This window comes from Vigna radiata, unplaced genomic scaffold (assembly GCF_000741045.1).
Source record: "Vigna radiata var. radiata cultivar VC1973A unplaced genomic scaffold, Vradiata_ver6 scaffold_48, whole genome shotgun sequence".
Classification (NCBI taxonomy): domain Eukaryota; kingdom Viridiplantae; phylum Streptophyta; class Magnoliopsida; order Fabales; family Fabaceae; genus Vigna; species Vigna radiata.
In genome coordinates this window covers 1,359,170-1,431,258 of record NW_014542925.1, presented here as the reverse complement: position 1 = coordinate 1,431,258, position 72,089 = coordinate 1,359,170, and the positions used below count along the sequence as shown (strand labels likewise).

At 32.3% G+C, this 72,089-nt stretch overlaps 1 protein-coding gene across 1 annotated transcript; it reads right to left on the bottom strand.

The window, feature by feature from the left end:
* Positions 1-28,981: 28,981 nt before the first annotated feature.
* On the bottom strand, positions 28,982-30,900 carry LOC106752794 (berberine bridge enzyme-like 13). Its single transcript, XM_014634568.2, has one exon. The coding sequence runs from the start codon at positions 30,848-30,850 to the stop codon at positions 29,261-29,263; it is 1,590 nt and encodes a 529-aa protein (XP_014490054.1). The 5' UTR covers positions 30,851-30,900; the 3' UTR covers positions 28,982-29,260.
* Between the last annotated feature and the right edge of the window lie 41,189 nt (positions 30,901-72,089).

The following is a 72,089-nucleotide window of genomic DNA, read 5'->3' as shown; positions in this document are numbered from 1 at the left end:
TTTATTTTTAACTTAATACTTATTAATGATTTCAAGATAATTATTTTAATTATAAAGTTTGAACTATTGAGATATATGCATGAATGACATTTATTATGATTCATTGGATATTTTGTAATTATTGATATAATTAACCATGTTTAATAGTGTAATATTGAGACAAACACAATTTTCCTATCTCGAACTTCTAAAAGCAATCTAAGCAAAAATTTAAAAAGTAAATTGTATAAAAAAAAATTAATAAATGTTGTTTAAACCCAAAGACAACATTTATATAGGTGTAGTCTAAAGCCAATTTGTGATGATTTTAAGCAACGGTTTTAAAATTATTATTATAGGTTTAAACTTTCGATTGGTCCCCACTTTTGTATGATAATCTCTGTTGAGTCCTCATTTTTGCAACTATCTCAATTGGGTCATATTTTTTATAAAAATGAGCCAATTTTACCCTAACCGTTAAGTGTTCTCAGACGGCCTTAACTTTAGCTAATGTGTTTATGCTGATGTGCATTGTTTGATTAGATGAAATTTTTATTTAAATAATAAATTATGACGTGGCAAAATTGAATTGGTTTATGTTAAAATAATATGTTAGGGATTGAAAAGGGAATTAGGGATCTAGACATTAACCACCGAGCGTTCTTCATCAAGTCAGGCCATGGACCTCTCCACCGGCCGCCGGTCATGGTTGGAGCTTCACTGACGACAATCTCTCTCTGTCTCTATCTCTCTCTTTCTCTCTTCGAAGTTCATATTCTCTCTTCCGCTCTGTATTGGAATTGGGTCTCTCCCGTGTTGGTATTTTGAGTGATGGGTATGCCCTACCGCTGTTCCCACACCTCACAAATCATCGAAATCATCATTACCAGTCAAATGATAATGTATAATCCATTAAAACCAAATAGAATTTGCCATAGTCAAATAATCTTAACTTTAGATTTTAAAATGTCATAAATTGACCTTTCGATCACTGACCAAGTTAAAATATTAGAGTAAAACATAATTCTCAAACCAAAATACTATCATGGAAATTGTAAAAGAAAGGAGTCAATGAGTTATTTTGAAGATTTCCAAAATCCAAATTCAGATATAGCAGATGCAATAGTATATCAAAAAGTAAGACAAGATCAAACTAACAAATTTTAATGGTATATCATTCATCCCAAACATATAAGAAGAATGACAATATCTCTTTCGGTTTCGCGGGCACCACATCAAACATGGCTAATTGCATTGAGAAAAAACCTCTCTCACGGAAGTCATAGGCCAATCCTGTACTTTAGAGGAAATTATTTTTAATTTGAGACAACATTTGAGGTGGCATAAACAAAAAGAGGAAAGGAAAATCCCCAAAATCCTGCTTTGTCTCTCCTTTTGAACCTCTCCTCAGACTGGTGAGAGAGGCAAAAAACCCCAATGGGTTTCAGATTGGTAGAATGCAGTTGATTGTCTTTTTCTTCTCTAAGATTCCAATTCCTCTTCTCCCATTGACCAAATCCCTAATTCTCTTTCTCTAATCTTATTTCAGTAAAAATGTTTTAATCTGAAAAATTTTACCCTGAGTTGAGGTAGAAAGGGTGTGTGTCTGGAGAGTGAGGGTGGAAGTAGGAAGGAAGTTGTTTGGGCGGAGGAGCGGAAGAGGTGAAAGGTGATCAGTGGTTGGAGGGAAGAAGAAGCACCATCTTCACGTGGATTTGATGATTATAAAACACATCACCCATTCAATACAATGCAATGACATCAAAACATAAAATACAACTCAGCTAAATTTAACGTCGTCTGAGAGTACTTAACAGTTAGGGCAAAATTAGCTCATTTTTACATAAAATATTACCCAATTGAGACAGTTGAAAAAATGAGGAACTAACTCAGATTACCATACAAAAGTGAAGACCAAGCGAGGGTTTAGTCTTATTATTATTTTAAAAATTCTCGCCTACTTATGGCTACGCTCACCTAGGCCACCGCTTAAAATTTGTTAGATAAATTTTAGGTTGTGGATTTTATAGTCTAAGCCACAATTTTATGTTGTTGTCTAATTTTTATCGTAATGTGTTGAAATCCTTTTTAATTTAGTGACAGTTTTGTTTTAGCTTTTGTTGGAAAAATAAAAACTTGGAAATCTTCATTATTTCCAATGTTTGAAAATATTACAGTTTAATATATTTATTATATTTAGTATATTTAATTTAGGTTTAATGATTTTTGTTCTTCATTAGTGGAAAAAGAGGATTCCATGACAGAGCTATTATGATAGGTGAAATCCATCTTTCATAATATATTAATCGGTGACAATTTGGTAATAAAACTAAAATATATTATGACTTATTTTAAAAAGTCTATCATAATAGATGTAGCGATAGCATTTTCGTAATAAAAGTAATTTGTATTAGAAAAAACAAAAACCACTTATCATAATAAATTGGACCCGGTGACAAAATGGAAATTATACGAAAACATATTATGATAGATATTAAAATACCTATCATAAAATAGGAAAAAACCTAGAGCACAACATTTCTTTGTCTCATCCCCATTTCTTTTCTTTCATTCTCGACAAAAATGACAGAAGACACCTACACATCTCGAAACCCTTATACGTCTCGAAGCTTCACCCCGCGCACACTCGTCGGATGATAACGATTCAAAAACCGTTATTTTCATACTTAATTTTGATACAAAACACACCCTTTATGACTTAGAAATTAGCTTGAAATCATGAAAATTGCTTTAGTTAGGTTAAAAGAGAGTCAAAGGTGGTTTTAGAGATATAATGCTTGGTTTTCCTTGTTTAGACAGGATTAGACGAGAATTGAATGATGGAGAATTAAGTAGGAAGGAGTTGGACTCAAGAAAGGATGAAAAAAGGTGCAAAGGAAGAATCGCAGCCACCGCTCAGCGCCAGTTTCATCGCTGAGCGCTAGCTTTGTGAAGAGAGCCACTGTCAGACGCTTAAGCGCTAATATTGAGGGAAAAAGTTAGAGTCGCACACACCGCTGAGTGTCAGATCTAGCGCTGAGCGCTGGCCTTTCCAGAAACAGCACTGCCAAACGCTTGGGTGTGAACACTGAGTGTCCCACTTGAGTCTCGCACCTACGGCTGAGCAGTGAAACCAGTGCTGTAGTTGGGCTTAGGCCTGTTTTCTGTAATTTTTCACAGGTTATAAATAGATTTGTGCAAACCTTAGGGTTATCTTTTAGTAGAGAAAAGACGCAGAAACACCCATTCTCACTCCTTGGAGGCGGATTTTGGATGCGAAAGCTCCAACCTTTCAATTCTAGGGTTATCTCTTTCATATTTTCCATTCAATTCATATAGTTTCACCATGACAATGGTGAACTAAAAGCCTTTGTTGTTGGGGAACGATGTAATCCTATTGAAACTCTCTTATATCAAATTTCTTATTTTATTCATATACTTTAGTTATCAATAGTTTGAGTTTTCTTCTCTATACTTTATGCTTGCATTGTTTACCTCATTCAATGTCATGATCATTGATTTTGTCGACATGAACACATACGGGGAAATCTAAACATGAGGGAATTCTCTTGATTAGCAATATTACCTAGACATAGGAATAGGACGATCAATTGCTTTAAGCATTTGTACACTAAAATGCATGAATAATTACTAGGGAGACTAGACATAGTAAACTAGTAATTGGGAGTAGCCTCTCTTCGCCGAGACACCGGGTTTAGATTCAATTAAAAAGTTGCATGAACATTGATAACAAAGTTGAATTTAATAATAATAATAATAATAGATATAGGAGAGTGGATTAGGATGAAACCGTAAACCTCAGCAACACCATTCATCTATATCTTTATCTGTCATTTGATCAAGCTTTTACATTTGCATGTTTATTTTAGTTTTTGCATTACAAACTCTAAATTCCACATCGTTGCCTTCGCCTCGCCTCCACGCCTTTGTCGTCGCTGTCGTCTCTTGTAGAACCGTGGACGAAAGTTGTTCTAATGTAATGTCTACCCTAATCATGAAATTTTCTATTTCTTCCTTTCAATCAGAACAAGGGTTTGATTACAATTTGGGGGTTTTCCATCTAGAGTTTGGGGTTCGACCTATAGTCTGTTTGAGAGTAGAATAACCAAGGAGATTCTCGACACCCATTGTTACTCACAAAGGCACTCTCATCGAAGGGGATTCTTAGACTACCACCTGCTTTTTCAAGGTTCAATTCCAGAATTTCATTATCAGAATCTTAGTCGCAAGGTGATTTTTAGTAGAAGACAACACTAATTGTCTTTAAATTCATTGAGAAATAGTGTTCAACTTTGAGGGAACGGGAAGAAATGGCATTCTGAAGAGTGTTTTGAGAATCTACAGTCCAAAGTTTTATTGAAAGGTATATACTTTTGAATTTCAGGTTAAGTCTGCTTATTGATTGATGTCATTCTAGTGACAAACCTCTGTCAATGTAACTCGAAAAAATATCTTTATCTCTGTCAATGCAACTATAAAATTAAGTTGACAAGCAACTAAAAACTATCATTCGTACATGTTTTTCAGGTGATGGCACAGAAGATTTAGGTCTTGCAGATGCATATGTCAACGAGGATTTTTCATTTGTTGATAAAGATGAAGGTCTCTAGAATCTTATTTTGGTAACCATTCTCATCTTAATCTTATAGTGATTTGTCTCGTTGGGACTTTACACTTTACTTTCTTGTACCTTGATAATTTTACTGCAGATTCTCATAGCCAACCAAGATTCAGATGCTTCCAACTCACACCTCAAGAAGAATAGGTAAGTTTATATGATGATTTGAAGCCTACATTTATATGTAGTTAATTGCATTCGCATACCAAACTTCTTGTTTTTTGCCTTTAGGGGTTGGTGGACACCAGTATTCTTTACATCTGCATGGACATCTGCAAAGTTCTTTATGAACCATGTTTCAAGGGGAAATACTCTCACATAGGCTTGCAGGAACATCTCTAGGCATAATGAATTGGTATGAATTCAAAAGCTCCTAGATTCAGTGACTTTAGAGGAGCTTATCCAACAATATAGAGTAATGTATAAGCATATAACTAGTTATGCACGATCACAGAACATCAAACCAAATATTCCTTATCAAGTGAGAGTTTACTCAAATAGAATTTTGAAGCTTACAATTTTTCTTTGGTCTGTTTCCAGAGCAATGAACTCTTTGCAATTTTCTTGGATGAAACAATGACATACTCGTGTGCATTGTTCAAGGCAAGAACAACTATCTGATGCTTGAGTCCAAAGTTCATATCAAAAGTATTTCTCCAATTCCTGCAGCAGCAGTAGCTAATGCTCTTCCTTTTTTTTTCTTTGTTAAATTATCTGATAGAACAAAGATGAAGACTTGAAAGATGCACAAAGGAGAAAAATCTCCCTTCTGATTCAAAAGGTATGTGCCTTTGATTTCTATTTTATTAGAATCTCAGCTATTATCTTAAAAAATGTATAAAGTGATTTCTTTTTTTTTTGTCAAAAAACCAAGACTAAAATTGATAAGACGCACGAAATTCTTGAGATTGGATGTGGATGAGGTTGTTTAGCCATTGAAGTTGTCAAACAAACAGGCTGTAGATACACTGGTATCACTTTGTCCAAGGAACAACTGAAACTTGCAGAACAAAGAGTCAAAGATGTTGGATGTTAAGATATGCCAAATATTCTATTAAAGGATATTAGGCAATCAAATATTATGTTAGTTATATTTTTGATATTATTATAATTTGTGTAGATTTGTGCACATGTCTTTCCTTTAATAGATGAAGGATTATAGGATCCTTGTATGTATATATATGGTACTCTATTCCTTGAAATAATACATCAGAATTATTCTTTAAACCTTTTATTATGGTATCAAGAGCCAAACATTGATATCCTCTACAGTTTAGGAATCGGTGCCTTTTTTTTCATTGAATATTTCTGATGGCTTCTTCCGATGACAATCAATCAAAGAAACATGATTCTAGAACTTCCGCTGCTTCCAAGAGTTATATTTCTACTACTGCCAGATGTGTGACCAAGTCAGGTATATCTAACTCTGCTCTTAATCTTTCTGTTGTTACTAAGGGTAGTGATTGGATAATTGATTCAGGTGCTACTGATCATATGACTTGTGATTCTCATATATTTACTATTTTTTCCTCTAATTGTTCTAAAACCGTTATTATTAATGCCAACGAGGTCTCATCTCCTATTGAAGGTATGGATACTATATCCCTCTCACCCTCTTTATCGATTCCTGATGTTTTATTTGTTCCTACATTAAACTTCAATCTTATCTTCATCAGCAAGTTAACCAAATCACATTCTTTTGTTGCCTTGATTTACCCAACCCATTGTCTTTTTCAGAACATTCATTCCAAGGAGAAGATTGCTAGTGTTAGAGAGAGTGAAGGACTGTATTATCTTGAAAATGTCTCACAACAAAACCATAAAAGAAGATTGGCTTGTCTTGCGAATGATCAAATACAAGATAAAAACAAAAAAGAAATTTGGTTGTGGCATAAACGGTTGGGACATCCCTCTTATTGTTATTTAAAAAAATTATTTCCATCATTATTTCTTAAATGCAATATTTCTGATTTTTTTTGTGAAACTTGTGTTTTGGCAAAAAATCAGCGTGTTGTGTTTCCTTTAAGCAATAACAAAACTGATTTTCCTTTTTCATTAATTCACGCAGATGTTTGGGGTCCTGCCCCGCAATCTACACATAATGGAAAAAAATGGTTTATTAGTTTTGTTGATGACTGTACTCGGGTAACCTGGGTATATTTGCTTAAACATAAAAGTGAGGTGTGTGATGTGGTTCGTTCATTCTATCATCTGATTGTTACACAATTTAACACATCTATTAAGGTNATTCGATCAGACAATGGAGGGAAATATTTTAAGACTGAATTAATAGAGTTCATGAACTCTAAAGGCATCTTGCATCAAACTACATGTCCTTATTCACCACAACAAAAGGGAGTGGCTGAGAGGAAAAATAGACATATATTAGAGGTGACAAGATCACTTTTGATAGATGGTAATGTTCCATCTCATTTATGGGATGAGGCTGTGAGATTTGCCATTTATTTAATTAATCAAACCCCTTCTAGTGTGCTTAACTTTCGAAGGCCTTATGATGTGTTGTCTGATCATTGTATCCTTCCTCCCATAGTTTATTTACCACCTCATATTTTTGGATGTGTTATATATGTTCACTTACACCCACGTCAACGTACAAAGCTTGAAGAACGAGCGATCAAATGTGTTTTTGTTAGGAATGGATCAACTCAAAAAGGTTATCGTGCTTACCATCCACCATCATAGAATTTTTATATTTTTATGGATGTGACATTTAATGAGCATGAATTTTTTTATGTTNATTNTCCACTTCAGGGAGGCAATGAAAGTGAAGTGCATAATCATGATGTTAGTATGTTTGATTATATATCATCGTGTGAGGATCATTCTGCAGCAAGTGAGCCAATCCTAAATATGGACACTTCTTTTCTGGATAATAAAGTGTCTTCTGATCCTAACCAATTGGCTCAATCTTCTCCACAGATTCAGCTTGACTCTTTAGAGGTACCTTCTGATCCTCTCTCTAATAATACTAATTTAGATGAAATTGATTCTTGTCTGCCTGAAACCACTAGCATACCAAACACTGAGTCTATTACTATTCAATATAATCTTCCACCTCGTTCTAACCATGGTCAACCTCCAGCTAAATATGAACTAGACCTCTAAGCCAAAATTAAATATCCCATTAGTAAATATGTGTCATCTCACAGGTTATCTCAATCATATGCATCATTTGTATCTCAATTATCTTCAATTTCTATTCCTAGTAATGTATAGGAAGCTTTGGCAGATCCTAGATGGACCAAAGCAATGGTTGAGGAGATGACGGCTTTAGAAAACAACAACACTTGGGATCTTGTGTCATTACCAAGAGGGAAGAAAATTGTGGGCTGCAAATGGGTCCTTACAACTACGCATAAAGCTGATGGAACTATTGAAAGATATAAAGCACGATTTGTGGCTAAAGGCTACACTCAATCTTATGGTGTAGATTACCAAGAGACGTTCGCACCGGTAGCCAAGCTCAATACTATGAGAATACTTTTGTTCGCTAGCTGCAAACCAAGATTGGCCTCTTCTACAATCTGATGTGAAAACTGCTTTCCTACATGGAGAAATTTCAGAAGAAATTTATATGGATTCTCCATCAGGCATGATAGATTCAAATGGAATGAAGGTTTGCAAATTAAAGAAGGCTCTATATGGATTAAAACAATCCCCAAGAGCATGGTTTAGAAGGTTTACCAAGTCTATGAAGGCTTTTGGCTATAGAGCAAGTAACTCTGATCACACCTTATTTTTTAAGAGAGGAAAAGGGAAGATTACAACTTTGATTATATATGTAGATGACATGATTTTTACAAGAAATGACCAAGATGAGATTTCTAGTTTACAACAATACCTTTCATCTGAATTTGAGATGAAACAACTTGGAAACCTCAAATATTTTTTGGGTATTGAAGTAGCTAGATCAAAACATGGTAGTTTTCTATGCCAAAGAAAATATACTATTGATTTGCTATCAAAAACTGGGCTGCTTGGGTGTAAACCAGCTGATACACCAATTGAACAAAATCATAAACTCTTTCAATGCTCAAATTCAGCAAGCATAGATAGAGGAAGATACCAAAGGCTGGTAGGAAAATTAATTTATTTGTGACATACACGTCCAAATATCACCTATGCAGTGAATGTTGTTAGTCAATTTATGCATGACCCATGAAAGCTTCATATGGATGCTGTTGAAAGAATTTTGAGATATTTGAAGTCTGCTCTTGGAAAAGGAATTTTGTTCTCAAATAATGGGGACTTAAAGGTAGAAGGGTACACTGATGCAGATTAGGCAGGTTCAAAAGATGATAGAAGATCTACCTCTGGATACTTTACTTTTGTAGGAGNGAATCTTGTAACTTGGAGGAGTAAAAAACAACCTGTAGTAGCAAGATCTAGTGCTGAAGCAGAATTCAGAGGCATGACACTAGGTGTATGTGAACTTTTCTGGATTAAAAATGTCCTATCAGATTTGAGATTTAAACCAAATGAAGCTATGAGTTTGTACTGTGACAATACTTCGGCTATTGCAATTGCTCATAATCCTGTTCAACATGATAGAACAAAGCATTTAGAGATTGATAGACATTTCATCAAAGAGAATATTGAAGCTCGAATAATTTCATTTTCTTTTGTAAGATCAGAGTTGCAGTTGGCTGATGTTCTCACCAAAGGAGTGTCAAGAAGATTGTTTGATGAGTCTCTATTCAAGTTGGGAATGTGTGATATCCATGCACCAACTTGAGTGGGGGTGTTAAGATATGTCAAATATTCTATTAAAGGATATTAGACAATCAAATATTATGTTAGTTATATTTTTGATATTATTATAATTTGTGCAGATTTGTGCACATGTCTTCCCTTTATTAAATGAAGGATTATAGGATCCTTGTATGTATATATAATATGATACTATATTCCTTGAAATAATGCATCAATTATTCTTCCTTTTATTAGACTTCAGGTATCAACAAGGTCATTTTTCTTACGATTCTATGTTTTTCCTTATATAAGTACGATTGATTCTTTATAAAATCAGAATAAACTAAGAGCGAATTCATGTTATTTTAGTCGTGTTGGTTCCAGGATAGCATCAAATTTCTACTGTGTGACTATCGCCAATTGTCCAAGACGTAAAAATTCGACAGTCGTGAATGCTACACTTTGATTCTAGTGTCTTTACTGATTTTAGTTTTTACTCCTCTGATTCTAGATCTATTCTACATATTGAATTCAGCTTGGAAGAATCTTAGAATTTCTTGCTCTCTCGCTTCTCCAAGGACGTTAAGGTTCACTCTTTCTCCATCTATACAATCAATTCTTGCATTTTATCCATCTTAAAATTATTTCAAAAGTTCCTTCAAAATTGAAAAACCTTGTCCAAAACTTCACGTAGTTGAAACTGTGAAGTTAGCTTGTTAATTTACAGGTGTTTATCAAAGTAACTAGTAAACATATAAATGTCAGGAATGATTGCATAATAAGGAAAATACGCAATGTAAGTCATTATCAAAAAACTAATATGTAAAATAAATAATAAAGCCATATCATATTTATAAAGGATAAACTTTAGTTTTAATAAATGTTTTATTAATAAACAGAAAATAAATATAAAAACTAAAAAGTATAAACTAAAATACTATTTGAAATAACGTTTCAAAAATAATTAGTAACAGCTGATATTTTTTTTTGGCCAAATACTATTAATATTCCAACTGATAAAAAAAAATAGAACTAAATTCTTTGAATTCATACTGTTTGGTTTTGGATCTAGAATTTTGGTTTTTATAATTTAAATATGATGAAAAAATAAAATAATTCAAAATTATTTCTGTTTAAATATGATTTATATATGATTTTTATTTGATTTTATCATATGACCAAATTCAGTTCTCTTTAGGAACTTGATTGCATGACTTTAATACTCTCTGGAGTACTTCACAGTTTTGCATTTAATTTTGTTGGTTACAGGAAATGCATAGACTTGGGCAAGGAGGTTGATCATTGTAGGAGTCCTTCCTCTGGGATGCATTCCACTTATCAAGACACTTAGAAATGCGGAAGGCTGTGATAAAAGTTTAAATAGTGTTACTCATGCATTCAATGCAAAATTATTACATCAATTAAACATTCTAAAGACAAAGCTGGGCTTAAGAACTGGAACGTTTAACTGAAGAAAATATTCAAGTTTCATTGAAAAAGAATTGGAACATTTAACTAGAGAAAATATTCAAGTTGATCTTGATAAGGTGTCTAATTATTTGATACATTCATTTAGTTATTGTTATAGGTTCGGGGCAATTGTCTTCTTTTTTTCCCTTTCTATGCATGGACATATACATTTTCATAAGAAAAATTTAATGAAAATTTAATGCATGAAATGAATTCTATTTTATTTGTTGAATTGAATTTTTTCATTTCAAAATATATTTTATAAATTGATTGAATGAGATCATAATACAGGAAAATTAAAAAATCAAATGTAATTTTTTTTAAAAAAATTAAGTTTTTATGATAGATAAAAAATTACTTGTCATAATATATACGACATTTATGATACGTGATAGAAGTATGTCATAATACGTTGAACCTTATTATGATATACTTTTATACGTCATAAAAAGTACTGACCTATTATGATGCCTAGAACTATGATGTGAGGCCACCTATCATAATAGATCATTTTTACCTATCATAAAAAGCAATTTTTCCACTAGTGCCTCCACATTTATAGTATATTTAATTTAGGTTTAATGGTTTTTTGCTTGACTTTCAGGTCTGGACAATCTGGTTTGATATGCCCTTACCACCATGCTCATTAATTCTTTGTTGTCCAGTTTTGTCTTTGATTCAGCTTCAGATTCCACATTCTTTGAAGCTTTCCTGCTTGTGGCTTTTAAGGCAATTGATTTCTTCTCTTCAATTTCTTCCTCCTCCTCCAGCCTTCCAAGCTATAACTCGTGTTCTCTGAGTTCACCAAACAAGGTTGTCATGTTCATGCTAGTGAGATCCCTTGACTCAAATATAGTCGTGACTTTCGACTGCCAGCTTCTATTTAGGCTTTTCAAGATTTTAATGTTGATCTCTTCGTTGTCAAAAACTTTTCCAAGAGCCATAAGGTGGTTGACTATATGTGTGAATCTTTTTTGCACCTCGTAGAGACCCTTTATTCTGAATAACTCATATTCTTGTATGAGTGAACTCTTTCTAGCTCTCTTCACTTCATTTATTCCCTAATGAGTGACCTCTAGGACTTCCCACATTTCTTTGGTTGTTTTGCACTGTGATATCTTGAAAAATTCGTCCATAGATAGTGCATAAGCAATTACATTTCTAACTTTAACATCCTATTTTGCTCTACGGTTATCTTGAGTCCACTCAGAAATTTTTTTTAAAACAACTTTTCCATTCACAACATGAGTGGGCCCATATGGACCGTCTATGGTTGCATCCGAAACACCTTTGTCAATGGATTCAAGAAAGATTTGCATCCTAATTTTCCAAAATACATAATTTTCTCCTGCAAACAGAGGTCTATTAGTTGAAGCACCTTCACCAAAGGTCTAAGAACTAAGGTTCATTTTTCAGGATTAGTCGACTGAACAAAAATAGTAATCGACTTGTTTTTCAAATATCTTATGAAAACTAACTCTGGTGCCAATTGTTAAAATAGTATGGCTTAGTTTCTAACACCATAAGGGGGGTGAATTGGTGAAACTTAAAATCATAGTCTTTTTAAAATCTTTTTCGCAAAAGGATGTGCTTTGAAAACTTTCTTGAAACGCATGGAAAAAGATTTTCAAGTGCAGCGGAAATAAAATTGATTAAGTACAGAATGAAGTCGATTGAAAGTAAAAAAGTAGGGATCAGAGAATTCAAATACTGATTTTTATACTTGTTTGGCCAACCTGCCTACATTCAGTGTCCTTCCAATCACAACAAGAAAATGCACTATAAGGATCAAGGTTTTTACAGCAAGGCTTTTATAGAGACCTCCACGTCAAAAATATAAAACACCTCTCTAACCCTCTAATCAAAATATAGGCATACAACCAAAAGACCAGCAGCAAGAATCTCCTCTTCTGTTGTCTACACCCTTTGAGAAACTCCTCAAAGTCAAGAACGCATCATGCTCTTCTTCCTGTAATCATAACAGGGAAACAAGCCAATCTTCAATAGATTGATGATCGTGATCTTGCAGCAGGCACCTCAATGTGTAGATAGATCAGTCTTTCAAAGCACAACAATCTTGCCCTTCAAAAATCACAAGAGATGAACACCACGGTCTTCTTCTTTGATTCTTGGAGCGTTCTCCTCTTTCTGCAACACAACACTAATAAGAAAGATATCACAAACAATGTTAGATTCACCAAAGTTGTTACAGAAATCAATCTTGCATCTTATAGTTTTTCACAATTCTGACGCACTTTAATTGACTTAGTTATTAATGCAGTCGAATATAACAAAACAGTTATGGCATTTAGTAGTAGTCAATGCAATTAATTGGATTCACAATTAATGTATTTGATTTGCATTTAATGCTTGGTCAAAACATAGCAAACTTAGTCGAATGCAGTGCGCCTATAGTCGACTATGTAACAGTAAAAAACATAGTTTTGAAAAACTTTCTTTCTGAAAAATCTCACAGCACACTTTGAAAAAGTTTGTGCAAAGACACGAGTTTTAATTGACTTACCCCATAATGAAGTCTACTTGAAACTGTTGTTTTGCCACACAATTTAAGTTCAACAAAAGTGTATGTGGCTTTTCTTTTCCAAAAAATATGTGTTATGCATCCAAGTATGAAATCACATATATCACAGTGAAATGCAAACAACACAGCAACATCATAAACATGTTCCCATATAATCATAAAATCATGAGTTATTAATGATGTGTTATCATCATCAAAAACCAGAAACTCTGAGATTGTGGGTTCAGCTAAACCAGTGCTCCCCCTATCAACAATCTCCCCCTTTTTTTATGATGCACAACCATGATTAATAATCAACTATGTTGCCCAACTTCAACACAAATACAAATTATCAATCAAATACCAGTCAACATAATTCTCCCACTTTGGGCATTAGCAGAAAAAAGGTAAGCACAATGATATTGACATACATATAATCAGTCAAACATAGATGCATAAGGTAATCATTGATGTTCCCCCTGTCACAGATAATCACATGAAAAAGATATACTCTCCCCATTAAATGTAGGCATGCGAAATTATCTAAATGATATGCAATGCTCCCCCTGACATTATGCATTTTTTAATCTCAAAACCCAGATGCACAATGCAGTGTAATGGTACATAACAGAGCATATGTCATCATATATCAAAATTTTATCAGATCAAAAATATTACACAATATCAATGCAATCAATGATATGATATCATTCATCAAGCTCAATATAATCTCTTAATCATTTCAACTAACCATAGCACAGAGATATATTGAATAACAAACATTTAAAAACACATTAACCAATAGTTAAAGATATCAGAATTTCAAATATGATATGATATCAATGATATGATATCATTTTAAAAACACAACCAATTTTCCCTAAGTCGTAATCAACTTCATTGCTTTTCCTGTGAGTTGAATCTCTAGTTTTATCCATGTAGAAAGCAATGTTCTTGCAAAACCTTTCAAGATCCTTATGGATCAAACATTTTAGAATCAAAATGATACAGGTATTTTCACAGGTATAATATGAATGTGTAAATGTGTGAATTTAACAGTAATTTAGCAGTTCATTCAACTACAGACATAACACAATCGATTTTAATTCAGATTAAGTCACATTTATAACATTGATTGATTAAAGCGAACATCTGATTTCATTAATATTGAACCAAGATTACAATCAGATAAAACTAAAACAAAATGGCATAAAAAGCCAACTACAAAAGAGAATTAAAAACATTCAAGCAATCAAAAGGAGACTAAAACAAAACAAAGTTAATCTCTTAAATTTTCTTCTTGTTGTTTTTCTTCAAATAAGTGTAAAGAGCATATCACTATTACTTTCTTCAGCAACAACATCCTCTTCACTTTCATCCTCATCCATGTCAGCAGATTTGGCATGTGTACTCCCTTCCTCACCTGACTCATCTCCATTTTCAAATTCCTCATTCTAGTTCTAAAGTAACATTTTCTCTTTCATTTCCAATACATCATTCCTTGTCTTTAGACACATCATTTTGATAGATCTTACTTCTTTTAATAAAGATCATTCAAATTCAGAGCATGCCCTATAAGGAATAGAAGATGATTGTTCTGCTTCTTCATCATCATCAGCAACTTCACCCTTGAACACCCAACCTTCAGGTGTATGCTACATTCCCATCATGTGCAGAGCCGACTTGTTGATCATGCTAGTCCGGCTATAAGATTCACTTGATTCTCAGATGCAATCCACTCCAAAGTTAACATGAATCTTGGAGATAAACACACAGTAAGGAAACTTTGTAGATTCAAGTCTTGTCACATTTAGCATGTTATTAGAAATCGCTGTAGGCCAGTCAACTTGTACATTTTCCTTAAGTGCTTTCAACAAATATAAATCTTCAATGGATTTCTGTGCATGATTACTGCCTCTAGGCATAGTATCCAAGAGATGACAAAGAACGCTAGTCTGTCATCCTTTTTCATGCCACCAGTCTTGTAATGTGAATAGTCTTGAATATCATCAGGGTTCCTCAAACTGTCTTGATAAACCGAGAACTTGTGAAAACCTTCCATTCCTAAATGACAACTTTCTCCTTCCAATTTTAGGCCAGCTATTTCAGTCCAAACATCTTCTGTAAGCTTAATGTCTACCCCTTTTACTCTAGAGCAGAATGTTCCTTTGCTGATCTTCATATTACAATAGAATACCTTCACCAGTTTCAGATACCAGGGATCCACTAATTCCACAAACTTCTTTACCCTTGGCGTTTCAGCCAGTTTTGGAATTGAAACCCTTCATTTCTGAAGAAGCTAAGCTTTATGAATTTGTGACTTGTCAAACTTCTTATCTTCCAACAGTCAAGAAATTTTGATTACGCCTCATCATCACTGATCCATCCATCAAGTTGTGAAGTGCGTCTCATATATACTTGTTACTCAATGTCTTCCCTCTTTTCTTTTGCGCTGAATTGGAAGCCATTTTTGAACATGGAGGAGTATTACTCACAGAGTGGAAGAAAGTAAGGATTCAAATGTCGTTGAGAAAGTGAGAGATACGACTTTTGTGTTAGGTGTTAAGCATAGCAGAATTAACTTTGGAGGGAAAGATTAACATTTATTTTTCACTCCAAAAATTTTGTCAAACAATTTGATTCAGGATTTTAACTTTCACTATCATAGAATCCACAAAACATGAATATTTAATCAATTTTATTAAGTCTAAAGTCGACTCATGTATTTCAGAAAATTTTTAAAAACAGAGTTACACATACTTCAAATGTATTAGACTTTACCATTAATTAAATCGGTTAAAACTCAGGCAAAAGCATTTTCACATAAAATAATCTCAAACAATCATTCAAAAATCATGCATTCAACAATCAATCATTTAAGCAATTCCAAACATGATGCAATGAAATAATAATTGTTACCACTTGCAGATACTCAAGAATTTTGATTTCATCAAGTTAGCTCATCCTTGAGTTAAACACTGCTTCAGCAGCATCTGCTACCCTTAAAAACAGTTAAGACTTTTTTTATGTTGGTACCCATTTGAATTTGGGTCTTGCCTTGTCAGTTGCAGAGATTTGTTCCTTTGGAATCCATCTGTACATTCCTTTGGAACACCAACCTTTTTGTAATAGCAATTTCTAACAGTGTGCCCAATATTGTTACAGTTAAAATATGCATGAGTAATAGGTTTGCTTATATCAACAAATTTCTTTGTATTTGACCTATTACTTTGAGCTTTGAATCCTATTCCTTGTCTATAAACAGCTCTACCAGATGACCTTAACACAACATCTAAGTTATTTTTACCTTGAGTGAACTTAGCTAATGTGCTAGTCAAGTACTTAATTTGTTCTATGTGTGCAGGGCATTTTTCACATTCCTTTTCCACTATGTTGGTTTCAGGTTTAACTATTTTTGCAGACTCCAAGGCATTTTCTAATTCCTTTTTCAAGTTTTCATTATCCTCTGCCAGATTATTTATTCTATATTCATAATCTCTTCTATCAGAGTTAAGTCGATCTACCTTATATTAAAGTTGCATTGCCTCTGCATGGATTTCTTGAAAAGCATCGAGGAGCATGTCGTACTTAACTTCTATTGGCTCATTTTCAAACTCTTCATCACTGTCATAATTATCTCGTGCTGAGCCATCCATGAAGAAAATGTTAGACTCTTCTTATAGACCACAGTCTTCATCACTTGAAGAATTTGAATCATTGTTTTCCCAAGCAATATATGCACTTTTTTTCTTCTTGCCTTTGTCTTGAGGAAATCTTCTGCTCCCGTTTTGCTTGACTTTTAGGTCTGGACAATCTGGTTTGATATGTCCTTCTTTTCCACATTCATAAATTTGGACAATAGTGGTTCTTGTAGTTTTCTTTCCTATTCCAGTACCTGCATAGTCAGTAAAGGAACTTTTGTTTTTCATAAATTGATTGAATTTCCTTACCACCATGATCATCAATTCTTTGTTGTCCAGTTTTGTCTCTGATTCAGCATCAAATTCCACATTCTTTGTAGCTTTCCTACTTGTGGCTTTTAAGGCAATTTATTTCTTCTCTTCAATTTCTTCCTCCTTCTTCAGCCTTCCAAGCTCTAACTCGTGTTCTCTGAGTTTACCAAAACAAGGTTTCCATGTTCATGCTGGCTGAATCCCTTGACTCAGATATAGCTGTGACTTTCGGCTGCCAGATTCTATTTAGGCTTTTCAAGATTTTAATGTTGATATCTTCCTTGTACAAAACTTTCCCAAGAGCCATAAGGTGGTTAACTATATCTGTTAATCTTTTCTGCACCTCGTAGATAGTCTCCCCTACCTTCATTTTGAATAACTCATATTCTTGTATGAGTGCATTCTTTCTGGCTCTCTTCACTTCATCAGGTCCCTCATGAGTGACCTTAAGGACTCCCCACACTTCTTTGGATGATTTTGCAATTCGATATCCTGAAAAATTCGTCCATAGTTAGTGGAAAAGCAATTATATTTCTAGGTTTAACATCATACTGCGTTATGCAGTTCTCATATTGAGTCCACTTAGAAACTTTTTTAAAAAAAACTATTCCATTCACAACATGAGTGCGCTCATATCGGTCGTTTATGATTGCATCCCAAACACCTTTGTCCAAGGATTCAAGAAAGATTTGCATCCAAATTTTCAAAACTGCATAATTTCCTCCAGCAAATAGAGGTGGTCTATTTGTTGAAGCCCTTTCACCAAAGGTCTGAGAATTAAGAGTCACTTTTCAGGATCAGTCGACTAAACAAAAATAATAATCGACTTGTTTTCCAAATATCTTATGAAACCAACTCTGGTACCAATTGTTAAAATAATAGGGCTTAGTTTCCCACACCAAGAAGGGTGTGAATTGGTGAAACTTAAAATCAGAGTCTTTTTAAAATCTTTTTTCGTAAAAGGATGTGCTTAGAAAAGTTTCTTGAAACGTAAGGAAAAATATTTTCAAGTGCAGCGGAAATAAAGTTGATTAAGTACAGAATGAAGTCGACTGAAAGTAAAAGTGTAGGGATCAGAGAATTCAAACACTGGTTTTTATATTGGATCGGCCAACCTGCCTACATCAACTGTCCTTCCAATCACAACAAGAAAATGCACTATAATGATCAAGGTTTTTACAACAAAGCTTTTATAGAGACCTCTACGTCAAATATATAAAAACACCTTTTTAACCCTCTAATCAAAATATAGGTATATAACAAAAAGCAACAAGAATCCCCTCTTCAGCTGTCCACACCATTTGAGAAACCCCTCAAAGTCAAAAACGCAACACACTTTTCTTCCTGTAATCACAACAGGGAAACAGGCCAATCTTCAATAGATTGATGATCCTGATCTCGCAGCAGACACCTCAATGTGTAAATAGATCAATCTTTCAAAGCACAATAATCTTGCCCTTCAAGAAATCACAAGAGATGAACACCACATTCTTCTTATTTGATTCTTGGAGTGTTCTCCTCTTTCTCTAACACAACACTAATCTGAAAGATATCACAAAAAATGTTAGATTCACCAAAGTTGTTACAGAAATCAATCTTGCGTCAATTTACAGTTTTTCACAATTCTAACGAACTTTAATCTACTTTGCTACTAATGCGGTTGAATATAACAAAACAGTTATGGCAGTTAGCAGTAGTCAATGCAATTAATTGGATTCGCAATTAATGTGGTCGATTTGCATTTAATGCTTGGTCAACCAAATTCAAAATATAATCGTTAGAAAGTTTATGTCAAGCAATGATAGAATTTCAAAATATAACAGACTTAGTCAAATGCAGTGCAGATATAGTCGACTATGTAACAGTAAAAAGCATAGTTTTGAAAAACTTTCTTTCTGAAAAATCTCACAGCACACTTTGAAAAAGCCTCTGCAAAGACACGAATTTTAATTGACTCACCCCATAATGAAGTCGACTTAAAACTGTTGTTTTGCCACACAATTTAAGTTCAACAAAAGTGCATGTGGTTTTTCTTTTCCAAAAATATATGTTATGCATCCAAGTATGAAATCACTTATATCACAGTGAAATGCAAACAACACAGAAACATCATAGACATGTTCCTGTATAATCATAAAATCATGAAAGCGTATGAACATTTAACACATAATCCACACGTGTTATTAATTATGTGTTGTCATCATAAAAAACCAGAAACTCTGAGATTGTGGGTTCAACTAAACTAGTGCTCCCCCTATCAACAATCTCAATAACAATGTTAGAAACTGCTACTATAGAAAGGTTGAAGTTCGTAAGGGAAAATACAAATGGATTCCTAAGGAACAACCTCCTGCAACTAACAAGAAAGGACCCAAGTTCAAATGGGTACCAACGTCAAAACCATTTAATTGTTTTGCAAGAAAGTAGTTGCAGCTAAAGCAGTACTAAACTTAAGGATGAACCACAATAAAGAATTCATAAGTTCTTGAGATTCAAAAAGTGGTCAATGTTGCAATCTTTTTAATGCATCATGCATCATAATTGTTTGTATGATTGATTGTTAAATGCATGTTTGTTGTATGTCTGTTTGAGTGACTTTTTTTGTGAAAATCAAGTTGCTCAAGTTTTAATCGATTATATTAAGTATTGAGTCAAATGTATTATGCGAAAACGAATTTTTATGTTCCCTCCAAATTTAAATTGTTGGGCTTTAAAACCTAAAACAAAGAAGCTTGGCATTCACTTTCTCACAAACAATCAAATCCTTCCTTTCTGGTACTGTGTGAAATATATTTCTTTGCACATCAATGGCTTCAAATTCATCTCAGCGGAAGAGAGTGAAAACTATAGGCACCAAAAACATGAGTAGACCATCACAATTAGAAGGCTGGATCAGCGATGATGATGCTCAATCCAAATTTCTCGATTATTGGAAGATGAGAAAACTGAGTACACATAAATTCCTGAAGCTTAGCTTCTTCTGGAATGAAGGATTTCAATTTCAAACCTGGATGAAACACTAGGATCTGAAGAAATTTGTAGAATTGGCTAACCCTTGGTATTCAGAACTAGTGAAAGTTTTCTACTGCACTCTCTAGATAAGTGAAGGAAGTTTATGCTCCAGGGTCAAAGGGATTGACATCAAGCTTACAGATGAAGTTTTGACAGATATAGTTGGGTTCAAACTAGGTGGAGAAAGATGTCATCTTGGCATTGAAGGTTTTCACAAGTTCTCTATCTATCAGGATAGCCTGAGAAATCCTGAGGAAATCAGGGACTACTCACATTACAAAACTGGTGGGATGAAGAAAGATGATCGACTGACTGTATTTGTTATATCTTGGATATTGATGCATAGAGGAAACAATCATGCTTAAGTCACTACTGAGGATTTGTATTTGCTTAAACCTATTAAAGAGAAGATTCAGGTGAACTAGCTTGTAGCAATCTCGGACAATATGCTGAAAGTAACACGACTTGAATCAACAATGTTGCCCTACTGTTTATTCATCTCTAAGGTTCTAATTCATTTTGGAGTTAACTGTATTGGTGAGTCAAGCGATTCATACAACAGAACAAGCTTAATTAGCAAATTTTCTCTACATAAGATGGGGATGCAGCACACTCCAAATGGATGGCAATTCAAAAGTAAGTATGCTAAGGAAGATGAGGAAGCAGGAGAATCTTCATCTATTCCATACAGGTCTAGATCAAGATTTCAAAGACCATTGCTAAGAGAAATAAGGTCTCTCAAAATTATTTACCAAGGAACAAAAGATGATGTTACTAAAATGAAAGAGCATCTGATTTTTGAAAAACGGAATAAGGAAAGCGCAGATGAGGAAGAATTGGGTGAAGTAGGTAGTACACCTGATGAGAGTGTTGCAATGGAAGAAGAGGAATGTGAGGATGATGATGTCGTTGAAGATAGTAACAATAACATGCTTCTCAAGACATATTTGAAGAAAAATAAGAAAAAATTTGAAAAGTTAATGAATCTGTAGTTTTTGATTTAGTTGTTTTGTTTGATATTAATGATTTTGTAGCTAGCATTATATGCCATTTATCTTTTGTTTTGATCTGATTGTACTTGATTATTAATATCAATGAAATCGGAGTTTATGGTTAACTTAATCTGCGAATGAAAAATTATATATGTAATTGAGTGAAACTGATAGTATCAAATCAATTTTATTATGACTGTATGGAAATGAGTTATTTCTTATTGTTACATCCATACCTTTGCATACTTACACAAATACCTTTGATGATTTTTGTACTATATTGATTCTAAAATGCTTCATCTGGAAAGATCTTGAAAGATTTTGCAAAAACATTACTTGCTGGCTGGATGAAACTGGAAAATCAACTTACAGGACTACAATAAATTTGATTAAGACTAAGATCAAATTGACTGAGTAACAACAGGGGTTTAAAGATTCCAAACTTGGAAAATTTAATATCTTTAAATCTTGTTTTATATGCTATTAATTGTTTTGTTCTTCTTATATCTCTTTGCTCAACTGAAATACATGTTTTAAGATGATAAAAAGACTAAACTTTTTTTTGATGAGTGAGATTTTATCAATGTTACTCTGATATTACAGTGATATATCTGATTTGATACAATGCTGATATATGCGGATACACGCTCTAATATATAATTTGATTAGTGCATTGTGCATTTGTGTTTTGAGATTAAAACATGCATAATGACATGGGGAACATTGCATATTCTTGATATGTTTCACATGTCTTCATTTAAGGGGGAGAAAATCCTAAATCATGTGAATAATATTGTCAAGGGAGCATCATAATTTGTTTTAATTGTTATCTGATGCCTCTCTATGTGACTGGTTATCTGTGTATCAATTACAGTGCGCTTACCTTTTTTGCTAATGCCCAAAGGGGGAGAATTATGATGATTTTGTAATTGATTGATAATTTGTTTTATTTGTGCAACATGGTTGATTATTAAACATGGTTGTGCATCATAAAAAAGGAGGGAGATTGTTGAGATTGTTGATAAGGGGAGCACAGGTTTGGCTTAACCCACAATCTCAGTAATATCAATTTTTTATTATGACAACACATAATTAATAACACGTGTGTAATCTGTGTTACATGTTCTATGTTTACATGCTATATGCTTTTGATCAATGTGTTAAATCTGTTTGTGAGAACACGATTGTGTTGTTCATTGCATATCACTGTGTTACATATGTGATTTTATATGTGAATGCATGACATATGTTTATGGAAAAGGAAAAGCACAAGCACTTATGTTAAACTTTAAATGTGTGGCAAAACAACAGTTTTAAGTCGATTACATTATGGGGTGAATCGATTAAAACTCATGCCTTTGCACAAATTATTTTCAAGTGTGAGATTTTTCAAAGAGAAAAGTTTTTCAAAACTATGCTTAAAGTTGTTGCATAATCGATTGCATGCGTCCTGCATTCAATTAAGTTTGTTATTGTTTTGAAAATCTGTTAATGCTTGACATAACTGTCTAACGATCAAACTTTTAATTGTGTTGACCAAGCATTAAATGATAGTCGACTGCATTAATTGCACATTTAATTAATTGTTGTGTTTGTTCTAACTGTTATAACATAATTGTTATATTCGATTACATTAGTAGCTTAGTTGATTAAATTGTGTCTGATATGTGTTACTTTATAAATTGACGCAGATTTGATTTTTGTAAGAACTTTTGTGATTCTAAAATTTTCATATCTTTTGAAGAAAGTTGTGATCTTACAGAAAAAGAGGAAAGGCTCCAAGAAACAAGATTTATCGTGGTGATCAACAACTTGTGATTTCTTGAAGAGCAAGACTGTTGTGTTTCAAAGGCTGATTGTTGGGTCACCGGCAAGCGTACTATATCGTACAAATAATATAAAATGGTAAGACCAAGTGTCGTGTCCCAAGAGACTCTCGGCACTAGACAATCGTGTGATAAATCGATTAATTAAAACTTAAAATGAACGAAATCATTGGTTTAGAATGCAAATACAAAAAATTAAATATGAATGCAGTTTTGATCAATTGAAGAGTAGCACAGTGATGAACGGATGATGTTTGTAATATGAGATGAATATGTTTTCGGGGTTAGATTTCACCAAGTTTACTCTCATGCATGTAAGAATTCTTCTTCTTTCATTAATGTCAACGTCACTCACTAAATTACTTAAAACTCGATCCCTCAACGAAGAAAGTTTATCCTTAATTACTAGGTCACAATCCCTTGCATCCCTAATAATAAATTTTGCATTAAGATTAGGAGCTTAAGACGACCAAGACTCGTACCCCCATCCTTGAGAAATACTGCTCTTGGGAATAATTCTACAAGAACCTGAATTGTAAGGAACCTCCCAGCACTCATGCAATTCATACATCATGCTATGAATGAGTTAAACAAAGCAAGCATTGATCACAAAAGAATTACCCTAACAATTAACGAAAGAAGCATATATTATTAAGAATCAATTCAAATACATAAGAGTTCACAAGGTTACATCATCCCCCAATAACAAATAGAAGTTAGTCCATCATCGTCATGGTGAAACTAAATGTACAATACAGAAGAATGAGATAGAAAAACCCTAAAAGTTGAAGATGGAAGCTCCCGCATCTAAATCCGCCTCTAGAGAGTGAAATAGTGTATTGTTGTGCCTCCTCTCCAAAAGATACAAAACCTAGGGCGTATGGGTCCTTTAGATAGAGCGAAATCAAAATAGAAACAAAGCCCAGGCCCATCTCACTGGCGCTCAGCGCCCCACTTAGGGTACCCGGGCTTGCTGCGATGCTAAAACGGACACTTAGCTACATTCAGAGGGCAAGTCGGCGTGGTGCATCTGGAAAAGTGGCGCTCAGCGCCCCAAAAAGGGTGCTCAGGTGTGGTGCGGCAACTTTTGGCACTAAGGGCCTTCAAGAGGGCACTCAAGCATTATGCGTTCCCCCTTTCTGGTGCTTTTCCGGGTCTTTCTGAGTTCCATCTCCTTGGCACTTCAGCTTAGCTCTCCATATTATCTCATTTCCTACTAAAACAAGGGAATTTAGTCATAAAATCATTAAGTTCAACCTCAACTCTCTTATTCACACAACTTAATAGAAAAACATTATTTCAAGCAAGTTTCTTAAGTAGAAAAGGGTGCATTTAGTATCAAAATTACATCACAGATAACGGTATTTTCAACTGTTATCACATATCAATTTGCACGTTTAGGTGTTATTGCGTGATTAGATTCTACAATCTTTTGAAGATTGGTTTGAGGTTCCTTCTTGTGATTACAGGAAGAAGAACATGTGTGTTCTTGACTTTGAGAGTGTCTCAAAGGGGTTAGACGGTAGGAGAAAGGATTCTTATTGCTGGTCTTGTTGTGTATTGCCTATATTTTGATTAGAGGGTTAGAGAAGTGTTTTAAATATTTGACGTAAGGTCTTCTATAGAAACCTTGTTGTAAAAACCTTGATCCTTATAGTGCATTTACTTCCCGTAGTTGGAAGGACATTGGATGTAAGCAGGTTGGCTCAACCAGTATAAAAACGCAGTGTTTGAATTTTCTGATCCCTACTCTTTTACATTAAATCGACTTCTTTTTGTAGTCGTTTGATTAAGTTTCCGCTGCATTTAAAATCTTTTACCTTACGATTCAAGAAAAGTATAAAGGCATCGTGTTTGTGAAAAAGATTTTAAAATCTTTTGTTTTTATACTTCACCAATTCACCCCCCCCCCCTTTTCAAACAACTCAACCTTATTGAAGCCTCCCATTACTGTTGTAAAGCCCTTTTGAATCAACTAGCCAATACTTAGGAGATTGCATCTCATTGTAGGCACAAACAACACATTAGTTATAATGGCACGCGAGCCATTCTTCCTTCGGATAACAACATCACCAATTCCCTCTTCCTTCAAAATACTATCATCAGCACATTTCACACTATTTTTCTTGGTTTCATCAAAATTCATCAACCATTCTTGTGGCAAGTCATATGATTCGAACATCTTGAATCCAAATACCACATTTGATCTTGAGAGTGTGAGTTTTCTTTAGATGTAGTTACCATCAGAGTGAGTGGTTATGTATCAGATTCCTCTTAGCCTCCTTTCCTCGAACCTTTTTCTGTTATTCCTTTTCAGCATAACACTCATAAGAGTAGTGCCCGTACTTATGACAATTGAAAAATTCAACATTCCTCTTGTCTTTCTTGCGGAAGTTCTTATCTGATTTGCCATTCTCCTCCTCCGTTGAAGTTTCATCTTGATCATCTTTGGTCTTATCATTTCACCACTTCTCTTTTCCACGTTTCCCTTTCCATTTCTTGAATGTTTTCTTCTCTTCATTCTTGGAATGATGCACCTTCAATGCCTACTCATCACTCCTAATTGGAAATCTATCAAACAGTCTCATCTCGTGTGCTTCTAGGGAGCTTTACAATTCTTCTATCTTCATCTTATCCAGCTCTCTTGACTCTTCTCTACCCACAACCATGTAGTCGAATTTCTAAGACAAAGACCTCATGATCTTTTCAGTGACCATTAAGTCTGTGATGACTTCTCCACATCCCTTCATTTGATTGGTGATGGAAATCACTTTATCAAAGTACTCTCTGACTCTATCACCCTCCATCCTTTGCATCAACTCATATTGCTTCCTTAACATTTGCAACTTGACCTTCTTGATCTTTTCTCCTCTAGTATGACACCTGATCAAGATACTTCAAGCTTCCCTCATAGTCTTTACATGCTGGAACTTTTCAAAGTGAGCATCGTCTACACATTGGTGAATAATGAACAACGCTTTATTGTCTTTGATGAGTCGATATTTTATTGATTTCACTTAGTTTATTGTGCTAGAATTAATCAGGGAATTGTGCTTAATTGTCCGGTATTTTCCCGTTTTCCTAATTATGCTTAATTTGACCGGAAATTCTAATTTTAATTAATTTGAATTTTCTGAGCTAATTATTTGCATTATTATTTTCAGGGAAAATTTTGGAAACACAATTTGGGACATTTGGAGGAGACAAAATAAATTCAAGACTCTTCCATAAGCGTTTTAGAATTAGTTGTATTTTAATTTAGTAGTTTAGAATTTTTAGACAAACTTTGACATTGTGGGCCAATTTTTGGTATTTGTTGTTGAGCCCAATAGTAAAAAATAGACACATGGCACCCTAGGGTTGGGGGGACCCCACCCTAATTTTTGGACACTTGATCCTAGGGAAAGAAAGGGGACAGCTGTCACTTACCTATTCTGCTGGCTGCTGGAACGTTCTTGGGGGGAGACTTTTATTTGCTTGAAAAATGGTGATAGATAATGGATAAATGGAGAAGCACGTTGAATTTCATTGAGAGAAATACGTTGTTCTGGCTACAATCTGTTTTTGCGTATTCCATTTGGTAGCATTTATCAATTGTTGCTTTTATCTTTGCTTTCATTCCTTTCTTTAATTGTTGTTTCATTTACCTCACATGAGTGTTGATTGATGGGGAGTTAAGCTTGGTTTTACGGCTGCAAGAAATGGAGCAATTTCTATTATACTTTTTTATTAAAGTGATGGAACGGTGGTTTAGTCTGAGAGAAAGAGTGTAATTCCTTATTTTTAGCATTGGTAGCAGATGCCGTAATGAGTAGCTTTTACATTTCTTTTGATTAGCTTCTATATTTTTTTTTTTTATTTTGTGAAAGCACATTAGTTGCATTTAGAAAAGAACTTTGCAGGTGAAGTGACGGTCTGATGGTGATGAGAAGAGGGCTCCACTAGGCTCCTTTCATTTTCTTTTATGTTTATCCTTCATCAATTTTTTTTATTGCCAAGAAATACATCTTTGAGAGAAGAGTCTGGTGATTTGATTTGGAGAGAAAGTAATTCAATTTCATTTGATTGGAAGTGGCACACATTAAAGGAAGTGTTGACTCATGGACTGGAAGAAAGGCACACGTAGAATTTTATTTTTCTTTGAGAAAGTGTCATATTGGATTTTCTTCTCCTTGCATTGGGATTGGTTGCTGCATCACGTAGGTGGCCAGATTTTGGCATCAAGGGCTGCAGCACATTTTGAAGGTGATTTTGGTTTGGATGGGAAAGTGGGTCATGGCAATGAGTGGTATTTCAAGAGTATTCCAATTTCAAGTTTTCTTGAGTAAATATCATTTGGTCACATGAGTGATAGGAAAAATAATGTTGTTATTTCTTAGCTTTAAATTAGTTTGCATTGTAGCATTAGTTGTTTTTAATTTCTTTAATTTAGTTTTGCATTTAATTTAACTGTGTTTAGATAATTGTTTGTTCTAGTATTTGGTTTAGCATTTTCACTCTCTGGACTCGATTTTAAAAAAATAACTGCAACCAGACCAGAGCTCCAAATTCTANGTTTTATATATCAAATGAAAGATAATTGAGTCTACTTTCCAGGAAAAAAAACCTCATCTCATTTAGAGCTCTGTAGAGAAAGTTATGGTTAAAACATTGAGCAAAGGTCAGAGCTGCCTAGTTCCAGCGTGAATTTTCGTTTTTACTGTTTTAATTTCATTTTAATTTTTCCGCATCCACAAACAACATTTCAAACCCCCCACTGTGTTAGACCTGATTCTGAACCGCAATTGGTCCTTGTGAGACGACCTAGGGGTCATTCCCTAGCTATACTGCATTTCTAATATGCTCATTAAATTTTGCATGGGCCGCGACACCCATCAGTCTTTCTTTCTCTCTTCGGCCTTCTGATCATCAGCTGCACCCGCAGAAAATTCTTGATGATCACCTTCAACCACCTCATGCACATCTTGGTATTTGAATAGGACCCACATCTATGTACTCTATTTGCTCCAAATTTTTTTTGTGAGAATTAGTAGATTAGCGGATGAAATATCATTGTTGGCCATCCTTTACACCCTCAATCTTTTACCAAGAAACACAATCTTGATCTTCTTCATGCTTCAACGACCCTTTCGCCAAGCCTTTATGATTTCTAAAGCTTCCAAGTCTCGAACCTAGCTCTAGATACCACTGTTAGAAAGGTAGAGAATGAGGGTTTGAACCTATTGCACCGAATCGAACAGTCTGAGAACGCCTGCACCGGACGTCGGTGGACGACTTCACCGAACACCAGAGAACGAACCCGCAGAGCACTATTGCACCGAACGGTCAAAGTACTAAAGAATCGAATGGTCAGATACAGTGACCAGAGAAAGAAAAGAAAACTCAATATGCATTGAATAATCTGTGTAGTATTACTCATTCTCCTGCCTATCAAATATGTACAGGTGTTGGGCTTTTATAAGAGCAAAGTACAAGTGCCGAAGACGGTTAAACAACAACTATCTTGGTTTACACACTCACATATTAAACTTTTACTATGAGCATATCCTAATTCATTACTAGAAAAGCAGAAGGATTGATTATTGGGAACAATTAATGAATCAAGATTGATCTTTTATCTTCTCTCTTTAGAGTTCCTTAGTTCTTCTTGATTTTCTCTCGTGATGAAGATAGAGAAAAATGAATAGAAATAATGAGCGTGCTCATAAAGGAGACCATGACTCCTTTATGTAATTTATGACAATTATTTTTTCTAAGTTTCAATAATTATAATTTGACTTTTTCAAAAATTAAATTATTGATAGTCTCTTTACAATAAATGATGAAGTCAAAATTTTGGATATTGATCGATATATTTAACAAAAATAATTGGCACGGTGAGAAAACTTCGGTTTCTTTATCAAAGAACTTATTTTGGCATTCAAGAGAAAAAACACTTCATACACTCGGACATAGTATACTGAAATACACAAATCAGAAAGCCACAGATCTGGTCTCACAACTTTAACATGGCCAAAACCAAAGCAACTAATATAATTGTATTATATCTCCTTTCTATAAACTAGCACGTTAAGTTATTAACCCTCTCACAAATTTATGGATACCACAGTATGTAGCATAACAAAGCCTTTTTTCCCATTTTTGGGTTTTTGCGATCAGAATCGATGAGTTGGGATACTCTGCTCATGCCTGAAGACGTTTTGAGGATCCACTTGGGTCTTAATCCTTACCAATTTTTCGAAGTTGTTCTTGTAATAACTATAGCCCCAAGAACGTGCCTTTTCGTAGGTCCTGCTGTTCTTGGTGTTTTCTCCCAAATCAAGGTCCCTGTAATTCACATATGCTTCCCTTGGAAAGCTAGAAACATAAAGACCCATGAAGTTGTAAAGTTTCCTAATCCAATCTATGTGCTTTGCAGGATTCTTGTCTCCCTTTTCCCACAAAGTCAGGTACTGAATTTTATACAGTGTTCCATTTCTGTGAGGAAACGGGGTGTCAGATTCTGAAAACTGGCTCATCTTTCCACCATACGGATTCCAAATCATCAAGGGGCTATCTTCTATCAGCAACCTTTGCCACAGCCCTTCAAGACCCGTTTCTGGGATTGGTTTTCTCACAAAATCTGATTTGGCCTTGAAGAAGTTCTTGAATGTTGGCTTTCCTTTGAGAAGTACTTCAGGAGGGGTGCCACTTGGAAAGCCCGCAACATAAAGCACAGATTTGATCCAGCTAGTTTCCAAGCAATCCTTTCTTGTCAAACCCAACTCAGGGAAGCTTTTCTTCATAATTTGGAGGAGTGTCCTTGCCCCACCAAGGAAGAGAGCATTGTAAGAAGTTGTGACAGTCCTCTGAGTCTTATTTGCAGCACTGGATGGCTGAATGATGACTCTGATGAACAGGTTTTCATCAATATAAGGAGCCACTTCCTGCCATCTGTGAAGAATCTTGGTTGCACCTTGTTCAAGGCTCTTGGTAACTGTAAAAACAGTCACAGTTGGTGGCACAGGAACCAGCTTTACCTTCCACCAAAGAAGGATCCCAAAGCTTCCACCTCCACCTCCTCTTATTGCCCAAAACAGGTCTTCTCCCATGGCTTTCCTGTCAAGAATTCTGCCATTGGCATCAACAATTTTAGCATCTATGACATTATCCACCCCAAGGCCATACTTTCTCATCATGCTTCCATATGCTCCTCCTGTAATGTGCCCTCCAATGCCTAAGCTTGTGCAAAGGCCTGCAGGGAAACCATGAATGGAACTCTTCTCATATATTCTGTAGTACAGTTCACCAGTCGTGGCACCAGCTTGAACCCAAGCGGTGTTGCTTTTGATATCAACATTGATGCCACGGAGCTTGACCAGGTCAATAATTATGAAGGGGGTCTCAATTTCTGAAACATAAGAGATTCCCTCGTAGTCATGGCCTCCACTTCTCACAATGAAGTGTATCCCAAGTTTCTTCGAGCAAATTACTGCTGCTTGGACAAGAGAATCACTGTCGGGGGTTAATATAAACTCAGGTTTTGGTGCTGAAGGCACCAAACATCTTAGGTTCTGTCCGGTTGAATCAAGGATGCTGGTGAATGAAGGGTTGCTTGGACTGTAAATTAATGAATCAGGTGAAGATTTTGTTCCTGAATTCAATTTGAGACATTGGACAAAACTCTGTTCAAGTGAAGCTGAAATAGCCAATGAAACTGATAGAAGGAGGACTAAAAGTGACAGGGGTATGATTGGAGACACCATGGTTTTGTGCTCTCTGTTTTGTGGCTAACAAGTCTGTCACCAATGCTCTATATATAATTGGAGCTATTGAGCCTCGTCGTTTAATTAAGCATTATGAAAACATTAAATCATAGAATTATATTTAGGAAAAAGTTACTTTCCCATTGACAATTTATATAGGGATAAAATGATTTTAACAAAAGTTAATTTTTATATCTTTAAAGAAAAAGAAAGTGTGAAAGGTAGTGAGAGATAAATAGTGAAAGTATGAAGAATAATATCAAATAGGTCTAAAATGTCTTTAAATTTATGCTATATTTTATTTTTGTTTTATTTTTTAAATATAATATTTGATTCTTTCATTCTTCCCACAATAACATAAATTAGAAGTGACAAAATGGATTGAATGTAACTGGTTAGTTGGTCAACATGTCCAAAATAGGACGGATCAAGTTAAAAATTTCAATTTGTAAATTTATTTTGACCTAATTTATCCGACTCGTTAATTTGATCGGCCAAAATGTAGGCTAACTTGACATAACCCGTTAGCCTTTTTCATGATTAAAAATTAAAATAAAAAACAATTTAAAAAAGTAACTTTTTTATATTATTTTTTAAAGATATAAATATATAATAGTATTGTATTTTAAATTATTAACACTTACAGATTAAGTTTCAAATATTAGTTATAATAGAATAATTTAGAATGTAAATGTAATAATTATTTTAATTTATGATTAAATTTATTTTTTGTTTCTTAACATTTAAGAAAAATTAGATTTAGTCTCTTTTGAAACTTTAGTCTAATTTAGTATCCCAACTATTGAAATGCTTGGATTTAGTTCCTAGCCTCTGACAATCTTATAAAAATTGTAACTTGTGTAACGACGTTCTACCGTATCTTTTTCATTTTTGACACATGCTTATACATGTGTGTATTATAATTATATTTCTGTATTATATTATATTATAATTAAAAATATATTATGTTATATTATATTTTTGGATATACAGATTTTTGATGTCCCTCTTCTTCAAAATAAAGACAACTTAGGGTTCTCCTACCTTCAAATTCCACAACATGAACCACCACTGTCACAACACAAGGGCCTATTGCAACTCGATCCTAGTACACTCAGGGTTACACCAACAAAACTAGCCACCACGACACACCTCCACCATTGTCGGATGAAGTGGTCTCTAATGTTACTGTTTGAAGCTAGACTCGCCATCGATGTCATGCAAACTCCTCGTGTTCTTCTTTTTTCTTACGAATCTCATCCCTTCCTCTTCCTCTTTCTTAAGCCTCGTGACCAATCACCATTAGTGGCTTCGTCGACATCAACACAATAACTTCTTCTTGATCTCCATAGCACGTGAGGCTGACCTTTAGAGTAGGGTCTTTTTTTTAGTATCTTGTTAAGATGTTCATTATAATTTGGTGTTTTTCTTCTTGTTTCTTGTGTGAAGATTGCGTGTTTGGTTGTTGGAAATGGTGTGAGTTTTTTATTTGCAAGGGAGGAAAAATCAAGGTTAGTGATGTTGAAGTTCCACATCGACTAAAGATAAGACCAATTTAGAGTATATAAGTGGGTGAAAATCTCATTTTACAAGTCGGATTTTTCTAGTTAAGTTAGACTTAAAGTCTACTTTTTAACATGGTGTCAAGGCCATTATTAAAGTTTATCCTAAAGAAATTTATTGTTTGTTAGGCATATTGTTTCACTCGTTATCGAGTCGCTATCAGACCATTAATTACTATCTAGTCTCACACATAAGATGTATATACCTCGATGTGAGACGAGTATTGGAAGTTTCACATCGACTAGATATAAAGCCAATTTCATATATATATATATATATATATATATATATATATATATATATATATATATATATATATACATATATAAGTGGATACAAACCTCACCTTATAAGTTAGGTTGGTAGGATTGAGTTAGGTTTAAAGTCTACTTCTTAACAAGTGAAGGTTTTGATTGGCATGGATAATGGAAGTGAGGACTTTTTTGGTCCTCTTTCTTGCGTTGGGATGGAGAGTAAAAAGTGTGTTTTTTTGTTATGTGAATAGAGCCTTGAGTAATGGAGATGGTGGGTTGATGATGGATAAAAGTGTGGTTGATAATGGAGGGGACGAAGGGAATGAATGGAGGTGTTAATTAATGATACTGGCAGTGGTTTTGGATGAAAGGAGTTGTGTTCTAGTATTTTGGTTGTTGGAAATTTTGAAATGGTAGTGGAGGGGATGAATATGGTGAGTTGATGAATGACGGTGGGAGAAAGATCAATATGGATTATGGAGGCATATGGATGAAGCGTATCTGAGGAAGAAAAGGAAAATGAATATGATCCTGTGTGGAAGAAAAATGAACCTGTTAATGTATGTCAATGAAGCCTTAATGTGTTTGTAGCTTTTTAATTATACTATAATATAATTCAAAAATATAATTATAGAGACATGTAAAGTGAGGTGTCAAAATATGAAAAAATATGATAAAATTAAGAGACTAGATCAAAGTTTTTTAACAAAAGGATTAGTTTTAATTTTTATTCAAAATTAAGAAACTAAAAACATATTAAACTCTTTAATTTTAATTTGTCTAATTAAAAGTATTAAATAATCAATTAAAAGTTTAAAAGATATTTTATATGATTAAATATGCTTTTAATATTTATTTATATGTATATATAAATATTTTAAAAATTAAAAATTAAAAAAATTAACACAAAAAAGACGAATCAGTCCAGTTCATCAATCCGTCCTTTATAAAACGGATTATCTCTAATTATCCATTTTTGTTTATCAAGTCAGTTGAATTCAACCCATTTTAATGATCAATGACAAATCATATGAAAACATTTTAACACCCCATGAAAATAAAATATTATTTAACATCTTTACGAGTATTTTAAAGATATTATCAGGATTTACCTTTAATTGGATATAAGTACTTACTATAAATTCTATAAATCTGAATGTTTTAATGACATTTTAAAAATTCACCTTTTAATGGACATAAATAGTTACTAAAAATCTAATTTAGTTCTAGAAATGTTATTGAGATCGGATTTACCCCATAACACTAGAGTGCCATAATCCCGTTACTATTGAAGGAAACCTGAGCTCAGAAATACATCATATAGATGAAGATAGTGTTGGCATTGATTTGGGGTGAACAATCTAATCTTAATTACGAAATTCGAAACATAAACTTTTTCATATCCTTTTAATTTGAAGAACGTCGACCCATTATGATATAACAGAAAATGAGAATGAGGACTTTGCTTCATCCCATAAAAGGGAGCGGCAACCCTTTAGTCATGTGGAATGACCCCACACGTTTTTTAATGTTTTTCTAAAGTATAAGAGACAAACATGCCTACATATTTATGACGTAGTGTGTTCATATGCATATTAAAATTAATTAACCAATTATTCTGTGACTAATGTAAAATATTATTATGGGTCTAAGTATAATTTAATAAAATATAAGATTCTATTAATTATTATGAAATGTCAGTAATAAAAATAAAATAAAATAACTTACAATAACTAACTATATTTATGTATTTTTTTAAATTTATGTACTAATTCTAATTATAAAATTTAGGGATTTTATGTGTTTGTGTTGTTTATGATATGAGATTACGTTTGAACCACTATATTTTTAATTAATTGAAAGCATCTTGTCACGTGAATCGAAAATCAATTATTTTGGAATGTATATTGGATAGTCTTGATTGGAAAAACAATTTCCTATTATGCAAATTGAAAATTTTGGATGCACCCGTTATGAAACTAAAAGCCTTATCTGCAAATAAATGTTTTGAATTGCTTCCCTTAATGCAAATTGGAGTCATAAATGCATAATGTATTTGGGTTCATATTTTTGTTAAATTTATTTAAAGTGGTTTTTGACATTTTTGAGTATGTAGTCACAGTTTTTATAATTTTTGTTTAATTTAATCGTTTTCTATTATAACGTTTAAATGGTTAACTAGAGAGTGTTCATATGAGTTAATATTGTAAAGAAGTGTAATTTTTTGACATACATGACAATTGTTTAAGAAGGAACATACTCTTTTTAAGTTTGGGAATGATTGTTTCAATTTGTTTAAGTGTACTTCTATGATTAGATATGATATACTTTATGATGGTTTATATAAATTAAATTTGGATAATTTGTATGTTGAAACTCTTATGACCTTACATCACAATGTTAGCACTAGTTTGTTGCATAAGTGTTTGGGACACATTTACAAAAAAAGGATGCAAAGATAAATAAAGAATGAAATCCTTTCGAATTTAGATTTTACTAATTCGGATGTGTGTGTGTGTGGATTAAAGAGAAACAAACAAAACATTCAAAAAACGAGCCATAAGAAGGACTCAACTTCTTGAAATCATATACATCGGTATATGTGGTCCATTTGATATAAATTATTTTATTAAAGAGGTACTTCATTACCTTTATTGATGATTTTTTGTGTTGTGGACATATCTATTTATTGCATGAGAAATCTCAAGCAATGAATGCCTTGGAAGTTTATATAACTGAAGTAAAGAGGCAATTAGATATAAAAGTGAAAATTATCAAGTTAGATAGAGGTGCTAAGTATTATGGGAGATATGATGAAAGTGGACAACACCTTTCTATTTGCTAAGTTCATTGATAAATGTGGTATTTTTTTTCCAATACACAATGTCAAGCACACCACAAAAAAATTGTGTGTCTAATCAAACCTTAATAGATATGGTTAGGAGGAGGTTAAGTAATTCATGTTTACTTGTATCAATGAGGATGTATGCTTTAAAGAAAACTATGTATTTATTGAAAAGTTGTTCAAAAGACTTCTTTTGAGTTATGGACAAGTAGGAAACCTAGTTTAAGACACCTACATGTTTAGGATTTTCAACAAAATGTAAAAATATACAATCGATAAATAAAAGAATAATAAGTGGATAGTTCATTCGTTATCCAAAAATAAATAGAAAAGGATACATGTTTTACTATCCTACCTATAATACAAGAAATGTTGAAACTGGAAATGCTTTGTTCATTGAAAATGGTGAAGTTAGTAGGAGTGAAGGTTCACAAATTGTGGAGATGAAGAAGTTAGAGTACAAGTTTCTATAGCTAATACCTCTTTTTCACAAGTTATTATTCCCTATGTTGTAGAACCACACAACAATAAAGAAGAACAATAAATTAATGATCCTGAGGTTAACAATGAGCTGGTAGTAGAACAACTACAAGAAATCGTATTAAGAAGATCTCACAAAGAAAGAAAGTCTCCTATTTTGAATTTACAAGAGTTAGAAAATGACCTAAGTGTTGATAATGACTTAGTTTCATTGTCAAAAGCCAGTGATGGTGATAATTCTATTAAGTGGTTAGATTTATGAAATATGAGCTTAAATCAATGACACAAAATGGGGTATGGGACCTTGTGGAATTATTAGAAGGATGCAAGAAAGTTGGATGTAGATGGGTTTTTAAGACTAACCGTGAATCTCATGGCAATATTGAACATTACAAGGTATGACTTGTTGCCAAAGGTTTTACTCAAAAAGATGACATTGACTGTAAGGAAACATTTTTGCCTGTTTCTATGAAAGATTCCTTTAGAATTATCACGATATTAGTAGTTCATTATGATCTTAAATTGCATCAAATAAAGGTTAAAATTGTCTTTTTGAATGAAGATGTTTATATGGACCAACCTGTGGTCCATATAAACTTAAGAAATCAATATATGAACTTAAGGAAAGGAGCATGGTGTCCAAACTTAAGAAATCAATATATGAACTTACATAAGCTTCTCGAAAATCGTATCTTAAGTTCAATGATAATAAAATGTACTTTGGATTTAAGGAAAATAATAATATAATAGTACAGGGAGGGAAACATGTTGACATAATGATGTACAATTGTCACCACTTTTATTATTTCTATATCTTTAATTATAAATAATGATAAAACTAATTTATGGAAGATTCTTTAATACACATTATACTTTATATATTAAATCAGATAATGTTATAATATCACATTAATTAGTCAAATGAGAAAATAATAGAATTAATTGACGAATTAATTTAATTATGTGATTCATGTAAAATATTATAGTGAGTCTAAATGTGATTTAAAATAAAAGCCTATTGATTATTATGATAAATCATAAAAAAATAATAATAACTTACAATAACCAACTTGATCTATCTCGATTAATAAAATGGATTATGTTTGGTCTCTAGTCATATCACTATTAATTATTAGAAGTTATAAAAGAAGTTGGAGAAAAAAAGACCTAAATAATGCATTTTATTGAATTTATCATGAATCAATGTTAGTATCTCCCATTATAATTTATGTTAATATATGAAAACGATAAATCGTAATATCAATAATAGTTTTATGAAATTGAAATAGAAATATAGAAAAACTATAAATAACTTATAATAATGCATTGAAAAAAGAGAATTATGTGTAAATGGAATTCATTTTCTGGAACACTGATGGTTATAGCCTTATGGTCCACATCGTTAATCAATTACCATGTTTTTTACGTTAGTTGATTGCGTTACGTAACGTTCGACTCCTCAAATTTTGTAATACTTGTTTTCCAAGAGTAATTAAAGTAACAAATATTCCGGACTGTTGAACCTTGAAGTCACAATTCAAGATGATATGTTGTTTTTGAACGTATACAACAAAATTTTAAGTTGCAGTGTAACTATATGAAAAACATGGTACTAAAAAAATAATCATTTTTTCATTTGGAGAAATAGTTACATTATGTTTCTAATTAGTAAAAAACTTTTGCTAGTAACTCAACATGTCATTAATGTTTGTTTTGTTATTCAACATAAATAAAACTTATATAAAACTATCTCACAAAAAATGCTTGTGTTTTGAAAAAGAATTAGGCAATCAAAACAAATGCTTAACATAATATTTCCTATCAAGCCTGAGTGCATTCAAAGCTCTTTTTTTTTTCACGTATTTACAGTTAAAACATAATTTATGTTAATTAAAGACATTTAAATTTTCCCATGTATTATAAATTACCATAGCATTAGAATGCTAACCGCCACATCATTTTAAACAAAACCTTTATTATTGGTTAAAGTATTCTGAAAACTTCATTTGTTAGATTATATGCGGCTCAACGTGATATTTTTATTTTTATCATATTTGTTATCTATTAGTTGCATGTTTAATTTCACATTCAAAATTTTTATTTATGTCCGAAATTACTTTTGAATTGAAATGATGATATACGTGGTTGTTGTTGGATAAAACAATGTATTAGAGTTTTGTTAATTGGTTATTTTTAAAATAAAAATATTTAAAAATAGATTACTTCATTCTTTAAATTAATTTTAACATGTAACAACCCTTAAATTCAACAGCTTAATGGGATCCAGGTGGTTGTAAGGGAGTGGACTGGCGACAGTATATAAGTCGGGATTTTAAATCTGGTGTCATTTTCCGGCATGCGACTTTCTCTCCAAGTTTCTGAAATTCTCGTTTTCTCCTCCTTCTCTCTAGCTTCTCTCTAAAAACTTCTCATCCTCTTTACTTCCGATCACCAAAAAGACCAAATCTGAGCTCTCCTGGTGCTAAAGATTTTCATTTGCACTGAACGAATCTTTATTCCGAGTTGGTGTTCTAAAAAAGGGGTTGGTGTTTGAGGAAAGGTGTTTTGTTGACTAAGTTGGCAACTGCCTGTCAAAGAGGTAAGGGAAGCTTGTATAATTTAATTATGATTCTCTGTTTTGAATGGTTGTATGTTTGAATGATGTCTTGTTTGGTTATTTGATGGATATGAACTATTGGTGTTACTACATGTTCTTCTGAAGGTGTTGATGATTGACAAATGGCGTGAACTGGGTAGGAATAGGGCTTGATCATAAGTCTGCAGTATTCTGCAAAAAAATTTACTTATCGCCGAGGGTCATTCGTGACTGTCGGTTTCTATTATGTGTGTTCAGTCTTAACTGAGTTCTTCTCTAGTAGAACTTGGTTAATGACCGATCGGTCTTGTATTATGTATAATAGAATATGTGTTCGGTTTAAGAATAATTTTACTTTTCCACTTAGTAGTCATCTTAGATAAGGTGTTCAATATAGTTTAAGTTTTCAATATGATAAATATTCTCAGGTTGTAAACAATGTTCGATTATATTATCAATGTTCGGTCCCAACCAAAAAATGTTCGGTCTAGACCCATAGTGTTCAGTCCAACCCATTAGTATTCGGTTTAAGATAATAGTATTCGACACAAACCAATAGTGATCAACCTAAGCTCTTATTGTTCAAGTTAAGTCAATAGGGATCGGTCTAAGACAATAGTGGTGGTTCTAGGTCATAAGTATTAGGTATACTATTCAAGTGTTTGGTTTTAACTTTAGAGTTGGGTTGTTCGGATGTTCAGCTTCAGGGAAGTTGCGCTCATGCTTGAGTTGTTTCTCTTCATATATTATGCTAAGTTCTTTCGTTCAATTGTATTCGACAATGATGATTGATTTACTGTTTGGTTTAATTTTACGTATGTATGTATATTGGAGGAGGAAGGATGTGGATATTTCAAGTGGTATGGAAGAGAATTCCAAGGAGGAAGTTCTCAGTGATTGGTTATTAAATTAGTAAAGTATGAATATGGATAGTGAAATTCACGACGTTCTTCCTGAAATTCTAATGATTACTAGTTCTCAAGTAGAGATGGTAAGTCATGTGGTGAGAATGGAAGGAGGCCCTAGTCTAAGGGGGAGTCCTTAGGTGAGGTATAACGGGCTAACCTCGGGTGGCAGCTGAGGGGTTTCCAGTTACTACACCACCCAGGTGCACGAACGGCCACAAGCTACATATTCATACAATCTAGACGGTCGAGTCAAGTAGTCGGTTATTGTATGTATGTTATGTTTGGTTTTTGTTGGAAATGAATGTTTGAGGATTGTATGTTATAATTTTATGATTAATTAAATTACACTAGCTTACCCTGCATTTCTGTCTTGTCTTCTGTTACCATTCGGTTATCCTTTCTCTTGCAATGATCATCCTTTGGATGTGAGCAGAAGTTGAAGCGTGTTCGCTGGAACAAGTCCACTAGTGCAGAAAGGGCTTTAGACGTCAGTTATTATGGGCATTTAACGTCACATCAGAAACCGACGTCTTTACGGGTAACGTTAATGGGACGTCGGTTTTCTGCATGTGCGACGTCGTTATAGACGTCGGTTAAGGCCAAAACTCGACGTCTAGTAGCACCTCCTTCCTTTGCTAGTTTCCTTGTAAGAAAAAATTGCGTCTTTTGGATTTCTCATGGCATTTCAACCCAAAGATGAACCTGGGTCGTTGCCTAGGTCCACTCCGACCGCCAATGAAAAAGAATACAGTGAGAATACGGTGACACAATATTCTCACCGTTTTCTTTTTCAATGACGGTGGGAATGGCTTTATGCAAGGACCCATGTTGGTCTTTTGGTTGGAATGCCATGAGATATCCAAAAGACGTAAGTTTTTCTTAGGAGGAAACTAGCAAAGGGAGAAGGTGCACTACGCTACCCAAAGACACAAGAAAAAACCATACCAAAACACAATGAAAACACATTTTAATCGGTTCAAATAAAAGATAATACATCAAATATTACTTTAATCAGATTAAAAGCAAGTTTAACCATATCAAAAGAGATTAAACGCACCTGTAAATTCAAAGAAGCGGAGAGAAAAGCAAAGGAAGACGATGAAGTGCGCGAAACTGCTGGTTCACAATCTCTATTTTAAAAAGAAATCTGACGTTGGTTGCATACGAGCTCGATGTCTATAATGGAAAAGACGTTGGTTAACTCACTAATTCGACGTCTTTCTGATTTAAAAATTAATATTCGCGGGGCTTATAGACGTCGACTACTAAGGCCACTAACGTCTATATACGATTATAGACGTTAGTGAGGAGGCATCCGACGTCTACATGACGGAAATGAATGACTTTTCACCTGCCTGACAGACATATAGACGTCGGTTATCGCTTACCTAACGTCTATAGGTCTGACAGGTTGGTGAATAGCCATTAATGTCCACCATATAAACGTCTGTTAGGACAGTCCCAACGTCTATATGATGGAAAGGAATGACTTTTCACCTGCCCCGTAGACATATAGACGTCGGGTCTGCCCTAACTGACGTCTATATGTCTGACAGGTTGGTACACAGTCATTAATTTCCGCCATATAGACGTCGGGGCCCTATCCAACTAATGTCTATATGTCTGAAAGAAATGACTTTTCATCCACCTGTCAGACATATAGACGTAAGTTAGTATAGCACCGATGTATAAAAGACTATAGACGTCGGGGTCCTTCCAAACCGACGTCTATATGGCCAACTTATTTACGAAAATGTCACTGGTCATCAATATACGTTGAACTTACCCCTAACCGACGTCTAAGAGGTGACGTTAATAAGCGTTTTTGCACTAGTGATCCTGGAATGCAAGAACCTCGAAGAATAGTTTAGGACTACTCGGTCAATAGTTACAAGCATATCTTTTATATAATTGTTCGGTATATCTCATCAACCTAAACTTAATGGTAGAACCGTTCTGATTTGTTCATACGTTTTGTAACCTACGATTATTATGATTATTGTAAAGTTTTAACTTTCAAATATTTTAAGACATATGTAAATATCATTTTAATTCCAATGACTCTCGTGTAATATTATTACATGTTACCATTATGCTATAACTTTTTAGATGTTACATAACCAAAGTTATGTTCATTAAAAGTCAACTTTACGTACATTTTCTTAAACATAATAAGTGAGACGACTTTTGACTATTGGGCAACTCGTTGTTGACTGCATCCTTCACTGCCATAATTAATACTTTCCACAAAAAGAGAAAAAGTGGAAATAACTGATAAAATAAAAAATGTAAAGGAAATTCAATGGCCCAGTAAATTAAAAAGTAAAGAATTTATTATTCTTTTGTAAAAGAAACACTCCAAAAGCAAACTTGGTTAAAAAGTGAAGAACTTAGTTCCTTTTGTAAAAGAAACACTCCAAAAGAAAACTTAGATAATTTTAAGTTGAATGTATTCGTAGTTGTAAAGATATAAATAATAAGTCTTAGTGATATGATTAAATAAAATTAATCAATTATCCTACAACCACTAAAAAATATGACAATGTTTTTTAATATTTATCACTTAAATCAAATATAGTATTAATAGTTATGATTTTCAACGCAAGTAAATTTATAAAGAGTCCTAGATTAAAGAAAATATCAATACATAAAAGAGAATATATGGCACGCTCCACAAGGCAGAATTCAACCCTCTTACAAAAGGAAATAATAAAGAACACAGGTAGTTGAACAACCACCCTTTACACTTCTCATCTTTATCTCTCTCTAATAAATAAGAAAATAAAATAATAGAGTCCAATCTCATTTGGCTCATCTTTTAATAAGTATAATAAAAATAGGTTACGATAGAATGATATGGCCTATAATGATGATTGAAAATCACGTTTGAGTTTGTATTGGGGTTAGTACTTAGCAGGCTAACCCTATAAATTAAAAAAATGTTTAACTTCTTTTTATTTCGTGAACTTAATTTTAATTGTTAACTTTCATGAAGTTCGCTAGAATATGTTACAAAATTTAGTTAAAATTTGATTTTAGAATAAATTATGCTTTTATTATATTGGAGAATTTGAACTTATAGAAAAACTAACCACTGATAAATATATTTTTGAGTTTTTAAAGAATACTCTAAAAAATATATTATTTAAGTTTAAACAACTAATAACATTTAATATTATAAAAAAAAATAATGGTTGGATGGAGTAGTTAGAAGGTTGAATCACCTATATTGTCCCATCATTTTACAAATTAAGTAGATCAATGCAATCTATTCTTTCATCTTTAAAAATGTTCAGTGGATGAAATAAGAAAGTGAAAATATGGATGGCGAAAATAATGTTAATTTTTTTGGTGAATTAAAAAAAAATGATACTTACTTGTAATTATTTAATATATTCATTTTTCTTTTATTTTAAAATCTAAACAAATAATTTAAGTTTACGTTTTTCCAAATGACATCTCATCTTGCTACCAAACAAGATTTGTAACGTTGTCTGGAGAATTTAATGGAATGGACTTAATTGCTCTAAAAGGGACCTACTCGAAGAAAAACAGCAAAAATAGGAACCACCGAATCTATTAAACCATATATTAATTTTGTAGAAATCTTTTCTTAAAATTCTTTCTCCTTTCTTTCTATGCTATTTTACAAACCGCTCATCCTTCTGAAGGTCAAATACTAGAGCTGTCAAAACGGGTAACCCGGCCCGACTCGACTCGGTCCACTTAGTGAGCCAACCCAACCCAACTCATTTATTAGCGAGCCAGAAAAAATTTGAATATGGCCCGACCCACCACGGGTTGGTGGGTAAACGGGTTGGCTCACTGGCTCACTTCATTACAATTTTTTTAAAATAAAAAAATTGCAAACTTTCTATAATTCAAATTTAAACAAATTTCACTCCCAAATTTCACTCCTATTTAATTAATTTTGAAAATAGGAAACTTAAATAATTTTTTCAAGCAAAAAAAAAATAATAAATATCATTTTATAAGATTAAAATTAAATTTTAATAAAATAAAATTAGGTAGGTGGGTTGGTGAGCCAACTCGGCCCACACGAGTTCAACCTGCATGAGTCGGGTTTAAATGAGTTGGGTTAAAATCTGACCCGCATAAAAAAAATACAAGTTTTTCAAACCCAACCCGGCCTGAACCCGTGGTGGACCAGGTTGGCCCGCGGGTTGTAACCCATTTTGACAACTGTATCAAATACTGTTGGAAACAGGATGACTTAGTTTCAACACTAAGAGGGGGGTGCATTGGTGAGGTTTAAATATTAGAGTCTTTTCAAAATCTTTTTCGCAAAGTAAAAACCTTTACAAAGTTTCTTGAATCGCAAGGAATGAAAATTCTAAGTGCAGCGGAAATGTAAAGTTGACTACATAAACAGTTAAGTCGACTTAATGTAAAAGTGTAAGGATAGAGAAATCAAACGCAAATTTTTATACTCGTTCGGCCTCAATACCTACATGTAGTGTCCTTCCACAATCCCGGAAGCAAACGCTCTATAATGGTCAAGGTTTTTACAACAAGGCTTTTATAGAGACTCCACGTCAAAAATATAAAACACCTCTCTAACCCTCTAACCAAAATATAGGCAGCAACACAAAGATCTGCAGCAAGATATCCCCTTTTCTACAGTCTTTAACCCACTTTGAATAATCCTCCAAGTGTCCAAACTCCACGAGTCAACCTCCTGTAATCACAATAGGAAAACCAATCTCCAATGGATTGAAAGTAGTCTTGATCAATACAAATACACCAGTTGTGCAGAATCTGATCAAATAGTAAACGCAATACAATTCCTCCTCAAGACACTCTTGCAATAAAGATTTCCACCGTCTACTTGATGAGTTCTTGGAGCCTTTTTCTCAGAGATCACAATCTGCAAATCAAAATGAGAGTTTCAGAATATCCAAAGTTGTTGTGATCAATTGAGTCACGTCTATTTATAGTTTTCTATAAATCAGACTTTCCTATAGTCGACGTGCTACTAATGAAGTCGATTGTCATCAGATAGTTATAATAGTTAAGAAAATTAGCAACAGTCATAACAACCAAATTGATTTTGCATTTAATACAATTGACTATCATAAATGTTTTAACAGACATTTGAAATATAGTCGTTACTATACACAAGCATTAACAGAATTTCAAATCAAATAACTAATTAAATCAGACCCACTGCACATGTAGTCGACTTAGGCACTTTAGCTTAGTTTAAAAACCTTTTAAATGCAAAATCACACACAACACTTCTTTTGAAAATCTGTGCATAGTCACGAGTTTTAATCGACTTACTTCATAATGAAGTCGACTTAAAACTTGCAGTTATGCCACACAATATAAGTTCATCAAAGTGCATGTGGTTTTCTTTTCATAAACATATGTAATGCATTCATAAATGATGTAACATATATAAGATCAGTGAATGTGCATTCATATATCAATATCAACACAAACACGTTCAATAAGATATCTTCCACAATAAAGAATAGAACATGTAACATATAACAATACATGTGTTATTAATAATGTGTTGTCATCATAAAAAAACCAGAATAACTAGAGCACTGTGAGATTAAGGTTAAGTTAAACTAGTGCTTCCCTTATCAACAATCTCAACAAATACCATAGGATCTCTCCTGATAGTGAACTTTACAAAATAATCTGATTAGTTTATCCAATAAGGTAAATTGATTCTTTGCCCCTTTCTTGGTTAGCTGTTTTTTCTCATGCATGTGGTTTTTGATCAGCTTGCATGTGGCGGATGTGCTTGTTTTGGGAATCTTTGTTTATTAGTGATCCTAGTGTTGTGTCCTGATCATGTTTGCGTTGTTCACAAAGACAAATTGAGTTATCTGTGGGTCTAAGGATGCTTAAGGGGTTCTTGAACTGTTTTGGGTCATCTGTCAGGTAAGGAAAGCTAGTTATCTTGTTTTGAAGTTTTTTATGCTTTGAAAATTTGAATTGCATGATTGGTTTGTCGAAGATTTAGTGAAATTATGATATTGGTGGTTAAACCTGTTGAATTTCTGTTGTTTGAATTGGTTGCATGTGGATTGTAATTATTTGAATTGATGTTGAATTTAGGGAATGGGAATTTGACCATTTGAGCATATTCGCATGAAATCTAACATTGAAACCTTAAAATTAAATAATTATATCAAATCAGGTGTAGTCTATTATCTTAGTTGTATGTGGAACCGAAGCAAAAAAAGAGTCTATGACAGCGGTTCTTCTCACAATCGTTGTCATAGGCCCAATTTTATTTATTTATTTTCTATTTTCATTTTAGTGCTTATTTTTTGTTAACCAAAGCAAAATGTGGACCTTTTTGCTTTGGTTTATATCTGAGGCCAAAATCCTTCAATTTCATTTACCTCGTCTTATGTCTCAATTGTAGAACTATTATCAATTATCGAAAGCAACCGCTGTTGTATCCCTTCCCTGGATTAGTGATGGTTGAATATTGAATATTGTGTTCCCCGAAGACTAAGTGTCATCCATTAATGGCAACGCTTCTCACTAGAATCGGGAACTACCTACCAGTACCTATCTTTGCATGTTGAATACATCAACACACTAGGTAATTTAGCCAGAAATGGCTGCAGATCGTCACAAGTAAAATGGCCACTAGGCCTATAACTGAGGTCCGTCTAGGTGAGGACCCATGGTTAATAAAATACTCCTATAAATATTGTTTCAATCAAGTTATGACTTCACTTTTCCATTAATCATGTTTTGACTATAATCTCTTGATTTAAGTGTTGGAGAATCTTCTGCAGGCAATCCACCATTCAGTATAAGACAAAAGTGGTTTGGAGGATGAGTACCAAGTAGTAGTAGAAGTTCGTGAAGTGGAAGAAGACTCTATAAAAGATACCTTCAGCTATGTAAGTACAATCATTATTGCATGTGTTTGGTTTGTACAATTATTTATGGAATAAACTTGTTCGAGATTCATATATAGACCAAAAGTATTTATGTAAATGTTGTAAACCTATAGTAAACTATATATTTAAATTAATACTTTTACGAAATGTCTATATATTGTTTTTAATATATTGAAGTTGAGATTTATTAGTAAATCAGACAACAATGCTTTCAAATAGGTCAAGTTAGGTTAGTTTAATTTTATTGTGTTGAACCCTGACTTTATGAAGTTAGAGTTTGTTTATCAATAGTACTTGGAATGATTTAATATTATTAAGTTGGATGATATGATTTGATTGAGTGATAATTGTTTCAGGGTGTAGAGTCAAGAAAAACGTCTAACGTCTAACAAATAAACCTAGGGGTCCCAAAGCAATCTTCTACTCCAAGTCTCTTGTAGCCGTTTGTTCAAACCCTTCGGAGGTCACCAACAAAAAGTAATCTAATGTAAAAGTCAGTTTGACATTTAACAATTCAGATATTAATGGTGCAGTAAATGTAATCATCTACCTCCTTATCTGAAACCTATATTTATAGATTTCAGAATGAACATTTGATTAGCAACAACCTAATTAGGACACAATTGATAATAATCATACTTTATCTTACGTTATTCAGTGTTAAAGTTAATTGTTCTGATAATTAATCCATCGATCAAATTCCGTAACCGTTTAATACTACTGATAATGGTTTATTCGAATGTCTAGTTAACAATTTGATCATCCGATAAGTCACGTACCAAACAATCATATGGTATAATAATTAAGAATATATAAAAAATTTAAATATATATAATAAAAAGTGTTAGCAATACAAATTTAAATATCGTATTTACAATTAAAATTAATTAAAATTTTTTGTATTCTGGTTAGATCACACTGGATAATTAAGAGAGTAAATAATGTGCAGCTTGTTCAAACAAATATAGAAGAAGATTTCACATCCAGATTATTCATCTATGCAAAATTTTTGTGTATAATTGTATAAACTCAATCTATTATATATATCAAATACTTATGAATGTACATACATATACATAGCAAAAGAAAAAGGGTAAAACTTGTAATTTGATAAAATTTGTCCGTTGAATATTTTATATAACGTTTTTATACAGATTCAGTTACAGAATTTCTTACACAAACAAATTTACTAATAAAAAAAAATACTTACGAGATAAAAATAAGTAGAAATTTGACTGAAATTAGTTTAAACATAAACCTTGTATAAAATATTTAAGCAATTTTTGTATAGAAACTTTATATTAATAATGGAAAATGGTTGAAAATGTTGTTATGAAAAAAAAAAAAAAACTAAGTAGTTATGGAAAATGTTGTTAGTTTATAATTTGGGCATGTGAAAATTTGAGAAGTTATTTGAATTTTCCTTGAAAGAGTCCTTCATCATAGGCTTGATATGCGTCCTTGACCTTGTTATAATGTGGTACAAGAGGATTTGAATGTGCTTTTTCAGGGGTCTTTGGTCCACAGCAAATCATGATGATGCATGTTCAGAAGAGTATCAAAAGCTCAATGTTAAACACTAATTTCAATAATAAGAAATATGTGAATATTAGTAAGCATAATTGATCATGAAAGTAATTTAACATATATAAAATGAGAATAATTAGAATATTCGAGATTTATCATCAAACTAAATAAAGGCAATTATGGATCAATTAATTGCATTTAAAGATTTTTAAATTAGAGTCATTTTTCTCTATAAAAAAAGAAGTGACAGATTGAGATCTAATTTATCAGAATATCTTTTAGAACTAAAATTTTGACGGGTTATCAAATTCTAAAAATAATATAATATTTATACAACATCTGATGTGATTATTCACCTTAATAATAATGTCTTAAAAGACTTGAGATGATTTCTTAACTCTCCACAACATGTTACATAGACTAATATTAATTCATAGTTTAATTTATCAAGACAACTTTTAAAAATAAAATCATGACACATTGATCCTTTTTATATTAGAGAACTTGATGTTTAAACAATTATATATATATATATATATATATATATATATATATATATATAAAGATAAAAGTTCATTTTAAATTAATTTTTATATGAAAGCCCTTCTCCAGCCTTTTATTTTTTAATTTTTTTAAAATAACTTTACTTATTTTAGAACTGTTTTGTTTATAATTTTAATTTTATAAATTTATTATTAAATCATTATCTGTTATTGACTTTTGTTAAGGACTTATAGTTATAGAGTATATATAAAGTACGTTTAATTTAAACCTAGGTTATTGAATTTGTTAAATCATATTCTTTTAGATTGACTCAATCTGTTACTATCTTATATTACCATTTCATTATTATTAGATATTTATTTAAAAAATATTCTTAAATATTTTAAACTCATAAATATTCATAAACGTAGATATTTAAAAAAATATTTAATAAATTTTTAAAAATAAAATTTAAATAAAATTAAAAAAAATTAATAAATTAAAATTTTATTTTAATTAAATTTAATATAATAAAATATAAATTTATTTTATTTAAATATAATTTAATAAAATATGAGTTAAAATTTATTTTTAACTTTTTACGAATAATAAATATAAATATCTATCTGTAAATTTTAGTAATACTCATTTACACAAGTACTTTTATCATCTTAAGTAGATTGAAAAATATTTTATTGCATATAGTGATTACGGAAATTTTTTATATTATCTACAAATAAGTTACACTGCATTGAAATTCACTATTTTTTTATGATATTATAATATTTATATTTATTTAAATTAATATTAATATTAGTGTAATATAATTTCAACATTTAATCTAAATTGCTTTTAATATTTATTAAAATTGTGAGTTTCAGACTATTTTATGACATTTTAACATTTTTTATCATCATCTGAATTAATTCAAATGAGTCTGAGGATGAATCGTATTTTCTTTCTCAATCTAAAATTGAAAATAAAGTTTTTTTTTTTCCCTTTTGCATTGATTGATGAAAATGGAGAGAAAACTGATTTACAAGAATCTTTTATAAGAGGTTTTACTTAGTTCTTTTCATACACTTAATCATAAGATTAAGATCTAAGTCTTATAAAAAATTATTATTATTAAAGTATCCTACTAGATTTTTAGTACGAATAAAAAAATATTTTTTAAAAAAAATATATATTTATGTCAACAACTAAATAATTTTTATGAGATTGTGTTTTTTTATGAGACTTTTTGCATTGGATTAAAAAAATTGAATAAAATGTTAAAAATAACGTGTAAAATAAAACCTATAAAAGCTAAATTAAGATCTCCTACAATGGACTTTAGATGTTAGGTAAAATATCAATAAATTTTTTTCAATATCTCTTTAGAGAGGAAAACTTATCTTCCACATTCAATTTAGTTTCACTTTTCAAAGACACTTGGTAGGTAAAGCTATTAATTAATTATAATGATTATCTGGTTTTGAGTTGGTTTCCTCTAGAGTTGGTAATTGGGTCTTGTTCCTTTCATCTCTCCAAGTGGATCCTACATCTCCTTACTATTTTAATTTATTTCAAAAATATTCTACATCTCCTTACTATTTTCTTTTATTCCAAAAATATCCTACACTTCCCCACTATCCTTAACAATATTTCTTTTTCTCTCTCTACATTAATGGAGCATTTATATGGTTCATATTTGAATTTGTGATATATTACAAAATATAAAATTGAGAGGAAACTTCAATATTAGTACTTCTACCAATTCTATTTTATAAAATTAAAAGTTAGATGTAAATACAAAATAATAAACATAATAATATTAATAGTAAATAATGATATATTATTATTATTATTATTATTATTATTATTATATACTAACTTTATAATGACGAAAGAACTAAATAAATTCTAAATCTTTAACAAATAACTTTTTTTTATATTTTAAGTATTTAATAATATTTTTATATTATTTATCTAATAAATTAAATANTTTATTCAAGTTATTTGAGTCAAATATATCGGTGAGTTAAAACACAATATAATGTTAAAAATTATAGATATTATATGTAAAAAAAACACACACATATATATATAAACATTTTTCTAGAAATTTAGAACAAAATTTTACCATTTATTAAGTAATTTGAAACGAAAAAACATATTCAACAGCAAAAATAAGATTGAATCAAACTTATTTAAGAAATATTTTTGGAATAAAAGAAAATAGTGGGGAAGTGTAGAATATTTTTGAAACAAATTAAAATAGTGGGGAGGTGCAGGACCCACTTGGGGAGGTGGAGGGAGCAACACCCCTCGTAATTCGACTCAACCTAGTCTGGTTCACTACGGGTTGGTCACTTAGTGAGCCAACCCAATCCGGCTCATTTATTAGTGAGTTAGAAAAATTTGAACCCGACTCGACCCACTACGGGTTGGTGGGTAAACAGATTGACTCACTAGCTCATTTAAATATATTTTTTTGAATAAAAAAAATTATAAGCTTTCTATAATTTAAATATAAACAAATTTCACTTCTAAATTTCACTCCCAACATGGGTGTTTAATTAATTTTGAAAATCGGAAACTTAAATAATTATTTCAAGCAAAAAAATAATAATAAATATTTTTTTATAAAATTGAAATTAAATTTTAATAAAATAAAATTAGGTAAGTGGGTTGGTGGGCCAATCTAGTCCATCACGGATTCAACCTGCATGAGCTGAGTTTAAATGAGCCGGGTTAAAACCTGACTCGCATAAAAAAAATACAATTTTTTCAAATTCAATCCAACTCGAACCTATAGTAAGCTGGGTTGACTCACGGATTGTGATAGATTTTGACAGTTCTAATTTCCTCTTGATTAAAGAAAGCAAGCTTTAGACTTCAATTAGTAAAAGGAGTGATTAAATGTCCCTCAACACCTTTGGATTTTTTCTATGTAAAGTCACTTCACATGACATGCTTCACCAACAAAAAATGTTAGAAACAACGTCTTCGTTCACAAAAAAATAAATCATTTATTAGTAACGATTTTAATATCACGATTATTTTTTAAATTGTACTCATTTATTAAATAGTTTAAATGAGTCCCTTAAAAATGTTGGTAGTGTCATTTTTCTTTCAACAAATAGAACTCAGTTATTGAACAAACCCTATTCTAAACAATTAGATGGGAACCCATCCAAAAAGCTCAAACTTACACATTAGATATAATTAAATTGATGTTAATGATGACAAATATATAAATATAAAAAGATCACCTTCATAACATTAGCATTGATGGAAAACTTTTAACTTTGAGTTTATTCAAAAGTAGAAAAAGGTTAAGTGCCACAAAAAAGCTCAGTTGGGACAGATCAAGAAAGTTTCAAGTTAAAAGAAAAGTGAAATGTAATTTACCCTAAAAAAATAATATTGTCAATTTGAACTTTTCTTCTTCAAAATTTAAAATGTTTTCTTTTGATAGTACTTTTATTAATCTTAATATTTTACTGTTATATATTTAAAAAATTTCCTGAAATATCCGCATGTTCTTTTATAATTTGAAAACATTGAGAAACTTCTAGCAACCTACTCAACTTTTACAACTAGATCATGGTGAGTTTGAAAATTCTCATTTTAATTCATAAAGTACATCCTATCATATGTGTTCTGAAAAAAATAGTGAATAAAAAATTTAAATCACTTTCGATATTCTTCTCTCTCGTTTTTTTTTTTTATGCAGCAAACTTTCATATTATAATTGCACCTTACAAAAAGCAAAGGGTATCATTTTCATTGAAATTGACCATTATAAGAAGTTTCAGCTGAAAGCCCTCAACCGACAATATAGACAGCATGAAAGGATTGTGAGTAGGAAAAGGAGGGTTGAAAAAAATAGTTAAATCAATAACTAAATTATGTTTTTAATTATTTATGTACATCTTCACTTTCTATTTAAATTAATCTATGCTTTTGGTGGCACACTCCTCTTCTCTAGATATCCAAAATGATCGTGTTTAATTATTATCTCCTAACTTTGAAGTCTTTCTTTAATCAAAATATTGTTCTTTCTTCCACGTTTTTCTTGGTTTAGATAATAGATAATTATAACCGAGTCCATTAAATTTGTTTAAATTTTTAGTTTAAGTTAATTTAACTAAAACTAAATCAACCAAATGATTATATATATATATATATATATATATATATATATATATATATATATATATATATATTAATTAGTGCTGTTAAAATTAGTTGAAATCCGTGAGTCAACTCGGCTCATCACTGGTGGGTTGAAATAGAAAAAATGTGAAAATTTTGATGCGAGTCAATTTTGACCCGACTCGCTAAGAATCAGGCTCACCAACCCACCTATTTTTTTATTGAAATCAAATTAATTAAATTACTTATTCAAATCCTATTTATTTTTATTGAAATCAAATTAATTAAATTAATTACTCAAAACACACACCTTACCTTCGCAGTAGAGCTTTTTGTGCTGCACTGAGCTGCTGTCTATCCAAAAGTTCCACTCTGCTATATATTTTTGTAAACGACTATATGTAATTTCTTGGTCAAATGGTTGTGTATGTCTCATTAAACTAAATTGGCAAAATTTTATGCTTGATAGCTTAGAATATATAACAATAGAGTTATTTTGTTTCATTTTCTTTTATATTAATTGGTCTCATTATTACTGTTTCAATTTGATCGATCAAAGCAACATATTATAAGAATATCAGAAAAAGAGGGTGAAAGAAAGTTAAGTGAGCCAATGAGCCAACCCGTTTAACCCACCAACCCGTGGTGGGTCGGGTCGAGTTCAAAGTTTTTTGGCTCGCTGATAAATGAGTCGGGTTGGGTTGGCTCACTAAGTGGCCAACCCGTGGTGGGTCGAGTCAGGTTACCCGTTTTGACAACTCTAATATATGTAATTGATTATTACATATTATTATATATGAAGTTCGATTATATATGTTAAGAGAAGATTGTTTAGCAATTCTTGGTTTGAAGTTTAACAACATAGTCTAACGAAATAACATATGCTAAAAAGGACCTGTCTAGGATAATACATTAAATGTTATACATGTGTAATAAAATCTTAAACGCATATGTTACTCTAAACAAACTTTGCTAAATGCTATAATACACGTATCAAGCTAACCGCTAATGAACATCTAATGTTTAAATATTGTATAAATAGTACTTTCTTGATTTTTATTATGTTTTCTCTTTATTTGTGCAGATTATAAAGGATAAGGCTTTATTCAAAAGTGTTGTATTGGTTTAAAAGAACGTTAAGAGATAAGAAGACATTTTGGGAATGTTTCCCCAATGCCTTTTATCTAACGTATTCATACAAGCAACACAGTTGCCACTAGAAAAGCATGATAACATCTGACTTCAAACCAAAAGGCTATAAACCTACGTGAAAGTCAATGCTTTGAGTAACAAATCTTTTTCGAAAAGCCTATATGAAGAAGACCGCATGACGAGAAGACAATAAAGAATCAAGAATTATTATTGCACATACGCTGTCAAAACTCTCTTTCGCTTGCATCGTTAAAGTATTTTTTGAAAAGGAAAATCTTTGTTAGAAGTTTTCAAATATTCTTTTTATTGTAAAAATATCATGCCTATGAGATTCATTATCTCTACTTGTTTTCATAAAACAATTTGCTATACTTGTAGAATTAGAAGTGATTTAAAATACTTGTTTGTTTAACTTAGGGAAGTTGAACAATAAAGTCTATGAGGACTAAACGGTTTAGAGAGGACGTGTGTAGGCAAAGGATGGGACCGATTCATTTATATTAAAATAATAATACTATATAAACGTAAGTTTCAAAAGCTTCGTCCCATTCTCTAAATTCAGCTATCTCTCCAAAACGTCTTCTCTCTTCTTTTCTCTCCTTCTCTCTAGAAATTCTCCATCTCATTTCATCTTTTCAAAAACCAAACTGTGTTTAAGCAATCTTGGAGTCAAGAACATCATTTCCCATTGGTCAAAGTCTTGTTTAGAGCTGATAAGTATGTTTTCTTGAGTTCTTGTAAGTTTCCGAAACTTTTTGACACATACAAGCAAAGTTTCCGGTTTCATGTGTTCATCAGCTTCCTCTTCCCATTTCTGATCACATTTATGGTCTTTTGGTTGGTCTACTCTAATCAATCAGTGAGCTATAGGTGTTTTTGGGATTTTCTGGTGTGCGAGCGAATTTCTACAATTGTTGAGCTTTCGGTTCGGTTAAGAGGTAAAGGAAGCTAGTTAGTTTAATTATGATTTTTTGTGTATGAGATCGCTGTTTGGATGGTTACATGTGTGTGGGATTGCATGATTGATTGTTCTACATTGAGCATGTTGGAGTCCTCTGCATAAGTGTTCGGCTTGTTTGGTTTTGAGGAAGTGAGTAGGTGAAAATAAGAATTTGGGGTTAAGAGTGAAATTGGTCAATGGGGAGAGTCTAAGCAAGTGTAATTGGACCTGTTAGAACCATAAAGTCCCTATAAAACGTGTAAAAAGTAGGAAAACAGATTTTGGGTCATTCAGTTGTTGATATTACGCAAAATTTTGGTATGAAATCTGGTATGGGATCATTTGGAATGATGTTAGAAAGATTTAGGAACCCTTGGATAGGTGTAAATTGGTATATGAATCATGTATGAAGGATTAGAAGTTGGGAAAAATGTTTAATTTTGGTAAAGTATAGCAGGTTCATAATTCTGCAGAAGTTCTACAGAATTATGCAGAAAGTTGAGCATTCGCTGTTGACCGCTCGACCATGTTCAGGTGCTTGGTCATTAACTGAGTTTGGTCTCTTTAGAGTCTAACTCGTTCATGACCGTTCGGTCTTAGGTGGATGGTCGGTCTCTTAGTGGTACTCGATTAGTATTGATGTTCGGTCATAACTGCGTTTGGTCTCTTAGGGGCCTTACCTGTTAATGACTGTTCGATCATGCTTTAGTGATCGGTTCTAATAGAGTATTCTGTCTAGTCTAGAGTGTTAGGCCTTAGGTGGGTGCTTTGTCTTAGTAGTACTCAGACTTGCATTAATGTTTAGTCTTGTACCAGCATTTGGTCTAGTACTGATATTCGGTTTTGTACTAGCATTTGGTCTAGTACTGGTATTCAGACTTATACTAGCATTTGGTCTAGTACTAGTATTCGGTCTTGTACTAGCATTTGGTCTAGTANGCATTTGGTCTAGTACTGGTATTCAGACTTATACTAGCATTTGGTCTAGTACTAGTATTCGGTCTTGTACTAGCATTTGGTCTAGTACTGGTATTTGGTCATATATTGGTGCTCGGTCATATACTAATGTTTGGTCTTGTACTAGTGCTTGGTCATATACTAGTGCCCGGTCATATACTAGTGCTCGATATTGTACTAATACTCGGCCTTGTGGTAGTGTTCGGTCTTCCTGGTGGTTGGTCCTTAATAGTGTTCGGCCACTTCTTCAACATTACCTATTATGGACCGTTCGATCCCGTTCTTTGGGTAGTGAGAGCCCGTTCGGTCTCCAACGTTCACAGGGTGTTTGGTCTTTAAAAAGTGGTTTCTGTGTTTTTACTCTGAGTGTTTATTTCAGTGGCATTGATCTACTATATATGAAATATGATGTATGTATTAAAAATATGGTTACCAGTACAAAAATCGCGTATAACATCGAATATTGTAGGCTTTTAACGACGAATTCGTGAACGACGTCATATCAAGAGACGTTAAATTGACGTCGAATTTTTAAAAATTCGATGTTAAATTAACGTCGAATTTTGTCAATATACGACGTTAATTTAACGTCAAATTTTGTCAATATTCGACGTTAATATTTTTTTTAATTAATTGTGATCGTTTTTAACAACGAGATCTGAAAAACAGAAAAATAACAAATTTCAGTTTTTAGTATTTTATAAAAGTTGAACTTTGATCAACAACAAACAACAATAAACAACAACAAACAAGTTCAATCAAACAACAACAAACAAGTTCAACCAAACAACAACCATAAACAAGTTAAAAAAAACAACAAACAAGTTCAACAAATAAGTTCTTCAAAACGAAAACGAAAACTAACCTTCAAAAGGTGGGTTCAACGGAATAAAGTGTTGTCACCCGTGAGGAGAAAGTAGAGTGCATCTATGAAGGACAAGAACACGAAAATAATTGGTCAAAACAAACAAAAATCATACATAAAGTAGTTAATTAACATGCATTTGTATCAAATGAAAGAAAGATTACTTGTGATGGTCATCAAACTTCGTTCGAGAAAAGTTTGAGAAGAGAAGAGGGTCTTGCGCGCTAAGATAAAGTGAATGAATTTTCAATCTCCCGCTCAAATTTTTATTGAATTCACTAACCTTTTAATATTACGCGCTGGGATATTCGACGTTTTATATCCTTTTACGTTGAATTACAATTATAAACGACATTTAATAATTGTATTTATTTACAAAAATGTCACCGACCATTCTTAACGTTGGCTATTTTATGGTTCGACGTTGAATGTGTGATGTTATACATTGTTTTTGCACTAGTGTTGATGGATGTAATTCCATGATCCTCATGGAGAGTTTACATGGTGTTGCCTGGTATGATGATTTAAAAGTAGAGGTATATGGTTTTTAGTGTTAACCGTATGAATGGTCAGAGTTTTGTTGGGATTTATCCTAACATTCTAATGATCATCCATGCTCAAGTAGAGAGTGATGAGTCACATGGTGAGAATAGGAGGAGGTCTGAGCCCAAGGTGATTTCTCCAGTTTAACAAAAAGGCGTTTGTAGGACTAACCTGGTGTGACAGCTGGGGGGCCAGTTATTGCATCACACCGGTGCATGAATCCCTAGAACTTGACATTCCATACAATCCGGATGGTCAAAGTAAAGTAGTCGATCTTTGCCTTATTAATGTGTTCGGTCATTGCCTGTTTGAGTGGTCGGTCATTGCATGATTTAAGTGCTTGGCTGTTATATGTTATATACTTGTTTGAATTGAACGTTTACTTTGATCAATTAAATTACACTAGTTTACCCTTCTTTTTGCTTGTCATGTCTGTCTATTCGATATTTCCTTTGCAATGATTATCTTGTGGATGTGAGCAGAGGGAGAGGAGTTTCCGTCTGGAGCAAGTAATGGAAGGAGGGGACCCATCTGTTTAGTATAAGACTGTTCGGTCTTGTACATAGGTTCGTACCAACATAGGAATCTTGTAAAGTTTTAAGTAATTATGGTTATTTTAGGATAATTGTAAGTTACCTTTCTTTCGAGTAACTATTCTACCTTATTATTATGTGATGTCTCATTAATATAGTCTCATAGTATATTTTTGGGATGTTACAAAGTCAGTTGGACTATTTGATACCAAGAGTGGTTATACTCGTTGTAAACTAGGAGTGGTTAAACTCGTAATATTTTCAAAGATTAGTGGAACCCCAAGAGAACTGTACATAACTCAGTTTTGAGTGAACCAATAAAAAATAAGTCTTCGTTCCTGTGATCGTTTTAAAGACTTTCTAAACGCTTCTTAAAATCCCTAAGTGTTCAACATTATCTGCAAACCGAATAACTCCTACAAATAACATCTAACACTTCATTGCAAAAAGTTTTAAACTCTATTCAAACTCCCCTTTCTAGAATTTAATTGTAATTTTAATATAATTATACAATTATAAACCATTACAATGTGAAATATTATTTATTTTTTAATGATAAATAAGTATTAATTTTTTTAACAAAAATATGAGTTATTTATTTATTTATTAGCATATGTTGGTTATAAGAGCCTAAAAATCATGTTTTAGCATTGATAGTGTATTTTAAATAAAAAACTTGATTATTTTAATATTAAAAGTTTAAAGTATAAATAAAATTTCTATAAACAAGTTTCATTATCTTAAATCTCATCATTTCTCTAAACTTTTTTCCTATAGAACTCTTTCATTTCTATCTAAAGTTTCGAACCCCGTGTTCGTTTGTTAGAAGATCAGATACCACTATAGTGATCCTTGAGCCAAGCTCTTCACTACCATTCGATCACTTTTCCCAATATAGTAAGTTGGTTTTTTGTTCCTTTCTTTGATCTATTTAGTCTTCCTATGGATGAGAAAATCTATGATTGCATATCTCTACTAATTAGTGGTTTTAATAACATGCCCTAATCATGTTTTGTAGTTTTAGGGGTAGATAGAACTTTCTGTGCTTTAAAGGGTGTTTATAAGGTTTTAGATTTGTTTGATCATCTATTAGGTAAGGGAAGCTAATTACCTTGTTTTAAATTATAGATGTTTTGAAAATGTTAAATTATGCATTTGGTTTGTGTGAAATTGTTCGATTTGATAATATTGGTGGTTGAACTACTGGAAATCTAGTTGTGTTAGATGTTTGTGTTTTATTTGCATTGATTGAATTGGTGTTGAATTGAGAAACTTAGGATCTGATCATTTGATAAAGTTGGTATGCATACTAACATTGAAAATTGTATTTTTACCAAAGTACTAAGCATGGAATACCAATTGGACCAATTGAACATGTCCCTTTCCCCAAATCACAATTTTAAGTCTGCTAAAGTTTGATGCAGTGTTGAGGGGTTGAAAGCTCGCGTTGAACACCTATTCATTGTGTAGGTCTGGAAGCATTTTAGCTCTAGACCACATAGCACTAGGCTTGTATCGTTGAGCGCGCAAAATGTGAATCTTTGGCACTGACCGGTGGTAGGGCATCACTGAGCGTCATTTTTCACTGTAGGTGTGAAACCATTTAATTCCAGGTCATTGAGCGATAAAAGAATGTCGTTGAAAGTGACTTTTTGCGAGAAGAATGACATTAAGTGCCAATATTATCGCTGAGCTTCACCTTTTGCGAAAGATTTGGCGTTGAGTGTCTAAACTATCGTTGAACGCTATCTTTTATGAAAGGTAGCTCCACATTTGAGCATTAATGTATATGTTGTGATTTTTTTATGTTTTGATTTGTTTAAGATGAATTACCATGGATATGATCTATAATTAATATGTACTTATAATGTTTTAAGGATTGTTAATATAGTTGTGAGTATCTATGATAAATGTTGTGGAAGACATTTCAAGGAGAAGTTTCTTGTAGTGATTTCAATAGTGTATATATTGATATATGGATTTCATATTGAGAGTTAGCATGTCGCTCTAATAACCATCAAATCTCAAGTAGATAAGGGTGAGGTATATGGTGAGAGGAGAAGAAGATCCTGGCCTAAGAGCTTTACCTTGGCTAAAGATGTTAACGAACTAACCTTGTTTGTGATAAAATGAAACCCATTGGCAATGACTCTGTAGAGCAGTAAAGGCTACCGCAAGTACATAATTCATTAGAGTTTGACATCAATACATGTGTCCAGATGATCGAGTCTGGTATGAATGATTACATGTACTAAGATTTGTAGACATGAATGTTTATATGTGTTAATATCTCTATACATATTGTATGATTGTTTTTTTGATATATTAACTTATTATTTCTTCTTTGTTTGTTTGGTTATTTGTTTCTTTTTATAGTAATCACTTTTAATGATACGAGTAGATGGAAATGTTTCAATAAATCTAATAAAAAACTAGAATGGTGATGATATGTATATTTAAAATGTTTTGTTTATATCCGTTTTTAAAAAACTTTATTATAGTTTTATATAATAATATATTTTAACCTTTTAAGAATATATATATATATATATATATATATATATTTATTTAAATTATCTTTTTAAATATTGAAGACGTGACAGTACATTAGACTAATTTTAAATCATACAATATGTATATTTGAAAACTTTAATCAAATCATTCATTAAAAAAATTCTATATATTTGTCATTTTTCACTCAATTCATGTTTTACTTGTTTACGAATGACAAGAACAAATGTAACAATTTTTACCAACCTGTTAGATTCTGTGAGAAGAACAAAAAAAATTCAACATCATTAATATATAAACAAACTCATAACACTGTAATACCTTAATTAATTCTTTTATATCGAATTTTTCGAAGAAAAAACTCCTTTTTGTACGTAGGAACAAAGATACTTTTGTTAACAGTTTTCATTTTCTATTTTAGCAACGTATTCAAGACACAAGTTAACATGAATATATGGATACATATAAGTACTACGTCATATGCTAATCATGGCGAATATATATATGATTCGTTAACATCTGTATGTCTCTTTTCTAGTTGGTACATTTTAGTAATGTGTATCAAATTTTAGTAAACAAAAATATTAATATATCATGAATTCTAAGTTTTAAAATCAAGGGTATTTTGATAATTTTCATTTTCAAACTAAAAAAATAGAAACCCCCAAACCCTTGCTCACGTCCCTCCTTTCTCTCAACCTTTTCTCTTTCCTCTCTCTCACTCTAACATTTTCACTTCGTTGTTAAACAATTTCTTACAAAAACATTATTTTATAATGAATTTTCATTTTATAATTTTTGTCTTATCTAATTTTCACAAACATAATGACATTTGAAAGAATTGTTAATTGGCCTGAAAGTTATTTTAGAGATGATGATTTAACATGCGCAGATGATGAAATTATAGAGGTTACTAAAGATAATAAAATTGAGGAGCTCTTAAATAAACTTGAAGGCGAATATACAAATGAATCAACTCTTTACAAAAACAAATTGTTTAACAACGAGTGCTTTTTCAGTTGGGACTAGTGTAGGGGTGACAAAGAAAATGTTGGAGTGAGAGATGAAAGAGAAAAGAGTGATAGAAATGACGGAAGTGAACAAGGGTTTGAGTTTTTTTTAGTTTTGAGATTGAATATTATCAAAATACTCTTAACCTTAAAACTTAATATCTATGATATATTAGGATATTTTTGTCTACTAAAACTCAGTACATAATGTACCAACTATAAAACAAGCATATGTCAGCAAACCAATATATATAGCTGAATGATGAAGCAACCCATTACTTGCTCTCTCATGCTACATGTCATTTAAGGTTTTTAGCGTCTTTTAGATTTGTGAGAAAACACTTAAAGTCTAGCCACAATTGGAAGGTACCAAACTACTTTCGAAGCAGAACCATCTTTTTCTATCTAACCACTATCTTCACTGTTGTTTTTTTGACTTGTATCGTGATGACCCACATTTTGGACATTTTTTCAAAAATTCAAACTCTTTCCTTTATAATATACAATCATTCGGATATGCATGCATCCTTTTACTTTATACCCATCAGACAAAGAATTTTTTTCGCATCATAAATTACGAGTGGGTAGTATATTTCCATATGACACCATTTCATTCAACAACATCAACAATTTTGTGAAACTCTTATCAGCCCATCCATTGGCCGCCTTCAAATTCATGAGCCTTAACATTGTTGATAACCGTGTGAACTTAGTTGAACCGACATACAAAGGATTCTCCACATCAGTGGAGATCGTCTCATACACATGCACTTGGGCAAAATTTTCTATGCCAACATCGCAGATCTTGTCCTCTAATTTGTCTTCTTCTGGTCAATCATCCATGGTGGAATCAATAACATTTTCAGTTTGGGAGGCAGTTGAAAAGTCTATTAATTTTTTGTGTCATATCCATGTTGTATAAATGTTGAAAGGATTTTTTGGCGCTTAAAATCTCAATAAACCTTAAATTTCCCCACTAATGTAATATAGGGGTCAACCAAGGATCAATCTGTGGACTTGGTACTTATCAAGTTTAGAAATTGTAGAATTAATCCTAATTAGTTATTTACTAAAAACTAGGTGGGGAGAAAAATTGTAAAACTGAAATCTACAAAAAGATTGAAACTGAAAGAATTAAAATCTAAGTAACACCAATGGAAAAAGATAAAGAAAAAAATGCATGATATCTATGGTAACTAATGTAATATGTATTAATAAGACCAAGCTAATGCAATTAAAAGAATCTTAAAAACTAAAAAGAAACTAAAACAGATTCACAATCTAAAATTCAATTAATATGAAGGAAATCCTAATTTGGTAATTAACTAAGTGAAAGAACGATCAGAGCTAATATGCTAAGAAAGAAATTAAAACAGTAAATGTGAATGGAAATCTGAAAAAACCCAAACACAGAATTGAAATCTAACCTAATCACATATCAACTAACTCAGTAAACAAATAATCTATTATTATCAAAACAGATTAAAATATAGGAAATGAAAACTTCTACTGGAAACAGATATGCAAAGAAAATCATAAAAGAAAGGAACAAACCCACAAGAAACTCAGAATATAAAACTGGAATGTAAAATCATTAAATGGTAAAGCAAGGAAAGTAAAATCAAGTGCAGAAATTCACCGAACAAATTCAAATGTAAAGAAAATCGAAACTGGAACTTAATAGTACTTTATTGAAAACTAAATTCGAGATTACACAATACCAGAGTGATATGATCATAGATAGGGCAACAATAAAGAGTTTTCAGAGTAACAAAAGAGCATAAAAAAGTAGAATAGGTTTCAAAGGCTTGTATTTGCCTCTTTGTTTCTTTTCGTTAGTTCTAGTTGAATAAACTCTTATAAACCCTTCTTTTCCTTTCAGCACAAGCAATGTGGTACTTCCCATGGCTTGGTCTTAAAAGAAAAGAAGAGTAAGTAGGCGTCTTAGCTTGTAGTGCAAGGAAGCATAACTAGTTTTCATTTCTTGAACTCTAGGAGTGCTAGGAAGCTTAGATGCAGTGGTTCATAGGGCCATGAAAGTAGAGAAGAAACTCTTGAAAAGAGAAGCTTGTCACAACAAATTTTCCAAATCTTCAAGAAAGGTTTCCTACAAATCCTCATCATCAAAGGATAAAGCCAAGGATGTTTCTAGGGAGACCACTAACAAATCTTGTCCTCCTTCTTCTTTTAATCATTCCTCCTCCCCACCTACATCCCTTTCTAGACCAAGTCACATTAAATGTTTTAAATGCTTAGGACATGGTCATATAGCATCTGCCTGCCCCAATAAAAAGGCAACATGCATTGAGGGTGAAGCCATTGTCACTAATGAGTCTACCTCTTCCTTACCTTCACCAATTTATGACTCTTCTTCCTCATCAAGTGAAGAAACAGAGAATGTCATTCTTAATTTTTTCACTGAGGACATTCAAGATAGAAAAGAGGAGAGAGTAAATGAAGAAATAAAAGAAAGAGAGGAGAGAGTAAAAGAAGGGACTGAGAGAAAAGAAAGAGAGGAAATTGAAAAGAAAGAAAAAGAAGAACTTGTGAGAGAAATGGAGAAGGACAAAGTCTTAGTCACTGCAGGCACCATCCACTCCCATCATTCAAATAAATCCAAGCCATGATAGGGGAGTTTTTCAATCCTTCTACTTTTCTCCTTTTACTAAGTTTTCTTTCTTTGTTCCAAAAGTATTTTGTTCAAATTTTTCACCTTCCTCTTTTCTTCTTTCCAACTCTTCAATAAATTTGTTTGAAACAAATCTTGAGTTAGTGTTACCCATTTGGTTACATGCAATTCAAGACAAAAATAATTTTTTCTCTAAAAATTGTCTCCTAGTTTTCACCACTAAATACAATAAAAATATAAGGAGACTTTCTTCTACTATTACTTGTTCATATACATTGATTGGTCAAAATAAATTCATTCACAAAATGTTTGATGATTTTTGCAGGTTGACATTTGATCCAGGAGGAGTTCCTTTGGTTTATACATGGAATAAGTCACTTATCTTCCTTTGTTGCAGGTTTTTCAAGATTCGAGGTCAAATCCTCTCCAACCTGGGGGGATGATATGATCATAGATAGGGCAACAATGAAGAGTTTTCAGAGTGACAAAAGAGCATAAAAATAGTAGAATAGGTTTCAAAGGCTTGTATTTGCCTCTTTGTTTCTGTTAGTTCTAGTTGAATAAACGCTTATAAACCCTTCTTTTCCTTTTAGCACAAGCAATGTGGGGCTTCCCATGGCTTGGTCTTAAAAGAAAAGAAGAGTAAGTAGGCGTCTTAGCTTGTAGTGCAAGGAAGCATAACTAGTTTTCATTTGTTGAACTCTAGGAGTGCTAGGAAGCTTATAAACCCTTTTGGAATGAGAGAATTAAGCAATATGGGACGAAGAAACACCTAGGGACATTGCTGGTCAGACCTTAGGCATTCAAGTCCGACATCTCTTGAAACTATCATCCAAACTCACTCCAAAAACTATATAAGAAGCCTAGGGGGTCTCCTTTGTACACACATTACCTTGATTCAATGAATTTGAGTTGATTTGCACTTTTGCAATCTTCTTTGAGATAGAATTATGTCTCTAAAGTCCCAAATTTGGGCAGACCTTATCTTGCTCAAGCAAGTGGCGGTCCTCCTCTTGATGCTTATCTTGGAAGCTTGTTCAAGTGNCGCATCTTCATTTCCTAAGTTTCCTTTCTCTAATCTTTTCCAATTTTAATTTCTCTTCCATTTCTTTGTATGCTATTTAGTATATTCTCTCTAGGTATGCACTTCCTCATCACAGAGTCCCAAGAATCCCACTGCCTGTCACCCAATGGAAAGCCCCAAGAACTTCAGCGAAGAAATCAAAGTTTCTACCCTATGAAAGCTGTAAAGGAATCTACTCTAAAGCATGAGAAATCAAAAACCCAGTCAAAGTACACTGCTTGTCACCTAGTGCACATACTCTATTCATTACAAAATCCCCTTTTTATATGGAAAATCCGAAACAGAAAAAGAAAGAAAAGGGGGAAAAAGGGGAAGAATCAGCTACAACTTTAGAAGCCTCTTGAGCATTCTTCAACTAACTCTGTCCAGGTTCTTCAACCATTCGAGCTTTATACGCCTCCGATCATGATTTTGTTCTGATTAGCTTCTGGGTCGTCTTTCTTTTGGGCCTTGGAGCTTCTAGTTTGATCCATGGAGCTTGCGTCAATGCTTCTCTTCTTATGCTCTTGAAGAACCCTAGGTCGAGGGTTTGAGATAATGGAGGAGAACCCCTCTTTACGAGCTTTCTGCTTTGCCCAAATGGATGAGCTCGAGCCTTACCCCAAAGGTAGCTTCTTCAATTAGAACCTCACTCCTTGAAACACAGCGTTTCATTAATCTACTCTAAAGGCTACAACCCAATTTCATGCCAGTGCCCAATAAGAGCAACAACTTCCAATTTCCAGCACAAATGCTTTCCAAATCGGCCCAGTGTAGCGGCCTAATAAACCAGTGGCCCAATTCAACATCTGCAGCACAATGTAAAAAATTTCAGCCCTATATGTGCAGCAAATCTGATCTAATTATTTAAACAAAACTAAAAAAACAGAAAAAGATTAATTTCCTAATTATTTAAAAAATCTACAAAATTTACCTAAAAACCTATTTTTAACTACAATTTTATAAAACTACAAATTTATAGAAAAATCCTAAAACTAATCTAATTCAAAACAATTAAGAACTAAAAGAAATTAAAATTGACTTCTAAACACAAGAAAAGAGGGAAAATTTGGGAGTTATCAATAACATCGTAGGAAACCATCACAAAGAAGAAGTTCCTTAATTTCGATTGTGTTCAACTTTCTCCCATTTAAATAGTTGACACAAGGACATCTAAACTTGACTTCATCATCACTTCTACCGTCATTACGTCACACAAATTGTATAAAATTTTCTACTCCTCTCTTGTACTTAGCACTAATGCGTGATATATTTATCCAATCTCGATCCATATGTAAAGATACTGAAATTGTTTACAATATTTCAATAATCTTGAATGATAACTTTGATCACTTTTGTATATTAAGACATGTATATTAATATTTATATGTAATAAACTATGAAAAAGTTATTGCACTTATTAAATTGTCCAAACAGACAATTCAAAATTCAATACTTCTAAATTATTATTACCATCTCCACATATATTCATTTTAAAAATAATTTTATTTCAAAAACATTGGGATAATAAATAATTTTTGTATTAAATCTCAACAAAACAATATATTCAATTATACATAATTACATATCCATTATAGAAAAATGAACAAAACCAAATTGAATAAACACAATAATAGGAACCTAGGAGCATGAAAAAATAGACAACAATGGAGAAGATGCGATTACCCGCATTTTGGAAAGCAACAAATTTCACCACAAAATTATAATATCTAAGCACAAACACAACAAAAAGTTAGTCTAAAGAACCAAAGCAATAAAAAAACACACAAAAAAATGGAAGAAAATGGCTATAACCACGACGATGAATGCCAAATTTGATTAGATAAAAACGTGCGAAAGGACGAGCATAGCAAACGGAGAAGAAGAACGACATGAATAGTGACGATGGTGCACAAGATTGCAGTGAGTAGTTTGAAATTGCGGCACTGCTTCTTAAAAGAGCAAAAGAAATATGAATAAGATGAATTGTTTGCGTTTTCGCAAAGATTTAACCCTGACAGGAGATACTACCTTGGTTAGACTTAAAACCGAAGTAATATGGGGTCTATGACATCTGTTTTATACCTAATTGAGGCTTAAAGTTGCACGAAAAAAATTTAGAAATAAATTAAAATGGAAATTTTGAAATGTCATCCAACTTTTTTGCCTCGGTTCCCCACCAAACGTTAGCATAAAAGACATATTCCTCAGTTCCTACTTAACCGGTGGCAAAAACTTATAAAAGAATTATATTTTAAATATTTAAAAAAGGTCAGATCAGGGTCTATGGCCTTGGTTTTGGGTAAATCGAAGTCAAAAGTCATATACTGCTTCGGTTTCCTAAGGGTACTGAAGCAATAGACCCTGAAAAATTTCTCTTTGAATCTGACATTTCAACTGACAACCTTTTGGAGAGGGCTTTATGGCCTCAGTTCCCAGAACCGAGGTAATAAACCCTTTTCGAAAAAGTTGTCAATTGATACGTCATATTTATAGAAGGATAAATGGGATTCTATAGGGTCTATGGATCGATTCCCTACAAAATCGAGAAAGTATATCCTCTTTGAAAAAGCGCTCAGATTTGCAAAGGGAAAAGTTGGATTCTATAGGGTCTATGACATTGGTTCCCTATAGAATTAAGGCAATAGAGTAATTTCCAGAAGGTTGGCAATTGAAAAGTCAAATTTATAGAGATTTTGCAGGATATATGGCTTCAATTGCCCTTATAACCGCTCCATAGACACTTTGGGCATCGGTTCCCATCAATCGAGGCCTATAAGTTTGCTAAAATGTCAAAAATGCCATGGCACAAGGTTACACTTCGGTTTCTTCTAGATTGCGACCTAATGGGAGCGTTAAAAAGCCAATTCTGCACTAGTGGTTGTGACTGCTAGAGAAATTTTTTGTATTTTATGAAAATGGACTTTGAGAAACCTATAGTGTGGATAGAGCGATAACTTTCACCAAGTGGGTTCTTGGGTGATTGAGTGTTGTTGTTGCTAGGAGAAGTTGTTAATCCTTTATGTGATTCAAAGGAAGTGTTTATTCCTTGTGGATTCAAAGAAGTTGTTTCTTCATCTCTTGTGTGATTCAAAAGATGTGTCTTCATCCTTTGGAAGACTCAATGTAGATTTCGAGAGGTGTCTGTCATCTCTTGTGGCTTTAAGAAAAGTGTTTTCTAAACCTAATTTATCTTTTTTATGATTTTGAGTTCGGGTTTAGTTTAATAATTGGTTAATCCCTTTTTAAAAAGATTAACAATTGGATGTAGGATCTTTTGATCTGAACCAGTAAAAAACTGTGTGAATTTGTTTCCTTATACTTTTTATTTATTTGTTATTATCTTGAGAGAATATTTTTATTGTGAAGTTATATTTATAAAACGGAAAACAAACCAATTCACTTTTCTTAGTTTTGGTCCATTCGCAATTATTTGCTGCCTAATTCTCACAATGTGAATATTAGGATATTTACTCGAAAAAAAACATTCGCATTGATGAGATAAAACTTAGGGTATTTTATTTATTAGTACCATTACATGCAAAAGGGAACATACTTGTTGAGAAAAATATTTTGTTATACTTAATTAGACATAGACACGTTTTTTTACACAGAAAATGAATTGTATTTGTTTTATTTTCTTAAAAACTTTCTTTGACTTATAGATGCTTCAAACTTCCCAATTATTCGCTCCTAAAATATGATAAAGTCATACGTGCAGAAACCCGTAATACAATACATTAATGAAACACGTGTTTTATTCTATTGTCTTAGTAATATAATTTTGTTCAAATTTCATAATGGAACTACTTTTTCTTATTGAGATCTATATCGTGTCTCTAACTTGCAAGAGTCAAGATTCTATGTATTTTATTATTACTACAACTTTGGAGAATGAAATTAAATGGAGATGTGTCACCCATGATGAAGATTGCCAATTATTTTTCAAAACTACGGATAGAGAATAAAATAAATGGGAAAGTTCTTTAAAAATTGCTTCAATAGCTACAGTCTTTTGTTTTTTTTGTTTGTGCGCTCTAAATTAAAACCTCGTATAGTGTAGGAGAGAACATTTTTTAACATGGGTTGAATAATTATTATGATGTTATGGTGACGTAGGGCAAGAGTTGAATAACTTGTTCCGTTACTCCTAAAAGTCAGAACCACCATGTGTATATTGGGTTGTTTTGGTGCCCACATGCACATGGGTTGACCCTTTTGATTTGAAATTCAACCTTAATTTGAAATGTGGAAACAGGAAACTTTCAGAAAATAATTGCAGTGTTCGGTCACAAAAAGACATCCACACCCACAAATCTCAAACTCTGGAGAATGCAGTTTTTAGCTTCTGACCAAGCATACACAATGCACTTGTTTGTTTCAATCATTCAACTAAGTTTTCTTCCAATGTCCCTTTTCATTTTTCATACCTAGAGCTTAATTTGCGGTCTAAAGTTATTCTCAACTCAGAAAAGAGGGTAAAAAAAGGTCCAATTTATTATTATCTGGTTCAACCTGATATAGATTGTACATAAAGCTTTTACATGGTGTCAATTCTTCAACTTAAATCATGCACCAAACCTAACACGCAAGCTTTGTTTGACCATTCATTGTTATTTCTATATCTATTCATGTCTCCACCAAGTTTTGCCTCTAGAGTTTCGTGCACCAATTCAAAATCCACTAAGGTACCCACACTTGGCAAATCTTGGCTGTGGTGCAACTGTATACAGACTAAAGACTTCTCAGCTCTCGGAAGGATTTTGTTTCAAAAATTCTTTTTCAAATAAGAAATTATTTTGTACCTTATACTTTAATTTCTATTTGGATTCCATTCAAACCTAACTGGTTAAGATCATACAAGTTTCTAGACTTCCTGAACCATAAATAAAATTTTATTAATAATTATGGAAGTATTTGTAGTTATTACTGAACCATAAATATATGAAGAAAATATATTAGAGATATCATCGAAAGAGTTTATTCACAAGCAATTTTAAAAAAAAATGTCTGTTTAATTTATAAAGAGTGTTATTATTTAAAAATTTGCTAGTGTTAATTGAATTAGCAGACACCATGATCTTTACACCTTTTAATAGAAATGTTGCACATGCAGACTAATTTGGAAGAGCCATTAATATCCAAAAGCATTTGGTGAGTGTTAGAGTGAATGATTGGTTTGTCCATTATTTAAGCAAGCATTGGGTTTTATACACGAGGACTACCACGAAAAACTGCAATATTTCATGCATCATCAGAAAATTAAAATGGTGTGCGTTTGTAAATCCACATTCTTTGGTTGCAGATAATCGATGTAATAATTTAAACATGATCATTACATTAAAAGAATGCTTCCACATTTTTTAACTCGTCAACTCAAGTTTTATACGTTAATTTATTATTTTTTTTTCTTTTCAAAATAATATGAAACATTATACACGAATTATACTTATAGTTTAATTAATAATTTATCAATATAATTTCTTTTACAATATCAACTACATAGAAATAACCCTATACATGGCTTTAAATTAATTTTATTGAAAGTTCAACAACTTTTAATTGTATTATTAAATAACAGTATATGAAAGTTGTACATATCAACGGATATCCAGTTACCTTTTTTGATACTAATTCCTAATTGTTCCATTTATCGTTGAAGTTTAAAATAATGTAATATAGTATTTAAATATGAAATTATTTTTTAACACCTTAATTATTTATAATTTTAAATATAAAATGCATAAATAAATTAACAATATGAACCTTTGTATGTACGAAATTAGAAAATAGGATCTAAAATTGATGAAGTGTGAGAACTTTTTTCAGTTTAAAATATTATACATAAAAGATAAATTTTATTTTTTAAAAATCATAATCTCTAAATTTATAACTTTTTTACTAATTTCTCTATTTTTTTATTTCCTTTTTCAAGCCAAGTTTTATGTTACACTTTAGGTTATAACTCAGTTGAAAAAAACTGACAATGATAATGAAACTCTTCCAAAAGTATGTATACCATACTTTACATTGTGTGTTCTTCCTCTTTCATGATAATATATATCAGTGCCAAAATCTTTTATTCAATGCAATCAGTTTCAACCACTGAAAGGTGAAAGAGCTATAGCATCAACTAACTACCAGTAACAAGTCACCCATTTCAGGCTTATTCAGGGACATTTTTCTTATGTTAATGAAAAAGGTGCAATTATTATTGGATATTTCAACTATGAAATGGCCCATGGAACTTGTGCTTTTTGTCTTTTCCTCATTTTTTGTTTCTTATGTTTTGTTCTTGACCACCTCATCCCCTCAATTATCATCCATCAAGTGATATTTGCATATATGGAGGAAACTTACATAAAGTATTATAGCTAACTTTCTAGTTATTCTCCATATTTATATCACATCCAATTTTTCACTTTTTTATACATAATGTATTCAATAAAAAAAATGAATAAATTAAAACTTTAAATTTGATTAAAAACAATATTTTTTATTATTTTTTCAATTATATTTAAAGTTTTATTTTTGTAATACATGATAAATCTTATAAAATATAAGTAGATTTATATATTTCACTTTTAGCACAATAAAAAAATTATAATACTAGCATAATAACTTAATTCCACTACTTTGCTTGAACCGTTAGTAGTTAATATGGTTGAACAAGTGTTTAATATTCTGTCACATATCTTTATTAAAAGGATATCTAGCCTTAATATATGCAATTAACCCTTTAAAGGAATTATTAATACATGATATGTCCAAGGACATCTAGTATATTGAGTTCTTATGGTATAGTGACATAAAAGTTTGTTTGATCGACTACACATCGGTTAACTAAAAACTAAAAAGTATTTTTCACACGTCTACGTCTTGGATATTCATGTTCAGTATACTTGGCTTTCGTGTTATAACCTAACATTAAGGTGATTTGCTTCCATACACGACAGTCAATCACAATTGGAATCTATAAGACATTGACTAAGTTGACTTAAAGTTACGATTAAGGTATAATTAAGAAACTTGATTAACTAAAGGCTAATAAAGATAATTAGCTACATGGGCTAGGCCCACCTAGGTAAGAAACCCATAAAACAGAGTTAAATAGCACAATACAATAGGTAAATTATTTGTTATATTTATGTACTTGGTTAACTTAGGCATTAGAATGTCTTCTGCAGACCCAAACCTTATTCAGACCGAAGATGATGAGTACCCTTGAGAGGATGAAAACATTGTAATTGGAGCTTGCAATGTTTAGAGTTAAAGTCTTTGCAGAGCATATTTGGTTCCGTAAAAAATATTGGCGTCGAGAGTCCCTTGCGCCCTAGT

Excerpts from the sequence above, each read along its gene's own strand:
- LOC106752794 (XM_014634568.2), bottom strand. The coding sequence starts at position 30,850 with ATGGTGTCTCCAATCATACCCCTGTCACTTTTAGTCCTCCTTCTATCA.